Source organism: Ahaetulla prasina, chromosome 8, assembly GCF_028640845.1.
Source record: "Ahaetulla prasina isolate Xishuangbanna chromosome 8, ASM2864084v1, whole genome shotgun sequence".
Classification (NCBI taxonomy): domain Eukaryota; kingdom Metazoa; phylum Chordata; class Lepidosauria; order Squamata; family Colubridae; genus Ahaetulla; species Ahaetulla prasina.
This window is the reverse complement of record NC_080546.1, coordinates 46,194,812-46,251,103: the sequence shown is the minus strand read 5'-3', so window position 1 is coordinate 46,251,103 and position 56,292 is coordinate 46,194,812. Positions and strand designations below refer to the sequence as shown.

Below are 56,292 nucleotides of genomic sequence, written 5' to 3'. Positions count from 1 at the left end.
TATTTTCACATAGAAAGGGTTCTTATAATAATAACTTCTACAACTTTATTTCAGATCAATTTGGATGATGTTTTTAAACTTGTGTTTAAAATTTTTTGTTAAGGATTAAAGGAGAGTCACCTGCACTTTACTGTTGATTCAAAGGTTCGTAATAACTAAAAAGCAGTTAAACAATTTCTAAGTGATTAGAAAAGGATGTACAGTATGTTCTTTTGGAAGGTGCCAGCCTTGGAGCAAAAGATGGCTTTCCCTAATCAGCCAGAGCTCTAAACTAGTAAAAGATTGCTGTCTCCTCCTAAGGAGCAACTATGGAATATTTGTGAATGATCTCAAGTTCTCTCCTTGTCCATTGTTTATTCTGCATAGCCATATTCAAATTACCAATTCTTCCCTGAAAGTCGAGGGTTCAGTTTACATATAGGATCTATTTATAAAGTAGATTTATACCATTCCAGTTGCAACAAAAAAACTACCATCTTGATTCTCTATTTTGTATAGTTGTTTACTTATGCTAAAACTCTTTTATTTTCCCTATTGCAGTAGTCAACATTGGAATATAACATTTTCAACAGGTAATTTTTTAACATACATGATGTATTTGTATCCAATATGTAAAATCAAATATCATTTGAAAAAGAAAAGTATACCATCTTTGAGTTCTATGGTTTTACATATCAGGACATATAAAAATCATCTGGTCTTTAACAGTTCTTAAAAGTAGGCAAATACAAGCTCAGATTAAAAACAACACAAGACATATACCATGTCGTCATTTATTTTACAAAAAGAAAGTCAAAATGGAGAAGCCATGTGTAAAAAACCTAAGTACACCTTATGATTCAATAGTGTGTAGAATCATCTTTAGCAGCAATAACTTGAGATAATTTTCTGTATGATTTTATCAGTCTCTTACATCATTGTGGAGAAATTTGACCCCCTCTTCTTCACAAAATTGAGGTTTGTGGGCATTTGTTTATGCACAGCTCTTTTAAGGTCTCACATTATTTCAATTGCGTTGAGGTCTGGACTTGGACTGGGCCACTGCAACATCTTTTTCAGCCATTCTGTTGTAGGTTTGAGGTGTGCTTGAGATCATTATGCTGTTATATGTCGCAATGTTGAATAAGTCAAATTCAAATCTTTACTGTCAGTGCACGTGTACAATGAGATTGGTTGAGCTCCCTCAGTGCACCTCCCCCAACACAATACAACTCGCAGTGAAGACAAAATCCCTAACCCAATAAACATGTCCTCACATTTAACTCTAGAATATGTTGGTATACAGAGGAATTCATAGTTGACTCAATGACTGCAAGGCGCCCAGGTCCTGTGGGTGGAAAACAAGCCCAAATCACCCCTCCAACAGTCACTGACTGTTGGTATGAGATGTGTTCTGTTGATATGCCATGTTTGATTGTGAATAGGCATTATGACCAAACATCTGTTATCTGTACGAAATCTTGTGATTTGTTCAGATGCAACTTTGCAAACCTAAGCCATGTTGCCATGTTCTTTTTAGAGAGAAGAGGCTTTCTCTTGGCAACCCTTCAAAAGAAAACATTTTATTTATTTTATTTATTTATTAAATTTTTATACCGCCCTTCTCCCAAAGGACTCAGGGCGGTGTACAGCCAGAATAAAACAAAGATATATACAATTTAAAACAACATTTAAAAAGAGCAAATTTTAAAGGCTGATTATTAAAATTAAGTTAAAAAGTTAAAAATATTAAAAAACCCAATTAAAATACATCACTAATTATGCCAGTCCCGCTTTAATGAATAAATATGTTTTGAGCTCACGACGGAAGGTCCGAAGATCAGGCACTTGACGCAGGCCGGGGGGAAGTTCGTTCCAGAGCGTCACTGCCCCCACAGAGAAGGCCCTACTCCTGGGGGCCGCCAGCCGACACTGTTTGGCAGACGGCACCCTGAGGAGACCCTCTCTGTGCGAGCGTACGGGTCGATGGGAGGCAAAGGGTAACAGCAGGCGGTCTCGTAAGTACCCGGGTCCTAAGCCATGGAGCGCTTTAAAGATAGTTACCAAAATCTTGAAGCGCACCCGAAAGACCACAGGAAGCCAGTGCAAGCTACGGAGCAGCGATGTCACGTGGGAGCCACGAGCGGCTCCGTTACTACTCGCAGTCGCATTCTGGACTAACTGCAGCCTCCGGGTGCACCTCAAGGGCAGCCCCATGTAGAAACATTGCAATAATCCAGCCTAGGCGTAACCAGGCGTGGTGACCGTGCATAAGGCATCCCGGTCAAGGAAGGGGCGCAACTGGCGAACCAAGCGAACCTGGTAAAGGCCCTTCTGGCGGCGGCCGCCAGATGTTCATCAAAAGACAGCCGTCCATCCAGGAGGGCGCCCAAGTTGCGAACCACCTCCTTTGGGGCCACTAACTCGCCCCAACAGTCAGCTGCGGATGCAGCTGACTGTACCGGATGCCGGCATCCACAGCCACTCCGTCTTGGAGGATTGAGCTTGAGTCTGTTTCTCCCCATCCAGACCCGTACAGCTTCCAGGCACGGGACAGCACTTGACCGCTTCGTTGGGGTGGTCCGGGTGGAAAAGTACAGCTGAGTATCATCAGCGTACAGATGATAACTCACCCGAAACCACTGATGACCTCACCCAGCGGCTTCATATAGATGTTGAACAGGGTAGGCGAGAGAATCGACCCTGAGGCACCCCAAAAGTGAGGCGCCTCGGGGCGACCTCTGCCCCCTGTCAACACCGTCTGCGACCGGTCAGAGAGATAGGAGGAGAACCACCGATAAACGGTGCCCCCCACTCCCAATCCCTCCAACCGGCGCAGCAGGATACCATGGTCGATGGTATCGAAAGCCGCTGAGAGATCTAATAGGACCAAGGCAGAGGAGCAACCCCTGTCCCTGGCCCTCCAGAGGTCATCCACCAACGCGACCAAAGCCGTCTCCGTGCTATAACCGGGTTGGAAGCCGGACTGGAACGGGTCTAGATAGACAGTTTCCTCCAGGTGCCGGGGGAGCTGCCATGCAACCACACTCTACAACCTTCGCCACAAAGCGAAGGTTGGAGACTGGACGATAATTACCCAAAATAGCTGGGTCCAGGGAAGGCTTCTTGAGGAGAGGTCTCACCACCACCCCTACCTTGGGTCCTCGGCTGATGGAATGCACGGAAACCCGGAGGACACAGTTCGACCAGGGGTACACCCCCTTCTGTGCCCAACCAGGTCTCCGTAATGCCCATGAGGTCCGCGGACTCACCCTGAATAAGGTCACAGATCAGGGGAGCCTTGTTAACCACGGACCGGGCATTGCAAAGCATCAGCCGAAGACCCAAGCTCTGAGGGTCTTGACCATCCGGGGAACGAGTGAGGACTGGGGGGCCGGAGCACATGGTACTTGTTCAGCCTTTTTCTAATTGTACTGTCATAAACTTTAAAATTTAACATGCTGAGGTCCTCTGAGGCCTCTAGAGTCCGCGATGTAACTCTTCAATTTTTTGCAATTTCTCTTGAGTATTTCATGGTCCGACCTTGAGGTGAATTTGCTGGATTGTCCACTCCTGGGAAAATTGGCAACTGTCTCAAATGTTTTCCAGTTGTGAATGATCTTCCTCACTGTAGAATGGTGGACTTTGGATTGTTTGGAAATGCCTTATAATCCTGCCCAGATTGATGGGCAGCGACAATTGCTTCTCTTAAGATCATTGCTGATGTATTTTGGCATTGTGTTAACACATACCTCAATACTGGAGACCAGCAAACTCCTAAAACTTCAGCTTTTATAAAGGTAGTCACACTTGCCGATGATAATCAACTGATCAAGGATACTTGATTAGCAGCACCTGGCTGCTACTTAGTCTCTTCATATCTAAGGAAGTACATACCCGGGCTTAGGGCCCGGGTACTTACGGGACCGCCTGCTGTTACCTTATACCTCCCATCGACCCGTACGCTCTCACAGAGAGGGTCTTCTCAGGGTGCTGTCTGCCAAGCAATGCCGGCTGGTGGCCCCCAGGGGAAGGGCCTTCTCTGTTGGAGCACCTACCCTCTGGAACGAACTTCCCCCCGGTTTGTGCCAAATATCTGACCTTCGGACCTTTCGTCGGGAATTAAAAACTTACTTATTTATCCAGCGGGACTGGCCTGATTTTTAAATTTTTAAAATTTAAAATTTTAATTCTTTGTAATTTTATATGGGCTATTTTAGGTTGGATCAATTGACGGTTTTAATTCGGCCATTATTGAATATGTATTTTAAATTGATATTTTAACTTTGTATACTTTATTGTTTTTATCTTTGGCTGTACACCGCCCTGAGTCCTTCGGGAGAAGGGTGGTATAAAAATTTAAATAAATAAATAAATAAATAAATAAATAAATAAATAAATAAATAAATAAATAAATACTAAAGGTGTACTTAGTTTTTCACAGATGGTTTCTCCAGTTTTGCTTTCTTTTTGTAAAATAAATGACATTATGTAATATGTCATGTGTTGTTCATTTGAGGTTGTATTTATTTATTTTAACTGCTAAGGCCCAGATGATTTTTATATGTCCTCATATCTAAAACCATAGAACTAAAAGAGGGTGTACTTTTTCACATAACTAGTTTATCTGTAATACAGCTTTTTTACTTCAAATAACTCCTTCATTATTAAGATAAGACCAAATAAAAACCATGTGAATTTTATTTTTTAGTAAAATGGCATATACATTATACATTCTATTACATAGAAAACACTGACAATTCAATTGCAATATTAAAAGGACAGGATTCTAGTCTTAAGGTATATTTACAAGATGATGCTTCAGCTCAGATAGCCAAGCTGGTATTTTGAAAGAATCTTAATTACTGTTGGGTAAGGAATCATACAAAAGGGCACATATATATACACAACATTATTTACTAAATCACAGCAAGGTGTCCTTTTTGTAGGCCACCATACTGCTAACTTTGTGTATTGTAGTAGTGAAAGAACGAAGACGGACTTCTTCAGAATTGGTGATGAACTGTGGTCCTGACTCCTCCCACTTTTCTGGAACAGACAGTTCTTTGTCTGTGAATATGAGTAAGTCAAATGCACCTGGAAGAATCACAGATGAATAATTATTTTGCTACATTTACATGAATCTGGAATAAACATTTAAACAAACTAGCCATTCCTTGAGTGCAACATATAAGCTTACAGTAACAAAAGAACCAGTCAATTATGACCTGTTTAGCAAACCATAATTAAAAATCCCAATTTGTGATGTATGACCCCAGTTACATGAATAACGGGAAACCATCAAATTGTAACTTCTGAAGTCTTCCATTGTCCCTTACCCCTGTATGCCACCCAGAATTACTTGATTGTGAGAGATAACTATTTAAACATGACAAATATTGCAACTTTAGTCAGCTTCATATTAGCTCAGATGGTTTCTAGGCATTTGGTCATAGGACTTATCCTATACAGAATTTTTGTGAGAATTGCAATTAGATAGTGCATGTGAAGTATACCAAAACCAAACTTATATCCCCTCATTAAGCAATATTACTTACAGGTAGTTTCTAACAAAGGAAGGAATGTCACTGTAGCTGTTATTTGTCTGATAATAGATTTGATTTCATCCTGTATAGCTTTCTGAGATTTCTGCCTTGGTGCACTAAAATAGCAAATAAAAGTTCTCAGTGTAAAAGAAAGTAAAATATAAATCAAATATTATTTACCATCAATATTACTAGCTGGCAGGCATAACAGACTAACTTCCTAAATGAGTAACATGTCCAAGATGAGACGCTAATACAAGCATTATAATCCGATATTTCTGTACTTTTTCTAAATTATCTGATCTATCCGTAGCAATTATAAGCCTTAAAACTAAATCTAATTACCTAATATTAAACCTAATAACTGCACATTTTGGCTATAACATTACGAATTCAATCTGCTATTTCTCTTCTTCTGAGCACTTTTGATGCTATTATGGAGACAAAGAACAGGTAGTACAACGGATAAGACGTTAATATTTGTGAAATAGCTTTAAAATTCTTACTCTGGCAGTAAAACAGAAACACCAATTAATTAACAAAAATGTTCTTGGTTCTCAATAACATTTTGAGTGGGGATCTTTGTAAGACCTGAATAATGCTAGAAACATCAGAAAACAAAGCCTGTGATGTGAACTGAGCAGGCTATATACTTCAGGGATGGCAAGAACTTTTGAATAAGAAATAATGGGGGGGGGGGGAATCCTACATTTTCCATTGTTTGAAACAAATATACTTACTTCTCATTTTTGGCAGTTTTGTCACATTCAATGTCAAATTGCCATCTTTCAAGAACTTCGCTGGTTTCCTTACTAGAGATCACTACCACTAGCCGTTGAACAAGGCATTCAAAGAGCCATTCTAAGAAGAGCAAGAAGTTAGTCTCCTGAATTCTACAAATGAGAAACTCAAATACATGGGCACCTTATCTATCACACTTGCATCAACATACAAACCATGGCTTATATAACAGATTGTGGCTTAATATGCCAAGTAACAGAGAAAATTCAAAATATACAACAACATTCTTATCTATCCCCTGATGTAGTTGGATCATTCTCCTATATATGTACATAATATTGCTTTGCTTGACTATGTGGGATGAAGGATTTGGATAAAATGGTCTGCCCCAAACATTTAAGATAAACTGGAAGATTTCCTGAGGACAACTGAAAAACATTATACCTGTAACTATAAGGCAGATAAACCTGCTATTTATGTGGTCACACTCTGGAATTCAGAGGCAACTAAATAAGATTCCCTGAGCAGCCTCTTCTTGGTCTCAGACCCTGGGGGCCTACTTGATTCTCAATGAGCTCTCGCAAATAAAAAGACTGATGAGATGCCTAGAGTAATGCAGATGGAAAGTAAAGAGCAAATGCAACCAAAAATGGCAAGGCTTCCCATGTTTAGGTATCAATGATATGCCTGCTCTATGGAGACTGCAGATCATGCTAACTTGTTTATGCTAATTAGAGAGAGCTTTACTGATTAGCCTGTAGGCCATATCAAAGCACAAAGTTCAGACACATATCACCAACAAAATCCTATACAATTTAAAATAAGAGTAGGGTAAAATGTAATAGTTATAGGATAAGATACTATATAACTTGTTTATGAGTAGTTGAACTCTATTGGGCAAAGAAGCGTTACCTTTTTAATTTGTATATTTGTAGTAAAAAAACTGAGAAAATAGTAATACTTCAATGCAAACAAAAATATAATACAGAAAGAAAAGAAGTTGAGAAAGATACATACACACACTCTGTGTGTGTGTGTGTGTGTGTGTGTGTGTGTGCGCGCGCCGTGTACAGAGGACTTCAGGAAAGCCTTGACAGCAGAAGAAATGGGCTGAGAGCCCTGGCTGCAATTGTTCGAAGGTAAGTAGTAGGGCAGCTTTCCTCCCAACCTCACCCTAGCTTAATTTTTACCTCTGCATCCTGGAGTGGGTAGGGTCTTAATTAGGGCTTTGGGGATAGAGCTTACATTGAGTGCACATGTAAAAATCAAACTAGGACTTACTTTTTGAGGTAGTCATATTTTTGGGAAAATAGTGTATGTGTACATGTGTGTGTGTATATGTATAGTACATATACACACACATACATTCTAAATGTATATACAGTATATATGCTGTGTTTGTGTGTATATGTATACATATATATGTATGTATACATATATACAGAGAGAGAGAGAGGGAGGGGGAGGGGGAGGGGGAAAGAATGGATGGATGGATGCAGTTACACTGGCAATGAGAGCACAATTGGAATAACTGAACAGGTTAAAGCAGATTATGAAAAATGTCATTACTAAGGGTTGACAATCGCTTGATGGCACATAATTTAATGAAGTAAAACGTGAGCAGATAAACTGATAGCAAAATTTGAGTAAATACAAAAGTGCTGCAAAGCAAAGGCAGATTTAGTATTGAATAGATACACTACCATTTAACATCACAATGGCATTCTATGGAAAATGCTGTAGATAATCAATTTTAATGACTAATTTTTTAAAAAATCAGCACCTAAATGTACTTAATTACTTGTGCTTCCTCATTCCTTTTGTATTATGCCTATTAGATTACAACATTGCAAAGCATCTACATAATTTGATCCTTGATTTAAAAAAAGTATACCTTTCAGTTGTCCTACAACATTGTTCAGGTAGTTTTTAAGTTCAGAGTCTGCAGTAACAAGCATGGTAAGCCCATATTTTTGAACACGTGTAAATGTTTCAGCAGGATATATTCCACGTTGATACAAGATACTGTTGATACCATAGGCTGAAAGAAGAAAATATATAGTTCTGTACCCGATTATCTAAAAAGCAGTATCATAATAGCAATAGCACTTAGACTTATATACCGCTTCACAGTGCTTTACAGCCTTCTCTAAGCAGTTTACAGAATCAGCATTTTGCCCCCAAACAACCTGAGTCCTCATTTTACCGACCTCGGAAGGATGGAAGGCTAAGTCAATCATGAGCTTGTCAGGATCAAACTGGCAGTGGACAGGTTAGCCTGCAATACTGCATTCTAACCACTGTGCCACCATGGCTCTTTATACCAATTAATATTATGAAACTCAAAGATATACAATTGGTACAGGCTGAAAAAGCTAATTATCGTGGCATTTGAGACCTTATGTTTACTACTCATGGCCACTGTATTATGTTGTTTTAATATTTATTTTGTCTGTTATCTAAGCTTTCTGCAAACTGGCAACTAAATAATACTGTTTATTATCTATGGCATAGGGGCTGGATATCTGAGAGATCACTTATCTCAAAAATTGTCTCTGCTGTCCAGTATGATCCAGAAGAGTGGATGTTCTCTAGATCCTTAACATTAAATGTTGCCATCTGTAGGACTGAGAAATTATACCTTCTGTTGCAGCCTTTATCTTATGGAATAACATCCCTCAAAGATAAGAATGTTTCTGGAATTCCAGGTGGCTTCATGTCTAAAATGGGACTAGAACTCATAGTTTCCTGCTTTCTAAACTAGTGCCTTAACCACTGTACCAGATATATGATTGCTTTGCATATACAGGTAGTCCTTGACTTACTACAGTTCATTTAGTGACTATTACAACACTGAAAAAATGACTTATGAATGGTTTTCAAATTAACAACCATTTCCGTGTTCCTGTAGTCACAGGATCAAAATTCCAATGCTTGGCAACTGATTCATATTTCTGATGGTTCCAGCATCCCAAGGTCCTGTGATCACCTTTTCTGACAAGCAAGGTCAATGGGGAAGCCAGATTCACTTGTGTTGTTAAATTACCAACTGCAGTGATTCACTTAACAAATGTAGCAAGAAGTGTCATAAAATGTGGCAAAACTCACTTCACTGTCTCACTTAGCAACAGAAATTTTGGACTCAACTGTGGTCATAAATCAAGGATTACCTTGTATTAAGGTATACTACCGGTACATAAAATTTCAGATTCTGTATATTGCACCAAATCCTAGGACTTTCTTTCTCATCATATCCAACAATCTATTACTGTATTTGGAAGCAACCTTAAAGCCGTGCCTTAGAACAGGGGTCTCCAACCTTGGCAACTTTAAGCCTGGTGGACTTTAACTCCCAGCAAAGCTGGCTGGGAAATTTGGGGAGTTGAAATCCTCCAGATTTAAAGTTGTCAAGGTTGGAGACCCCCGCCTTAGAACTCAAACACAGCCAAGATGCAGACCCAGAATTGAGTCCAACAAATCTCCATTAGATCTACTTTTCACATTCATTTTAACTGAAGCATTTCTTCCCTACTGAAGCTGAAGTTACTGTCCCTACAATCGTCTCCCATGTTTGAGAATAAACTTATACATTGATTAGACAATTAACTTCCTTCAAACTGCTTTAGGTCCTCTCGAGGCACATTTTCTTTCTTTCTTTTTTTTTGCACTGTGCTGCAAATTTAAGTTCTTAGCATTTTGTACTTATTGCCAAGCCGGCCGCGGTTACTACAAGGATACGAGAAGAAAAAGAACGGACCGAGTGCAGCACTCTCGCCATGAGCCCCCACTTCATTGCCCACCAAAAACGCAACTCGGAGTCCTTCCCCACCCACCCGAGTCTCGCCCGAGCCCATCTATGCGGGTGCAAATTCCACCGGGCACAAAAGGAGTTGTGGTCGAGCACCGTCCCTGAGAATAAGCCTCATAAAGCAGAAATAGAGCCGGAAGGATGTGGGTCCCCGTCTTTCGACCGAGCTGACTCGCATGCTTAAACCAGCATTATCTCCGGTTACTCACAGAAAAACTCCGCCACAGTCTCGGCGCTGCCCCGCAAGGTGATGCCCTGCTCCCGGCTTTGCTGTTTCGCCATCGGCGTCCGAAACAGTGAGACAGAACTGGGCTGAAACTGAAGCGAAAAAAAACCTCAAGCCCTTTTTTACGCTACAGGCCCAGATGGGAAACGAGAGACGTCCCGCCGCCTGTTTGAAATGTAGCTCCGCCTCCCTCACTTCTCGCGGGAGTACAAGGCGATTCAAGCTACTGCGACCGAACAGCCCGTGGCCTCTGCGCTCCTTTTTGACGTATCAAGCAAGGAAGTTTCCACTCCTGGTTTCTTTTATAGGAGGTAATGCGCAAGCGCGAACATTTGGCGGGCAGAATGGATTACGTTCAGCTATGTTATCTTTTTTTGGGGAGGAGGGGTTTTGTTTGTTCGTATTGTGTTTTGTCTGATGTTAACTTTCTCTTGTTAATTAGTGATTTGAGAGATTGAGAAAAGGATCTGCGTCTTTGCCAAGTGGTGTTTTTGCTTAATCATTGAATTATCACAGGACTTACTAGAAGTCCCCCAGTTAATAGTTTTAAATAATATTTACAAATTAGTTTAGGTTTGCTTTTCAATGTAGTTTATAGTGACCAGATTTTAACATTGGTAAAGTGGGACACCATTGACCAGGGGGGTGGGGGGTGGGGGTGGGTGGGTGTCACCATTGACGGGGGTGCGGGGTGGGGGTTCTAAATTTTTTAGTACCGGTTCTGTGGGCGTGGCTTATTTTGGGGTGTGGCTTGGTGGTCATGTGACTGGGTGGGCGTGGCTAGCTGCTCATGGGACGGGGTGGCCCTGGCTATGGGCATAGAAACTACTCAGAGGGCTAAAAAAAGTCATTTCTGGACTTCCGGTTTGGCACCGTAGGTGATGGCGGTGATCTTTACGATCACCAACCTCTGGATTATGTGGAATCGCTAGGACAGCTTAAATCTTAAGTCCAGCGGTTCGGAAAACCCCTTCTTCGGGAGAAGGAGAAGGTGGTGAGCTGAGGGCAGAGGTTGAATTTCCCTAAAGCCCCTGAGAAAAAAGGGGTTTGAAGGGTTAAGTTCCCTCCAGTAACCCGAAGTGCTCCAGATCCGAGGATTCTTCTGCTTTGGCGGAACCAATCACCACGACCAAACGCCGAGATTTATTTTGGACAATAAAGGATTATACCGGACAGAACGAAAGTGGGAGAACTTTATGCAAGTAGCCAAGCCGATTCCCCGATACTTTGTAACAAGCTTGAAAACAGTAAAAAAATGGAGGCGAATTGTTAACAAGTTAACGAGTGGAAAGCGAAAGTGATACTTTCAGCGTTCCGTCTGCAGTTGGTAATTTGCATGTTACTTGCTGCTTTTACTCTTTAACTCTTTGCTGCCTGCTGATAGAATCTAGGGGAGATTTTTAAATACTGCTTTAAAAGACTGTGTTTTTTAGAGGTTAAGAAGATTTAAAGTGAATATTAAGTTGGAAATAAATAAATATATAATTTTATAGAAGATGGCAGCCAAACAATTAAAGTCTACTGTAACAAAGAGCTCTGGAACTTTATCAGCTGGTGCCTCTCCAGCTCATACAGCAGAGACTAGAACATTGAATTTAGAGGCGTTACAAGAGAACTTAAAAGGCTTTATAGAAGAAAAATTTAAAGTAATAACTGATGAGATGTCTGAAATGAAAGAGCAGATATCAGAAATTCAAGTGGGAAATAAAGAAGTTAAAGAAGGATTTGTAATGGCAGTACGAAGTTTGGCAACGAATGTGATTTTATTGGAGGAGGAGGTTGAAGAAATTAAGCAACATAATTTAAAATTAGAAAATAAAATGGATGAATTTCAAAGTAAAATGGAAAAAACAGAGGATGAAATAGTTTTGATACAATATAGAAATATGGAATTTGCTCTTAGAATTCGAGGTTTGAAAGAAAATAAGGAAGAGAATTTAAGGGAAATTTTTTCTGAAGTATTTGCTGAGATATTAGCAGCTCGTCCAGCAGATGTGGCTTATCAAATTGATAAAATATATCGTGTGAATTCTTGGATAGCAAGGCAAAAAAGTTGCCAAGGGATGTTGTTATTTATTTTACAAACAGAACAGTGAGAAATCAGATTTTGCAAGCTTCATATAAGGGGAGAAGATTCAGATTGCTGGTCAAGATATTTTGATATTAAAGGAAATTCCACCAAAATGTTAAGGGCTAGGAAGGAATTTGCCTTCCTGGTGAATGAACTTAAAAACATCAGATTGAATATAGATGGGATATTCCAACTGGTATAATAGTATATTATGCAGGAAAGTATATCGTTTCAATACGGTTGGAAAAGCAAGAGAATTTTATGTTGAGGTATTAAAGTTGGAAGTCTTCCCCATTGGAAGCTAGAGGAAGAGAGGCTGAAGTGAAGGAAAGAGAAGTGAAGCAGGTACAAGAACAGATTGTGATGGAAGAAGATTTATTACAAGTGTTGGAAATACCTACGACGGGTTTAGATTCAAAAGAACAAAGGTTGACAAGAGCTGCTGCTAAACGCAAGGAACAAGAGATGAAGGCACAACAACAACTGGCAACTACTACAACGGAAACAGTGGGAGGAGCAAGGCCTAAAGTAAAATGTGATCTGCGGCTGGTGTTCCAAAAGTTTCCTATCTTGGAATGTTAATGGCCTGAACTCACCGTAGAAGAGAAGGAAAGTATTTCATTATTTGAAACAATTTAAAAATGACATTACCTGTTTACAAGAAACACATATTAGATCTTGCTAAATGTTGGAGATGCGATTGTGAAGATGCTACTTATTACCATATATGGTGGACTTGTAAAAAAGTTAAAGCATTTTGGATTAAAGTATGGTGGATCATGCAGAATATTTTGAAAAGAAGATTAAGTTTACTCCAGTTCTTTCTACTAGGAATAATTATGGACTATACAGCTATAGAGACTAAATTGATTTTGAACTTAATAACAGTCGCAAGACTTTTGATTGCTCAGTATTGGAAGAAGAAGAATTACCTACAATCGAAGAATGGACACTCAAAGTATCAAATCTGGCAGAGATGACAAAATCTCCGCTTACTTGAAAGACTATACACTAGAAAAATATATTCTAGAATGGAAAATGTGGATTGATTATATTTAAAATAAGTATCAGATAAAAAAATATTGAATAGCATATGAGTAAATTTAGGAAATATTTTGTATTAGATATATTTTTGAAGGAGAGGGGAATTGAGAGTGTGACTAAGTGTGGTGTGACTAGAGATTATAATTTAGGAATTATTTTGGATTATGATTGTTAGTTTTGATACCCTGCATTTTGTTCTGGGAAGTCGGGATGGGGGTGGGGGTAAGGGGAGGGAATTGGGGGTTTGGTAGAGATGGAGTGATGGTTAATGTACAGGGATTATTGAAGAAATATAATTAATGTAGGATCGGGTCTGCATAGTTACCATTTTAGAACGGTGAGGAGGGAGAAAAGAGAGTAGGAGGTAGGAAAGAGGAGAAGAGGAAGGAAGAGGGATAGTAGAGGGAGAAGGAAGGTGTAGGGTGGAGGGAGGAGCGGATGTAGATAAGAGAAGGAGAGGAAGGTTTGGAAAGTAAAAGAAGGTAGAAGAGGGAAGAGTGTTAAAAAGGGGGGTGGTGACTGGGCAAGCCCGACTAATTGTATATAACTGTACATTGGATGAATTATTTGATATGATTGTAAAAATAAAACTTTTTATGAAAAAAAAAAGTCATTTCTAACCGGTCCTCGCACTTATGACCATCCTCACATTTATGCCCATTGCAGCATTTTTAACAACCATGTCACTTATTTCACAACTGCTTCTCTTCACCATGGTTACAAGATAGGGTGCAAAATGTAAAATGTGAGGACAGTTGTAGGTGTGAGGACCAGTCAAAAGTGTGAGGACTGGTCAAAAATAACTTTTTCAGTCCTCCGAGTAGTCCCTACGCACAAAATGCTGCAACAGGGATAAACCTCTGGGTAGTCCCTATGCACTGGACTGAAAAAAGTGATTTCTGACAGGTTCTCGTACTTTTGATCGGTCCTCACACTTATGACCGGTCATCATTTATCCCTATTGCAGCATTTTTAATAACCATGTCACTCATGTCACAACTGCGGTGCTTCATGTGACCAGGTGGGCATGTCCAGGTGGTCATGTGACATAGCTTCTTTGCCCTAATGACTGTTTGCTGCAATGTTCTTGTGTGAAAAAACAGTCATAAGTCACTTTTTCAGTGCCATGCTTGTTAAACCAATTACCAGAACAAATCCATTCTCCCTCCCTCTTTCTCTCCATCTCTTTCTCCACCTTTCTCTCTTTCTCTCCTTAATCTCTTTCTCCCTCCTTCTCTTTCTCTCAATCTTTCTCTCCTTAATCTCTCTTTCTCCCTCCTTCTCTTTCTCCCCCCTTTCTCGTCTTCATCTTTCTCCTTCTATCCTTCATCTCTCTGTCTCTCCTTCTTTTTTCTCTCCATCTTTCTCTCCTTCATCTCTCTTTCTCCCTCCCTCTCTTTCTCTCCAACTTTCTCTCCCCCTTTCTCGTCTTCATCTTTCTCCTTCTATTCTTCATCTCTCTTTCTCTCCTTCATCTTTCTCTCCATCTTTCTCTCCTTCATCTCTGCCTCCCTCCCTCTCTTTCTCTCCATCTTTCTCTCCCCCTTTCTCTCCTTCATCTTTCTCCCCCTTCTATCCTTCATCTCTCTTTCTCTCCTTCATCATTTTCTGCCCCCCTCTTTCTCTCCATCACTCTTTCTCCAGATGGGGTAGGGTAGGCTGGTGCTGCGTGGGTGGGAGGCGGCCGCAGGACAGTCCTGCTGGGTGGACAGCAGACCAAGGCGATTGACACACGCTTCACAGCCCAGTCCAGGCCAGGCGCGGAGACCTTCCTCCTCCTGCGGGAACCGAGCGACACCCCCGGGCCTTCCCACACACCCACCTTGCTATGAGGGCTCGGCTGCTCTCCGCCGTCGGGACAGGCTTGGCTTGAGGGAACTTTGTCCGCCAGGAGAGTCGAACGGGGCCTGGGCGGAGCAGGAACACGCCTCCGTCTCCCTAGCAACACCCAATTGCCAGCGTGCCCCGTCTGCGCAACCAATGGCAAAGCTCTCTTTTTGAAAGGCGGCCAGAGGGAGCCAATAGCAGTGCAGCACGGGAAGCCGTGGCTGGGAATCCTGGGAGTTGAAGTCCACGTGTCTTGAAAGTTGTTGCCTCCGCAGGAAAAAGCGGGACTTTTTAAAAACGCAGCGGGACGCGGGACAAATTTGCCAAAAGCGGGACTGTCCCGCCAAAAGCGGGACGTCTGGTCAGCTTAATGTAGTTAGCACTTCAAATGCTTATTTTTCCATAATTTTCTGCTTTTTTTTAAAGAAACTCCTTTTTGAAATAACTCTTGATTTATTTGGGATCTTTATTTTAGGATGTTCGTCATGAAGGTAGGGTTTTATTTCTAGTGGACATTTCTAAAGTCTAACATAAGAAAAGTGGAAATTTATTCCATTCAGATTTTGTTACAGAGAATGGGAATGCCTTCATTAGTAATGTTGATGAGTCTCCAGAGTTTTAGGTAGGTGCCATTCTCACCTCTATTTTGAAAGGACAGGAATTAGAAATGTAGTACTTTATTTTCTTCCACAAAGCACTCTTCCGAACTACAATACTAGCAAAAAGTTAAAGTATTTAGGACTGATACTGACTTGAAATAATTAAGCAGATATAATAAATCATCTAATACTTTGTTTCTCAAATTTAACTTGTTAGCTACCATACCAATATGTAATCTGATTAAGAAACGTTGGATTCCCTTGGTTATAAACACACTTATAGTTATGTGTTCTTATCTCTTCAGTATATTTAAAGTTTCAATGAATGTTTATTGTCATATTTTTTTAATCTCTTCAATATCTGAAAAGGGTGAATCAGTGAAATTCTATAGTTTGGAGAGACTCAGCGTAATAAGATATAGTGACTACTATAATCTGGGTATTGTAGTTCTAATAAATCTGGAAAGAACTTGGGGAAGGACAATAAAGAGTTGTTAACTATAACAACTACTTCCTATTATAATAAATAAATTTAGATTTTTGTTTCCTTCACAAAGTCCAGACATATACCTTCAGAATACAAAAAAATATTGTTTAGCAAGAGATTTGCAAGAGTGTGGTAGCACATGAATTATCACAAGATGGCAGTACTAACCTAGAAAATGTTTCTGAGATTTCACTTCTTTATGGAAAACTTTAGAATAGAATAGAATAGAATAGAACAGAATTTTTATTGGCCAAGTATGATTGGACACACAAGGAATTTGTCTTGGTGCATATGCTTTCAGTGTACATAAAAGAAAAGTGTACATAAAAGAAAAGATACGTGATCAAAGATATTTGATCAAAAGTTAAGGGAAAACTCTTGAATTTAAGGTTTTAAAATAGACCACAAAGGTATAAACTTCCTCAAATGTTGATACAAGCTGCAAAGTAAACATTTTCAAGGAAAAGGTGTCACGTTATTTTCTTGGAAATAAAATAGTTTGTCCATTTGACTTTATTCCTGAAATAAGTCTATGGTAGCAGTGTTGTTAGTTGCAAAGACTGCAATCTGAAACTTGATTTCAACAGCATCATATTTTATATCCAGTTTTTTTTCTTGTAAGCCTAATCCTTTATTTTAAGTGCATTGATAAAAAATTAAGATCTTGCTTGGTTTTTAAGTGGAAAAAATCCAGAAACTATTGAAATATCTGGATACAAAGGGTTTTGAATGTTTCTCTGATCTTTACATTTCATAATATTGAAAGGGTTGTAGATACAACTGTTCATCTGTTAATTTATGATATGCTGAAAACAACAAAAAAGCATAAATGTATGAATTTCCAAGCCACTCTCATTATCTGATAGTGGCCTGATTTTCATTTGATATATCAGTTCTGAATTTGCATCTTTGATAACCAAGCTACAGTGAGTATGGGAAAGAACTCTTAATAGGTGCTTTTGCAAATGATGGACAGTACTGCTTAATGCCATTCAATAGTAGCAAATGCTCAAGGCATCTAAGGAAAATGTAAGAACCAAAACATTTCGTTTCAAAGACTACAAGCTTTAGTGACTTGTTTTATATTTATTTTCATTTAATTATATTCCTTTTCTCTGAAATAGGTTGTTTTCTTTTAATAATGTTTTAATTGTTTGCATCCCAAAGTCATTTTGGAGGTTGGTGGCCTTAAAATTTAAGTAAGTAAATTCTTAATACTTTACTTTATTCCAACATTTATTTCAACTTCCTATGTAGGTCCACACCTTGAATACCTATGACTATTTTATGTATCACTTTTTCCATCACTCCTGTTGTTTGTCTTTTCTCATGCAGGCCTAGAGAGCTAGATTTGGCAATTTCATTACTGATCCCCTCACAGAAACTTCATTTAGAAGTTTTGACATTCATATCATATGTTTGTAGTCTTTGAAGAGTGCATCTCACATATTTCTTGAAAATAAAACTACAAAGATATCCATTCAAGAGTGCAACATCTTAAAGTTCTCTGTTCTATCATACAGTCTAGAAAGCTGAAATTGCGTTAATCACTATAAATAGAATTTTGACATGCTTTTTAAATAAGACTATATCTTGAATATAAAAAAAGAGAACATCTGTCTAATGGTCCAATTTGATTCACGATACACCATGTCATCTGCATCCTTGTAAACATTACTTTGCACAAGTATAAGAAATTCTTGCAATTGTGATCTAGTGTAAGTAATAATCAATTCTGACTTACAAAACCAAAGCAGAACACTTCTGTTACAAGTAATTACAAGTAAATGGGTTGTAATTCCATTACAATCTTTAACCTTGTTAAAGATGAGAAGTTTTGCTGTGAAATATTACACGAACCCAATGCTCCCTGAACTCACCCAGAAGATTTGGCACCCACATTAATTGTGATTAGCAATGTTTTGTGTATTTTCCTGTATGAAATTTAAGGACAAATAGTCAAATTAACTAGAAGAATTTTCAAAGTTTAGAGAAACACACCTTAAAGGTAAAGGTAAAGGTTCCCCTTGCACATATGTGATAGTCGTTCCTGACTCTAGGGGGCGGTGTTCATCTCTGTTTCTAAGCCGAAGAGCCAGCACTGTCTGATGACAATTCTGTGGCTATGTAGCCAGCATGATTAAATGCTGAAGGTGCACGGAACACTGTTATCTTCCCACCAAGGTGGTCCCTATTTTGCTACTTGCATTTTTACATGCTTTCAAACTGCTAGGTTGACAGAAGATGGGGCAAGTAACGGGAGCTCACTCGGTTATGCGACGTTAGGGATTTGAATCGCCAACCTTTCTGATCAACAAGTTCAGCATGTTAACCACTGAGCCACCGCGTCCCCCATCTTAAATTAGACTCGCTTTAAAAAAATAGAAAAATAAAGTATGTTAAATATACAAAAAGTAAATACAATTCTTTGTCATTTTCCCTTTCAAAATCCCTTCAATTCTTTTTTTTAATGAAGATTTTTAGCATATGAGTATTATAATAAAGGAAACTTTTATTTCCAGCAGTCTAAAACTTAACATTCAAGAACAGCTTTGTATGAAAATTGATGACATATGTATGCTATATAAAATGAATGAACATTTCTAAAACTAAGTTCAACTAAAGGCATAACTCCTTTTGCAGGAGCAAAAAGTAGGATATTCAAGTTTTTAAAATTCTTTTCACACTGGGAATAGGTATCTGCATTAAAATAAACATGCCTGACTTATATCTGCATTGAATTAACACCTTTTTGCAGTGACAATGTTATGGTGAAATATTCTTTGTTCTCAAGAAATTGAAATACATCTATTCTGTGGGCATTTATTTGCACATCCCAAAGTGTTGATACCATTTTCATTAGCGGGAATGCTGATCTTGTTAACAGCTAATTAAAGACCACATTTACAGCATTTAAAACAGTGCTTTATTGTTGCATTTAAGGAAAACTGCATACATTTAAATTTAATTCTTTAATTCACTTTAGGCAAATCTTAAAATTTGCAGGTTAAACTCAAAGCATTCTATATTGCATATTACCAAATAATGTGGGTAAACAATGAAGGAATATAATGTCTCTCTTAATTGAAGTTACAGCTAGTAAGAATGCACCTGGATTGTCTTAAGATTTTTAAAGTAATTATTTACATCTATAGGAATGTATAGGACATTGATTTTAAATAACTTGTCAGAGTCATTCAAGTTGCAGCCATTGCAAAGTTGACAGTCATTGGTGGTATGTGTCTGGTCCTTAATTTATATATCTTAGTCCAAACTCAACAGCTCCTTCTTTGTGTCTCTATTATATTTTACATTTCTTGTACTAAGTCTTCATTGGCAATGGCATGTTTAATTTAGCCACATTTCTGTGCTGAGAATCACCCACCACCAGAGTGAGTGACAACAGATGTTTGACAACAAGGAAACAATCTGACCCTCATATTCATCTTCAGATTACTAACTTTTAATAGAACAAGATACATCAATGTATTCTGCTGCATGCATGGAAACAAAGTATAGTTCAGACATGGCGATTATGAAATACTGGCCTACTCCTCAGTGAACAAATTGAGTATGGACATTAAAAACCTCCAGAAAATGAAGTACTGGTAATCTAGTAATTTTGCTAGTATGTAAAGTTTATTAGGAAATAGAGTGGTCACACACAAACAGTGTCTACACCACAATGTCAAACTCGATTGCATCATGTGACGTATTGTGACGTGAGCTTTTTTGCATTTGTGGAGCTGGGGTGGGTGTGGCTTGCGCATGATGCACATCCGGCCCATGGGGTGGCAGTTTAACAGACCTGCCCTACACTCTCTCACCAACCCAAATGCAACAGCCAGAATTCAAACTGGTTACAGCAGTCAAATGGTCAGCAAGATAACATTTCTATAGATCATAGGAATTCCACCTCGTCAAGCTACAATTTCTTCCACCATAAAGTAGGTTAGCAAGCAGGTTGCAATCTCCCTTGCAGGTTATTATCAAAATATTAATTTCCATGGATTTTATGTATCAATTATTTTTCATCTATGGAAATCAATATTTCCAAATGATAAGCTATTGGAACCCTTAATGGCATGCTCAAAACTGAGAGGATCATAGAAGTTAGTTCACCATAACTTGTAGCTAACGTGTGGTTTCTTATTCTTGAATATAAATACAAAAGTATTCTATAACTGAAATGTAAAGATTACATTCCTAATTTGTAATGTGCTACAGACAGAAATTGCTTATTTTTGTTCACTTTTAGGCCTTTTAAAATCAATCTGAGATCAGCACTACTTATTGGCACTTTATCCTGTTAAGAATAGAATAGAATAGAATTTTATTGGCCAAGTGTGATTGGACACACAAGGAATTTGTCTTGGTGCATATGCTCTCAGTGTACATAAAAGAAAAGATACGTTCATCAAGGTACAACATTTACAACACAATTGATGATCAATATATCAATATAAATCATAAGGATTGCCAGCAACAAGTTATAGTCATACAGTCATAAGTGGAAAGAGATTGGTGATGGGAACTATGAAACGATTAATAGTAGTGCAGATTCAGTAAATAGTCTGACAGTGTTGAGGGAATTATTTGTTTAGCAGAGTGATGGCCTTCGGGAAAAAACTGTTCTTGTGTCTAGTTGTTCTGGTGTGCAGTGCTCTATAGCGTCGTTTTGAGGGTAGGAGTTGAAACAGTTTATGTCCAGGATGCGAGGGATCTGCAAATATTTTCACGGCTCTCTTCTTGATTCGTGCAGTATACAGGTCCTCAATGGAAGGCAAGTTGGTAGCAATTATTTTTTCTGCAGTTCTAATTATCCTCTGAAGTCTGTGTTTTTCTTGTTGGGTTGCAGAACCGAACCAGACAGTTATAGAGGTGCAAATGACAGACTCAATAATTCCTCTGTAGAACTGGATCAGCAGCTCCTTGGGCAGTTTGAGCTTACTGAGTTGGCGCAGAAAGAACATTCTTTGTTGTCCTTTTTTAATGATGTTTTTGATGTTAGCTGTCCATTTGAGATCTTGCGATATGATAGAACCCAGAAATTTGAAGGTTTCTATTGTTGATACTGTGTTGTCAAGTATTGTGAGAGGTGGAAGTATGGAAGGGTTTTTCCTAAAATCTACCACCATTTCTACCGTTTTGAGTGTGTTCAGTTCCAGATTGTTTTGGTTGCACCACAAGGCCAGTCGTTCAACCTCTCGTCTATATGCGGATTCGTCATTGTCTCGAATGAGACCAATCACTGTTGTGTCATCTGCGAACTTTAGTAGCTTAACAAATGGATCATTGGAGATGCAGTCATTGGTATACAGAGAGAAGAGAAGTGGGGAGAGCACACAGCCTTGGGGGGCCCCTGTGCTAATTGTACAGGTATTTGATGTGATCTTGCTTAGCTTCACCTGCTGCTTCCTGTTTGTTAGGAAGCTTGTGATCCACTTACAAGTCTGTTCCGGTACCTGTAGCTGGTTTAGCTTAGTTAGAAGAATGTCTGGAATGATGGTATTGAATGCTGAACTAAAGTCTACAAAGAGGACCCTTGCATAGGTCTTTGGAGACTCAAGATGTTGTAGGATGTAGTGCAGAGCCATATTAACAGCATCATCTGTTGATCTATTTGCTCGGTATGCAAATTGCAAGGGGTCTAAAAGCGGATTCGTGATGGTTTTCAGGTAGGAAAGCACTAGCCTTTCAAAGGTTTTCATGACTACAGATGTTAGAGCAACTGGTCTGTAGTCATTCAGTTCCTTGATGGTGGGCTTCTTCGGCACTGGGATGATGGTAGAGCGTTTGAAGCAAGAAGGAACATAGCACATCTCTAGTGATTTATTGAAAATATGGGTGAAGATGGGGGCCAATTGGTCAATTGTTTCTTAGTTAAACAATTAGCAGTTGATTTTTTTCCAGATCTTTTCTGGCCACCTGTTGTGATCCTGGAAAACATTGCTCATCAAAGTGACTAATTGACTCAGATTCAGAGAGATTCTAGTCATTTTTATAATATCTTAGCAAAATATAAATTCATTAAATTTAGTGTCTTGTTTTGGAAAGCATCACAAATACTTTCAATCTATGCTGTAATTGTTGAGACAAAAAATCCTTGCTTTGTAATTACCAGTTGTCATTGTTTCTAATTAAAACCAAAATATTCAGGAATAAAGCTCTATCAAATCATTATTTAAACATGAGAATATGATTAAAAATAATAATATTATGTCATGAAGAACAGGTAGATTGTACCAAAACACTGGAACAGAAGCAAAAACATGTACTATTTATTTGATACAAGCAGTTGCTATTAACACCCACTAACACTAAAGATGCTTTCACTCTAATATTTTGGAATACAATTATGAACTGATAGAAAAAAAAAAGCTTTTTAAAAAATCATTTAAATAGTTAAAAAGGAACTTGTATGGAATGTATTACCAGTCCTCTCCAGGAATAAAATCATTATTTCTTTATTTACCACTGTTCATTTATTGACATGGAAAGGTAACATCTTTTTATCAAAATGAATTTTATGGAAATAAATGAAAAAATATGGAAAAATATAGAATGGTTACTGAAAGATACAAAATGATGCATAGTAAAATCATTATCTGGATATAGTGATTATCGTGTATGTCACTGCAGGACTCCCAAGTTACTCACTGAACAAATTAATCCTTTTTAATGGGATCCCCATACATTGTCTTTATTCTAAGGCTTAGTAAAGTTTGAGAACTGGGAAAGAATCTGTAAAGGAACATACCCTTTATTCCCTCATCTCCTATGCAGAAATAGGCTTTGATCAGGACTAATAAAGTGTTATGCCCATATGAATTATTGATTATGTCCTGTGGTGCCTTTTAGTCATCTAAAGGCATTAATGTGAAGATTACCTCATCAAGTCTGAAATGGTGCATTGTCTCTATTCCACAGGGCCTCATCTAATTCTTTTTGTTTACATGCTTTCAGATATTTAATAGAAATCTCATTTGTGTGTGTGCGCGCACATACACTTTTGCAACTAGTAATTCGTGTATTTCTGTCATGTCCAGGTCCCAACTGCTTTTATTTGGAATAAAACCTCCAGTGGATAGGCCTTTGAGTCTGTTTTCTCATAAAATACTTACTCTTGGACCCCTTTCATGTATCTGCTTCCAAACATCGACCTTGCTAATAAATTAACTGAATGTTGACCTTTGCTAGACCTTCCTCTTTGATTTATAAGAATTGCAATATTTCTGTTCCCAAAAGTAAACGTTTTGTTTTGAGTCTGTTTTTAAATCTTTAAATACCCTTACTTGGTTTTGGCTGAAGAATCTTGTTTTCCCTAATGGAAGAAACAAGCCTGGAGTGTTATGCTTCTTTTCATGTGTTTACTTTGTCTAAACTGAGAAATTTTTCACTGCAAGGGTATTTAGAAAGTTTAGCAAAAAAACCCCATCTGTTTTGGCATGGAACCTACTTCAATACATATGCCTCGTCTCCATTACTGTTGATTATTCCCAGTAAAATAGGACATTTTTTCTCATCAGTCTTATTTTAATACTTTATTTTGAAAATAAATTAAAATTTTAAAATAAGCTGTCTTACATAAAGTTATAACATTGATCATTCTGCTCGATAAGGTTTACTGTACTTTTAAAAAGCATGCTAACATCACAATACAGCAAAGTTGTGCTCTTATAGAGAGAGTACTACTTTATGCATGCAATATGAAATGAACATTTTAGAAATTCAGTAGTAAAGGCTATTTGTGGAAGGGATGTTTATTTGGAGGAATACAATTGCATAGAAATCTTTTTTAAGTTTAGTTTTTTTGATCTTCAGAAAACTGTGAAAGAATCCTGTCAGAAAGTCTATTAAAAATCTTAAACCTGATTTGTTGTCTAGTTTTTATTTATGCAGTAAGATGTCCAGAATAAGAGTGAGCAAATATTGTTAATTTTTTCCTTATCCTAATAGCAATGACTACTATATTACCAAAAAAGTGAACAGATGTAGGAACCCTTGCCTCCACAACATGTACATGCTTTTACCTGGAAAATCTGGGAAGAAATAGTGTTTTTCTGCCCTATACTGTATGCCTATTTATAAGAATCTCATCTGAAAGCAGAGGATTCTTGTATTTAAGTTCAACCTTCCTTTTCATAAATATTAAAACTGAACTCTTAGAATAGCTGTTTAGGTTAGCTGACCAATATTATCTTCAAATTCAAAAGTTAATAAATATTCAGTATTTAAATCAGAGGTCACAACTATGTCCTCTGAGGCTGCCTGATAAATAGGGCATAGTTCTTGTTTCTTGGAAATTTCTTTGATTTCTTCTTCTGTCTCCTAAGCATATTCTTTGAATAATAGCTTCTCCCCGACATACATATTTTTGGAGCACAATGTGGAAAAGTGGACATTGTGAGAACAGTCACTATTTTTTGGACCCATGGACCAAAAATCATCCCTTACAGTTGCCTATTTTTGGAATTAATCAATTCAATTTCTATGTACTGAACTATACAGTGTTTTGACACTGATTTCTGCTATAATATATTTGAATAATTCATCATATATGAAGTTTTATTGTATAATCATGTTTTCCTTTAAAACTGGTTTTATTTGATTGTCATCACTTCTCACTTGCATCTTCTGATCTTAAACTTTAGCCTTTTTAAAAACTTATAAAACAATGTTGATTTGTGTGAATCTTGATTTAAAAATCATCTAGCTGTGGTCTTTTACATTTCCCATAAGATTTAAATTTTATCAGAGACCTATAGAACACAGTCCTGAAATTTGCATATTTTTTGCAGTTTTTTTGTTTAGTTCTGAGTAGGACTGTCATGTGCAAAACACAAAATTTACATGTCAGTCATTTTTTTGCCCCAAACTCACTTCCAAACACACAACCTAATTCTGCAGTGATTAAAGGGTATTCCTATGCCTATCTCTGAAACATTGTGAAACAGGCATTCGATGCATATACAGGTGCAAGTATACTTACTGCATTGTGCCTGAATATATTTTTAATTAATATATGAGATTAATGGGAATGCTGCTGTTAAGTGTTTCAGTCATAAAATGTGATGTCATATGATCACACCACTTAGCAATGCAATCCAGGCAGTCACAGTTGTAGTGACCCAAGACAAGTTGTTAAGCAGGAAGCAATGGGGAAGGAGTGCAGGCGTGTTGCATGGGGTGAATGGGCCTGATGCAAGGCACGCATGAGTTGAGGCTGGGAGCACCGTAGTTCAGCAAGAGCGGCACGACTGCAGAAAGGCCAGAGAATGGGTGCGGGGTGCAGATGAGGGTAAAAAGGCACAGCAAGGAGAACACTGATGGGTGTATGCATATGTGTGAAGAACGACAGGTGCAGGGAAGGAGGGCATGGGATACCCATGAATACAGGAAGGCATGGGAAGGAAAGCACTGCGATAGTAGTCTTACAAAGAAGGCCTAGCACAGTCAGCAGCTGCCTCACATAGGGCCAGCCAGGGTACTTTTCAGCAGCAGCAGCAGGAAGATGGCAAAAGTCAGTTGGTCAGGGAATCTGGGGTTTTGTGCTATGGCACTGGGGTGGCTGGCTGTGGCATGGCGCTTGAAGCAATACTCTTCAGCAATGACAGTGCTAGGATAAAGTAGAGAACTATAACTAAAGTAGAGGTCTATAAGGGGCGTGCATAAGAGCACAAGCGTGCCTATCGTTTCTGTCCTATTGTTTCCTTTCATTATATCCAATTAATATAGTTATTACATACTTATGCTTATATGCTGTATAGTTATTTCATGCTTATGCTTATATATACTGTTGTGACAAAATAAATAAATAAAAATAAAACTAGAGGTGGTCATCTGGCTGAAACTGCTGAAGGCCCTGAGCTAACTCTAACCCTAAAATGGAGGGAAGACAGGGAGGTGGGAGGAGCTGATGCTGTCAGCTTAATAGATACTTAATAGACGCATCCTGTGGTTATAATTCAGGTGGGCTTTAAAGCAGACGAATTTTGACAATAGGGACTCTTCAATAGACATTGTTTTGGGCCTGGGTATAAGTACCACTTCTTCAGTGCTGCTGTAACTTTGAAACAAATGGCTGTAACTCAAGGACTGCCTCTACAAGTAATCCGTGAATAACTTTTCCATGAATATTGCACACTAACAAAATAAAAAATTAAGCTGAAATAATAGTGGAAGCCTGGAGATAGCAAAATAAATTTGGAAATGCAAATATTTTCCATATCCATAAATAGTTGTTTTGATAATGGCCTCAGTCTTAATACTTTTTATTTCAAACCTGTGTTTCTCAAAGTGTAGTTCCAATATCCCTGGCATGCGTCCCCGTAAGACCCTCACAGGGGTCTGTGAAATCCAAATTATTTGTCAGCCTATGTTGAAAAATAATACAATATTAAAAACCCATCAAACAATCATGCGAAGCGGCAGCAGTGAATGCCTCAATTTTAAATTTTTAATATTAGAAATATTGAAAAATATAACCCACTCAAACAAAAGCTGTTTTGAAATCCTCCATGGTTTTTAAAAGAGGAAAGGAGACCTGAGAGAAAAAAGTTTAAGAAAACATTTTGTTTTCTCACAATTAATGCTGAGGTAAGATAGCAAGGTTTCCATTATTAAAGAATCTGCTCTTTGTTTGTTTAAAACATTTTTATAGTTGCCCAGTAGGCTTGATGTAAGTGGTTCATGCTGGAAACTATGTCCTGTGTGTTTGTGTTTGTGTGTGTATGTGTTTACTAGTTTTCTCATTCACCCTCTGTTCAATTTTGCCACTAGGGAAGACTGTAAATCCAGCTTATGGAAGTAAGAGACAAATCTCTCTAAGTAAGTAAGTAAATTGAGAGATTTGCTTGATAGGAGGACTCACTTTCCAGGACTGTTCAGAAGGCCTCTCCAGGTCTGCACCGACAAGCAGAGCAGTAATGCAGTAGTTGGCCTATCCTTTTTGTTTGCTATTCCATTCTTGTTTCTGATTTGTATTCTATGGTTGACTATTTCAATTAAACATACCGTATATACTCGAGTATAAGCCGAGTTTTTCAGCACGTTTTTTGTGCTGAAAAACGTCCCCTCGGCTTATACTCGAGTATATACGGCTTATACTCGAGTTTTTTTTTTCTTCTTTTTTTCACATTATACCGGATGGTGCAAACTTGGCGGGCTTTTGCATTAGCGCGGGGAAGCCCTGCCGGTGCAGTGAGAGGGCGGGGCGGGGGAGCCGCCAGCCTTCTCGGCTGAGGGAGGGAGGCTTTCCCTGACCGGTAGCTGCCTCATTTCCCTCCCTCGGCTTATACTCGAGTCCCCAGTTTACCCCAGTTTTTTGGGGTAAAATTGGGGACCTCGGCTTATACTCGGATCGGCTTATATTCGAGTATATACGGTAGTTGTTTTCTGAGTGATTTGGACTAAGGCAGTCTACAAATTTAATTTTAAAAATACCTTGTAATGGCAAAATCCAACAATGATGATAAGAATAATAATGTCAGTAACAATTTAATAATGTGACTTCCCAAAAGTTGTAATAGTTTCAGAAGGAGATATAATTGCACTGGTGAGGCTATCATTCCACTGATTAGGCATATTCAAGGCCAACTGTAGTATTTAAGCTAGCTTGAAAGAAAAAGCTGTTTTGTGGATTTGAAACCAGTTGTTTAATTCATATGTGTCCAAACAGATTTGATTGTTAATTTATTATCTCAAGTATTATATCTCTAAGACTGGGACAAAATTTTTGGATACTGTAAATATGTTATTTAAAAAGGATACTTTTTGATAATATTTTTGAATTTTTGAAAATATTTCAACCAAACTAGGAAGGCAAATGGTTGGGTGGTGTTTGCCTGGACATTTGAAATATTTATAGGAGGGTTTATGAGGACTCCTTAGCTACTGTGCAATTATATTTTTATGATATAAAATTATGGCAGTTTTGTAATAACATTTCAATTGTGCAATGTTTTTTAATGTAAAGAGAGTCTGCAAACTTATATGCACCTACATAGCAGTAAGCTGATCATAATCAACTGGCATAGAAAATTTATGTCTGTGCAAAGAAATATGTATTTAATAATAAAACGAATTGAGAATGAAGGATGTTATAGAAATACATTATCACTCTGAGATCATATGGTAAACATACTTCTGGAACAGACTGATATTGATATGTATGTACGTATGTATGTATGTATGTATGTATGTATGTATATATATCCGTCCATCCATCCATCCATCCATCCATCCATCCATCTCTATCTCTCTATATCTATATCATCTCCCCCCCTCTCTGTATATATGTACGTATGTGTATGTGTGTGTGTGTATATATATATATACAGAATTTCATATCAGAGTTCAGATTTTAGGAAATATTACTAGACCAGTTTTTCTGAATTTTCTGACACAGAGATAAAGCTCCTTCTAACAAGCAAATTTATCCTTGAAAATATTGTGCAAAGTAGCTTCCCCAGTATTGCTTCTCATGAATCCTCATGGATATTTGGGATGCATTTTTAATAAATTTTAATACTGCTTAATATTTTAATTTTGTTGAAATTAATGGTCATGTGCTATATTATGGGTTTATGGCTGTCTCATAGATTCCTGATTGCCCGTTATGGCAGCAAGTTGTGTTTAGGAGAAGCTTCCCATCCTAAAGACAGTTCAGATCTTATGAAAAAATGAATTTGAATAATAAATGATCATGCAATTACTCTTGCTCTCAAATTGTTTTCTTGTGATGATTTTGTCAATTATATTTCAAGAAGAAGATATGTGCATTTATATGGAAAGAGGACTGAAATGATTATGGACAAAGTGACAGCTATAGATAACACAACGTAAGAAACTAAACATATATATTCATATATAGACACTTGCACATGTCCACACATAGATTATCATAGGTTTCTGCCTCAGTGCAGTCGAGTTAATCAAGGTCATAGTTAAATTTTCTTGTAAGAATGGGCTTAACTGTATAAATAAAGTTCTGAATTAACAGGAAAAAAAGTTTGTGGGATTTATTGGCTAAATCTTTTTTTTCATACTTATTTTCCCCTTCCAGATATTAAGTGATTTTCTGTGAAGAATTTGAAATGGCAACAGGGAGTAATAATGCTCATATACTAAATAATTGCGATCCAGCTTCATGGTCTGAAGTCGACCAGCCACTTTTAGACCAAATGACAGAACAGTCACGGGATACTTCCTGCTTGAAAGCTGCAGAGTGGCCACTGCGGCGTTATGGCCGATTTATGCCTGGAGCTTTGGGCACTGCTTCAGGATCTTGGAAGGTAAACTGAATTCATTGTGTCTTGAGGGAGAAATTATATGTTACTGAATTAATGTAAGAACTGTGCCAGAAGCAAATCTTTCTTTGAAAAAGGATTCATTAGGGCTCAGAATTATATATTGTTCCTTAGAATATATAAATATTTGTGAGTACATCATAATGTGCAGTTTTCATGTTTTTCAACAACTCATAAGTTTCTCACATCTTACAGTATATTAGACCGCACATCATCTAGATCAGAAGGTGTAATGTTAGGACTGTTATGTATTTGATCTGCCATCATTTAGAAATTCATTTTGTTTCAGCTCCTAAAGATTAAAACTTCATGAATGATATTTAAGTTTTGTTTGTGAGTTTCTTCTGAGACATACTTTGTGAAATACTTCCATATTTAGTTGTTGTGTTTGCTAGATGAAAGAAAAAGAGACAATATCTGTCCTCTAGTAATCATCAGGATTTTTGCATCCCTAATCTGGCATCTCTGGTTTTGTCTGAAGTGCAAAAATGAATGCTGAATTCAATTATTTCTTTGTCTCAGCATGATATTTCCTATGTTCTTAAGCTTAGTTGTCTTTCCTCTGTGTTTGACTAAATATCTAGCATTGCAGAATAAAACATCATTTTTTGTTAAAAAATAAATAAATCATAGTACCTCTTTTAGTCCAAACAAGATTCCAAAGTGACTTATAAAAAATAATGTTACAAAATAAAGAGGAAATTTCATAGAAAATAATCCTAGCTAAAAACAGAACTAATTCTCTGCACCCTGATAAAACTAAGTACCGTATATACTCGAATATAAGCCGATCCGAGTATAAGCCGAGGTCCCCAATTTTACCCCAAAAACTGGGGTAAACTGGGGACTCGAGTATAAGCCGAGGGTGGGAAATGAGGCACCTACCGGTTGGGGAAACCTCCTCCTCAGCTGAGAAGGCTGGCGGCTCCCCCGCCCCGCCCTCTCACTGCACCGGCAGGGCTTCCCCGCGCCGTCCGGTAAAATGTGAAAAAAAGAAAAAAAAAAAACTCAAGTATAAGCCGTATATACTCGAGTATAAGCCAAGGGGCTTAAAAAAAAAAAAAAACTCGAGTATAAGCCGTATAGACCCGAGTATAAGCCGAGGGGACGTTTTTCAGCACAAAAAACGTGCTGAAAAACTCGGCTTATACTCGAGTATATACGGTATGTTAAATCAGTACATTCTTATTTCTTATTTCCTTGCTTACAGTGATGAATATGGTTATATTTATTTCTTGTAAATAGATATCTAACATAAACTATTTTGTATGTAATATTCTTTAGGAAAAAATTATGCCTTTATTTTCTGGAAATCACTTCCTTTATATTTTTGCCATGTTAAGATTCTCTTTCCTAAAAGGTTTTGGAGTCAAACGAAGAATCTGGCTTTCTTGTTCTCAGTATAGTTATTTCAGGCCATTTCTTCATTTCCAGAGGAAAAGAAGTACTGGTAAGTATTGACATATTAACTTTTATATATTTTTGTTTCTTAAACATACCCTCTCTCATTGGTATAATGTTTTTCATGAAAGGAATATTAAAATAGTCTCAGCTGATAAATGAATTAAGTCAGCCTAGTTCCCAGGCACCGTTAGCACTTATATGAATAGAACTTATGTGAATAGAATTTATATACAAACCCTAATTCAAGAACCAGTCAACAAAATCTTGCACAATTGTTCATCCAGTGATGAGGTAGAATTTATCTCAAAGCTCTGTCATAATTCTATAACAAAATTTCACAAGCAACAGGGAGGCCAGTTAAGTAGTTAAGCAGTTAACTGAGCAGTTAAGATGTTGGGCTTATTGACTGGAAAATTGGCAATTTGAGACCTAAGTGATGGAGTAAGATTCTGTTACTTGCCCCAGTTCCTGCCAACCTAGCAGTTCAAAAGCATGTACTCTAAATGCAAGTAGATAAATAGGTATCAATTTGGTGGGAAGGTAACAGTGTTCTGTGTGCCATCAGTTTATAATCATGCCAGCAGCATAACCATGGAAACATCTTCAGAAAATGCTTCAGATATGAATCAGAGATGAGCACCACTTCTACAGAAAAGAAAACACTGGGAGCCACAAAACCTGGGTGGACGTAGCCAACAGAATGTCCCCCAGTCACATGACCTTCCATGCCTTCTCAGGTTTTGTGGCTCCCAGTGTTTTCTGTGGGAAATGGGTCTCTCTCTCTCTCCCCCTCCCTGCCTCCCTCCCTGCCTCCCTCCCTCCCTCCAATTTCTATTTTAATCTTTTTTCCTTCCTTCCTTCCTTTCTTTTTCTCCCCTTCTCTCTCTCATTTGTTTCCTTTTCTTTTCCCTCTCTCTCATTCTCTCTCTCCAGCTCTCTCATTTCTCTCTCCCTCTCCCTCCCTCTCTCTCCCTTCTCTCTCATTTGTTTCTCTCTTTTCCTCTCGCTCATTTTCTCCTCCATCATTTTATCATTTCTCTCTCTCTCTTTCTTCCCTTTTCTCTCTCATTTCTCTCTCTCACACTCTCTTTCTTTTCCTTTCATTTCTGTTTTTCTTTTCCTCTTCCCTTCCTTCCTTCCTTTCTTTCCCTTCTCATTTGTTTCCTCTCTTTTCCCCCGGTCTCATTCTTTCTCTCCAGCTCTCATTTCTCCCTCTCCCTCCCTCTCTTCCCCCCTTCTCTCTCATTTGTTTCTCTCTCTCTTTTTCCTCTCTCTCATTCTCTTTCTCCATCATTTTCTTATTTCTCTCTTTCTCTCTTTCTCCCCTTTTCTTTTTCTCGTTTAACTCCCTCTCTGTCACTCACGCACATGCGCATGAGTGAGGATACCCTCTCTTGCACATGAGCAAGGATACCCTCTGCAAGCGAGCGGCCAGGCTTGGCCAAAGCACAGTTGACTGGCTGACAGGCAAGCATTTTTGGTTAGGGTGCTCCAGCTTTCTCTGAGCCTGATTCATGGTAGGGGGAGGTTTAGTAGGGCCAGTCCCCCTTTCCTGCTGCCCTGAGCTTCTTTAGGCTGGTCCTGCCAAATCTCACACGCCCACCCCGGGGATCAGGCTGAACTTTGGCTGAGCCCAGCCGCTCACTTGAGGAGAGTATCTCCGCTCATATGCGCTCTCCCGGCCCCGCAGCAGCCTGATCCCTGTGACCATCCCCCTTTTCCACTGCCCTGAGCTTCTTTACTCTGAGGAGGTTGGTCCCACCATACCTCACCCACCCACTCGAGGATCAGGCTGCATTTTGGCCGAGCCCAGCCGCTCGCTTGAGGAGGGTGCTCTGCTTGTGCGTGCCCTCCTGGCCCTGCAACAGCCGTCCAGGGGGGTCACATGAGAGGAGGGTTGGCTTCTAGGAAGCCACCAGTGCAGCTCGTGCTCGCTCCTCAGTTGCAGGTCTGTCTCCCTTTCCATCGTACCCTCCTGGATCCCATTCCCACCCCACCAGCCCTCATGTAAGCAAGGTTGGTGTCAGCCACGGCTGGGTTGGGCCAGTGTCTCAGGGTGGAGCGCAGGTTGAGTGACCAGGTCATCAGGGAGCCGCAGGAGAGAGGTCAAAGAGCTGCATACATCTCTGGAGCTGCCAGTTGCTGACACCTATCCTAGAATTTAACACAACTGACAAAGGAAACTTTTAGGTTTAAAAGGAGAGAAAAATGAGGAGAAAAAACAAAAGAAGAACCTTATCAAGGGTTACTAAGATTAACAATCTCTATCTGGAGTATTTTTGTTTTATCTAGTTAAGCATTACCATTAACACAAAATCATATTTGGATAGTATTAGAAAAAAAGATAAAACTAGTAAACCAAATGATAAACCATTTTAAAAATCTAGCCTGTAGGTGCATTATTACCTGTCACTAATTCCTTGAAACTAACCATGAAAAGCTGACACTTTATAATCAAAGGCCATTGATGTACAAGGCAATTGCCAAAGTTTTATTATTTAAACAGAGTCATTATGCATCCTGAGAATATGAACTTTCATTAAAATGTTTTGAAGCATATAGTTTTCAGTGTAAGGAATCATCTTCAACTCTTTCTGAAAAACTAAATAATTTTTAAAAAATTAAAATTGTGGCACATAATTTTTGGTTTATGATATAAAATATCATTTCACCAGGCTTTATAATTTATTTCTTTATTTTAGAACTTCTTAATTTTCCTAAATGTATTACTAAATTATATGTTAATAAGTCCAAGAATTGGAACAGTATTATTTCACTTAAATTATCCCTGATTTTCAGAGCTTCTCCACCTTTATGTAAATTTTGCATTTATTTCAGGAAGGATTTTCATTAATTGGTGCTTCTCAGTGGTTAAAGATAGTACAAAAAGCAGATTGCATGTTAGTTGGTTCAAAATTAAAGGTATGCTTATTCATATATCAATATTTTACTTAAAATATTTTTCCATTTATATTTTTCATTGAAATATTCTTCTGATATAATCATTAATCTGATTATTCTTTTCCTGCTCATTCTATTGTTAGACATATCCTAAAATTAGTCAAGGCAGTATGTGTGATGTAAGTACCTTAAAATTCTGAACAAGGTTCTTGTAACTTTGCATCGTATAGTAATAGCAAGGTTGCAGTACAGGTTTGGAGGAGAATAAGGATGCCTGGAGGAAAGGATGATTTGAGCAAACTTCTATAAAGCTTGATATCCATAATATGCAGAGTTACTGGAACTTTTATTTCTGTTCGTGTTAATTTGCTATCTTAGATGTAAAACCTATATTTTCATTTGGGTAATGCTCACTTAAGAATTCTAATTGGGACTAGCAACTCCACCAATAGGCAAAGGGGTCAATAAGTGGTAAATCTAATGACCATGACTGTGCTTTCCAGCTGGAAGGAAACAAGACTACTTAATTTCATACCTTCAGGTTTTGTTTGCCTTCTAATAGCAATGCATTTTTGCTTTTGATGTGTAGAACAAACAGCTCACCTTGCAGTCCCTTTCCAATCTCTTTGTTCTAGGGCAGATAGTAAAAGGGTCAGGCAAAAGAGAGATTATCTACAGAAATTATTTGCCTTTTTTCTCCCCACACCCCTCAGAGATTTCAAAAGAGTACTGTAACTGTTTGCATGGCATAGCTCCCAGCCCCAGCTGTTGGTGCAGCCATATTGCTTTTAACGTGTAGAAGACGAAACAGCTTACTCTCTATGCAATCCCTCCCTGTCCAATCATTCTCCCTCCAAGAAGGGAGGAGAAAAAGAAACACAAGTCAAGCACAGAACAATGTGTACTGACTATAATGGCATGACTGAGGAATGCTGCGAACATCATAAATAGTTGTAAATTGGCCCTTAAAGTTATTTTTTTCAGCACCACCATAACTTCAAATGGTCACTAAATGAGTGGTGGGCAAGGCTAACGTTCAGGCTCTGAAATTTGAAGTTTCCAATTCCTGAATGTCTTCAAAAGACCATTGAGAGAAATAGAAATTTTCCTGTAAAGAATAAGAGCCTTCGTGACTCCATATCTCTGCCTCTCATGACCTAAGCTAAACCTAAGCTAATTAGCTGTGTAAGGCATTAAGATAAGGAAGTATGTATGATGCCTCTTCTGAGAAAACAAAGCCATAAACTTGGTTAGTACATTCTGAATTGGGTCAGGCTTCGAGGCTGACCGAAATTCATTTAACCATAGGAAAGATGCTGACATGTTCCAATTAATTGTTTTATTAGGGACATGTGGAAAGGGGATATCGAATTGGGGAATATGTTGCTGAATAAGCAAAAAAATTTATGTAATGTCCGATAAACAGTGATAAGAGAGGGAGTTTGGGGCGTTTTAATTGTTTTGCTGATTGTTCTAAAATGTATTTAAACCATGTATTCAGATCTGTAAGATGTTCTCTCTCTTTTTTGAGAGAACCCTTTTGCAAAAGCTCATGAGAGAGATATTGTCTCTGTAATAAATCTGCTTTATAATTGTTCATGGTTTCCGCACTACTTTCCATGAGATTGGTTTTTTTCAAATCTCACAACCACTGACAGGTTTATTCTGAACACAACCTAAAAGAAGGTAACATTGTATTTAAGAGATCAGAGCATACCAAAGTGAATTTTTTATTTCCAAGTTGTAATGTAATATATATGGTAGACCTCACAATAGAGCTATCAGTCTACACTGCAATGAATGACCTTTAGATAGCAGCAAAGAAATCCATGAAACACTGTTGTCTGGATTTTTGAAGTTCAAATCTAATAGCCTTTCCTCTCAAGCATTATATAGGTTAGTGATTGACTCTTAGACGCTCATAAGTCTCTTGAAATTGAATTAAATTAATATGGTGAGAATATTCAACCTTGGCATAATTCTTACCCAATTATGAACTATTTAGTTGTCCTACATCAGGGTGTCAAAGTTGTGGCCCAGATGTGTCACGCATTGACCACGCCCACCCCTGGTTCAACAAAGGGAAAAAAGTTGTGATATGTCATATGACAATAACATGACGCTGTGAGTTTGACACCCCTGTCCAAAATTCTATTTTCCCTGTTGTTTTTAGTCATTTAAAAATTCTTCTATAAAATAGATGAATCACATGGTTGTCAATAGCTTGATGCAGTGAAAAAAGTCAAAAGCTTTTATTTAATTAATTACTTTTTTAAAAATTCCCTTGCCTTTCTTTAAATTATTAGGATATTCTTTCTAGTGGGCACTATCTTTCCTGAATCCCATTTATACCCTTTGCAATATTTGCATTTTTATTGTTCTCTTTATTAAGTCTGGCTTGCAAAATCCTGAGCATTAATGAGTATGTGAAATAATTTCAACTGTTTTGTAATTGGAACAATTAACACTGTTAGCACTTAGCAATGTTCTTTGATTATATTGGAATATCTTTTCTTTTCAACTTCCTTGGCTTTTGCTGTTTTTTATATCTACTTACAAAGCACAAGAAACTCTTTGATTACATCATCTTGTAAGATTTAATGTATCTGACATATGTCATCAATTCCTGAAGAATTGTCATCAGCAGTATTTTTAAGAGCCGTTTAACTTTACTGTTCAGACTATCAGACAAAAGTTCATTGATTCATTCTTTGGTTTTGCGATTTTTTTGTTAGTTCTTCCATGTAATCATACTATTTCTTCTTTTTATATCTTTATTCTTCACTATATCTTTGTTTTCTTTGCATTTTATCGCTCCTTTTTTACATTCAAATTTTCTTTGATTTTCATAATGTTCTTATTGCATCATCCATCTGCATGTCTTCCCATTTTATGATTCTTCTCAATTTTATTGTGTCAATTATTTATTCTGTTTTGTTATTCTTATCATTTTCCTGGGTGCGGGTTTACTTAAGCAAATTTTCCTCTATGCTTTTAGATACTCTACAGCAATTTTCAGTATATTAGCAAACAGTCATTTTGCTTTTTTTTTTTTTTTGCTTTCTGCATTTTGGGATACTTTTATTTGCTTCACTTTTAAGAATATCATGAATTTAATGGCATCATGAATGCTATGTCAAATTCTACAGGTATCCTACTTATCAAAAATAATCTATTAAAACTATTATTTATCTTTACCAAATACTCTTCTAGAATATTTGTATTTTTGTGTTCTGATTATTTTTGTTATTTCTTTTAATATTGTTTATTGTTTGTTTATTTCTTTTAAGATGTAATTTTACAACGGTAGATTTTTCCACAATTTTAGATGCTAAGTTACTTTCATCTTTAAAATTTCTATCTCCTATTCTTAATTTCATGCCTTTTTTTTTAAATGTTCGGTGGGAGCCGAGTTTTACGGACCAGATTTTTCTAATATTTCATATATAGTCACCAGGAGATGCACAGTGACATCTCATGAAGATGGAAATATTTGATTGACCAAAATGCCACCTTAGCTATAAGAGTTAAAATGTAACAAAAGCAGTAATGATGTAATGAGAAAAATGAAGGAATTGCCACAAGAAAACATAAAAAAGATAATACTTTAAAAATAAAATACTGGTTAGAAATTCAAATAGCTTTTTAGATCACATAGAAAAGATTAGTTAAATAAAGCTGAAATGTGTAATGGGCGTTAATTTAACAAATGTTTCTTTAAGTACTAATATCCAGCAATAATGAAATTTACTTTTTATTTTCTGTTTGTGCATTCAATTTAGAGCAAACATCGTATGTTTCGTATACAATTTATTGGAGACTCCAAAACCGAGGCAGAAGAGCATTGCCATAACTGCATGCAGAAACTAGCTGAGTATATTCCAATTCAAATGACAGACGCATTAAGGCAGGAACTACACCAAAGCCACTCTCTGCTTCTCACTGATGAAAGTCAACTGAAAGATATAGAACAAAATGTCCTATTACAAGATACTGTAAGCTGGTGAATGTACTGTATGCGGAAGTGATTGGGCAAAGAAATGTAAAAAATATGCACTATAATGTTGATACATTATAGTAGTTTATTATGAAAACAGCAATATTGTTTAACCAAAATGTTTTGTTCTTAAATTACCTGTTTTCAGCCAGTCTAGGAATGAACAGATTTCTTGAATGCATTTAAAATTTATATTACATTTCATATACAGTAGATAAGTTTGTGTGTGTGCGTGTGTACAGACACACATACAATTTTATAGCATGAGGTTCAAATTTCAGTGATGCCAACCTATACAGTGTGTTCATTGAAATCTTTTGATAAAGTTAGTTTCATTTAAATTCCAAGTATATTTCTTTTGCTATTCTTATATTATGGAAGACAATTATTATCTCTTATTTTATTTACTATAGTATATGTATTTTATAGAAAAAGAAAATAAGAAAGGGGAAATATTCTAATCTTTAAATAGCTTAGCATAGGTAGCATTTTTTGCCTTGTATCTTTTATGAATTTATTTTGAATCTTTCCTAGGTTGTAAATGTATCTCCAACACATGGAACAATGTCTGTAGCAGAGCTAGCCCAGGTATTCCTAATATTTATCTATTAGAAAAGAAAGACTAATTTATTACTGTAGAAAAGTATAACTTTTCAGAAGCCAAAGGTTTCTTACTTTCAAGATATTTCAGATTTGTAACAGAAAACATTTAAAGATGGAACCAAAATTTGTAAATGACAATCTATACAGAAATGGTCCTTGTTATTTATAGAAGTTCTGTTCCAGCCATTTAATCATGATTAATACAACTGTGGGTAATGAGATATTTTAACTAAAAAACTACCCTTCATTTTGTGCAGGCCCCCATAGCCTTCAGGTATTGAGATAGAACCTCTGCAGCAACACTCAGACAGCCTGGGGTGAAGATATAAAGCTGTGTATCATCTGCACATAATTTACTCATCCCAAACCATTGGATGTCCTTACCCAGTGGAAAAGAGTCCTATGCACTAAGTCCTGTGCACTAAGGCACCACGCAAAGGAGAAGCCACTGGTTGAATCTCTCCTTTCATCGACATCAAATGGAATTCACCAGGGAGAGAGGGAGGGAGGGAGAACCAGCTCAATACCATATATATATTTATTTATTTATTTTTATTTTGTCGAGTACATATTAGATTATATATATATATATATATATATATATATGTATGTATGTATGTATGTATGTATGTATGTATGTATGTATGTATGTATGTATGAATTGAATACATCAAATGAATACAATTAAAGGGAACATTAGGACAGGGACGGTAGGCATGCTGGTGTGCTTATGCTTACAGATCATGCTACCCACCCACAACTCCCAGAGCCAGTTCAGAAAGATACTATGACCAATGGTTTCAAAAGCCACTGACAGGTCAAGAACCGAGTAAGACTAGAGGAATCGCCTCCATTCTGGTTCTGCTATAAGTGCAGTTGATGCCATCCCAGTCCCTAGGCCCAAACCTTGACTAAAAGCAATCCAGATAATCTGATTCTTCCAGAGTCCTCTGAATAAGCAACATAACACTTTCTATAGTTAGAAACTGGATGAATATTGTCCAGAATGGTGAATTAAATATCAAGATAAAAAAACCTTATTGGGATTAAACACATTAGAGATTCTTACTAATAAAAACAAGTAAATTTAGCTACAATTTATATCTCCTAGAGAGATAGCAAATCCATGTTGACTAAAAAAAATCAATAAAATATATTTTATTTTAAATTGTTAGAAATTTTAAAAGAAAAATGACTATTTTGTTTTCTTTGGCAGTGTGTGCTGATACCAGATAATCAACTTCCTCTTGCATATCAAAAGTCCACATGGAATGCTGAAGATTTAAGCAGCTTTATTCGCTTGTGCCTGTTGGATCAAAACTTTCCAGCATTTGTGGAGGAAGTAGAGAAACAGCTAAAAAAAATTATAGATGGCTAGAAAGCAAAATTAAAATCAACCATAATATTGCTGTCAGTTTCTATTTCTTACCTCTTTAATTTGCCTTAAGATTTGAATATGTGTTTATCCTACACCTTATAAGTCAAAGTGATATATTATGCTGTTTTCAGTTGTAATATGTACATTACGGTCTAAGCTGCACCTAATTATTTTATATACAAATTAATATATTATATTAATAATGAATATAATTCATTTGTTATATATGATGAGTCATTCTGTCTGTGATATATATACATATATATGTATATATCTCCAATAATGTGTAACAGCTCAACTCTTTATATTTTTGAAGTAATGAATTCAATTACTTCTACCATTATAATGGCTTTAAAGCACTTCATAAAATATATTTGGAATTGTTCAACATAAGTTTTACATTAAAAATACTTCCTCTGAAAAAAGATGCATTAGTTTTCCCATTTGTATTAGCTTGATGAATGTTTAAAACATTCATCAAAACATAATTTGAATGTTTAAAATGTGTTAAGTTAGAAACTGAAGTTCTTTTTTAAAATAAAAGTTAGCTTGAAACATATTAAACTGTTGATCATATGAGGAATATATTAAAATTCAAAGTAATAAATCCAGTTTTGTCAGTTTCTCCTTTCGCTGAAAAATTCTAATTTTTCCATAGCCAACTGAACTTAATCAAACCTTATGCTTCTTTGTCGTAAATTAGAATAATGTAACTCAATTCAGTTGAATGTCTTATTTAGAGTCGTCACAGGAAAATAAATGAGTACAAAGGATAAAACATTGATGAATAGCTTGTAGGAAATGTTGCATGGGTTACAAAACCAGTTTTCATCCCATACAGTAAATGGCAAATGAAATGCAGCCAGAAATCACTGCTTTACCTTAGTCCTGTTTTGGTGTAACAAATGACGGAATCTTCCAAGTCAGGAGGAATAGACTTTCCCACTTTTTAATCATTCTACTGGCCTAAGTAAAGCTTTGGTCTTCATGGTTAGAATAGGATTGTCTGCAGTGGTCAGCCAGCATTGCATGTGATCACTTCCATATGAGCTGCCACACATACAGTAGAACAAAGCTTTTCATTTTATTTATTTTATTTTATTTATATGTCAAGAACATATTAGGTAATATATATAAGTATAAGCATGAATTGAATACATAAAATAGATACAAATAGCATGCCCCTTACAGACCTCTTAGGAATGGGGTGAGGTCAACGGTAGATAAAGGTTAAAGTTTTGGGGATTTTGGGAAGAAACCACAGAGTCAAGTAGTGCGGTAAACAAGTATACATTCATTTATATAACTGACAGACAATTGCTAACTGTTTATATATATAACCTGCAGTAAATGCTTTCTATCTAAGATGTCTCTGTCAATAGGACACAATAAGTTTTTATCTGTGGGAAAAATAAAGTTCCCCTGGTTATTAACACAATGTGACAAATAATGGAGAAACAAATCATCATACTTAATTCCTCTTCCACAATTCGCATTGGACCTTCCCATCTCAAAATAATGAAAAATGCAGTTCTTTTTGAATTTATTAACAGTTTAAAATTGTTACCAAATTAATGGGTCTTTGCAATATTCTGTTGTATAGGCTTACAACCAAAATTTTAACATAGAGCAAGATAACACAATCTTACAAATGTACAGTTAATTGAAATTGGTTTTATAAATTAGTAATCTTTTTATAAAATAAAAAAATGTTTCATATACGAAAGCTGACAACTGCAGATTGTATTTTGTCTCCTCACTGGTAATTGCAGCCAAGTCCCTCATATAAAAATTGAGGCTTTCGGAACAGAAAGCATGGGTTTTAGATCCTTCGTTGTAGAAGTGCAGGTGATTAATATTTCTCCAAGATGACTAGACAGACTCAGGGCCAAGCTACAAAGTTATTCTATGAAACACACATCTATAATTGTGATTTGCTCCATTCTTTAGCAAGATCATCTTTTTACACAAGTTTTAGTTTGCTTCCTTTATATTTCTTAAAGCACATTATACAGGTATACATTTTTAGGGGATATTTTTAGTCCCTTTAAGGGCAACGTAAAGCTAAATTAAGTCTAATAAAAATCTGTCCAGACTGAAACAGTTTGGCAATATTTTGAAAAGGTTACACACCAGACTGCAGATATCATCGCATCTCACTGGATAATTTTTCAGTTGCTGTTCACACCTATTCCTCTCATTTCAATTGTTTGTTCTTCACATGGATGGAAAAGTATGAGTGGCAAGAATCATTATTCAATTGACTATTTTACACCTCATGTCAATGCCTCAACTCAGGCAGCAGTTGTGGAGAATAAAACTCATATTGAAATTTCACAAGGAAAGCCTTTGTTGTGCTGTTTTTAAGGGGTGGAAATGAATTAGTAGTTCAGGTTAGTTCACTGACTCATTGCTGCAATGAGCTGATTAAAAGGCTGCCTTTCAGCCCTTCACTCAAATGATTGAAGGTTGAACAGTGTGACACAAATTGAACAATATATAGTAAAATGTACCAGACAACCCAGATTGCATATTTGAGGAACATAGGAACAAAAATACTTCTTTGAAAGCAGAACATGAGCATGTTTTCAGAAAATGCATTAATAGTAGCTGGATAGAGTTGAGAACAGACCACAGGTGAAATGCTCCCGGTTCTGACCGGATCTCGCTATCTGGTAGCGATTGTGGCTGGTGGTTCGGCGATCCAGTAGCGATTGCCAAACCACCGGCAACACTCGCTGCCTAGGTGTCATTACTTCCTGGTTTTAACCAGGAAGTCATGTGTTTTTTACCTTTTGCGTGGTGCGTGGACTTCCGAGCTGGTAAGGAAGATAAGTAGATTTCACCTCTGGAACAGACAAATTTCATATTTCCCTGTCCTCAAAAAATAGTTGCTGACCTATTTTGGAGATGGTCTGAACAAAGTGGGAATTTAACAGGTCTCTCAAATAATTGAGACTCACATAACAGAGTGAAACATTCCTCTATTTCCCATCTTAATAAACATTGATTTAAATTATCAAAAATATTCTTTAGTTATTTAATCCATGATTTGTTACAATATTTCTCTGAAAAAGGACATTGGGCTCTTTATAAGAAACAGAAAATATTGTAAGTAGAAGATACTCTGGTAAGGAATTTCTGTAAATAGAATTGAACTCCTTTCAAATTTGGAAAGAGCTGCCTGCAGTATTATGCCTTGTTCTGCCAATTTGTGGCACATATATTACATTTCTGGAAGCAATTATGTTGGATACATACTTAGGTAACTATTGATGATGTAACCAAAAAAGATAAGGAGATATAATTGCAATATTACCCCATAATTATATATACCGTATATACTCGAATATAAGCCGATCCGAGTATAAGCCGAGTCCCCAATTTTACCCCAAAAAACTGGGGTAAACTGGGGACTCGAGTATAAGCCGAGGGTGGGAAATGAGGCAGCTACCGGTCGGGGAAACCCTCCCTCCCTCAGCCGAGAAGGCTGGCAGCTCCCCCGCCCCGCCCTCTCACTGCACCGGCAGGGCTTCCCCGCGCTAATGCAAAAGCCCGCCAAGTTTGCGCCATCCGGTATAATGTGAAAAAAAAACGAGAAAAAAAAACTCGAGTATAAGCCGTATATACTCGAGTATAAGCCGAGGGGACATTTTTCAGCACAAAAAACGTGCTGAAAAACTCGGCTTATACTCGAGTATATATGGTAATTGTAATATTACTGATTAATCTAGAGTAAATGAGTTCTATAGATTCAGTTTGGTTTGGAATTATGACATCAGGCCAGAAACAAAGAAACTGAGGTCTAATAGCATTTTAGGCACAAATCAGCTTTGCCAGTCATACCTAATCAGCTTTAGGAAGAAGGCAATGCAAACTACTTCCAAAAATCTTGCCAGGGAAAACGCTAGGACTGGTCTAGATTGTCACCAGGAATCAATGCTGGCTCAAAGGAACTAAATAAATAAAAGAGGTATATACTGACAATAATGCAGTTTAGAATTGCAGGTAACTTCTTCATATATACATACTAAAATAATCTGGAAATATATTATACTGTACTTCTGCACTTAATGAGTAATTATTTAAAAGTAAATGAATTTTATGTTGATTGCATATTTTTAAAGAAAATGAATAAAGGCATGAAATGTATTCTGTCATGATAAATGGTATTATAAGATAACGCATTTATATTTGACAAATATTGTAGAATACAGTAAGAGGTTTATTCTTTACCATGTTTCTAAATGTGTTGAAAAGTTAAATTTTCAAATGTTTTCTTTTCCCTTCAGTTTGCATATGGAGAGATTAATGGGAATTTCCCATTCAAGGATCTTGGACATATGTAAGCCAGAGGAAATATATTAACATAAACAAACAGATTCAGCCAATTACTGAGGAAATATATAGGCTAGGTCTTGATCAAAGATTGGATTTGGGCATATTTTAGAGCTATTTAAGATTCTAAAGCCTAGAATTTGATTGCAATATGTACTGCATTTTATGGTATTTATTTGGGTAATATTTCTTCCACGATAGGCTTCAATGAATTACCACTTGTTTTATTGCACCGATGGAACTAGCCCAATTATAAATTACAAGTGACTTGTGATTTCTACAAAAAACAAGATTTTACTCTCTAAAACATTGTTGATGAGTATACTGTATTTATTGACCTGATATACATACGGTAAATTCAAGGAGAAACTCACACCAAGTTGACTCTCGATTCAAATCTTTTTATTATATATGACACAAACATTAATTGTATGAATCACTATATAATACAATACAGCAGTTTCAACATAATTTGTGAATGATAAACACAACTGCAAATTCACTCTATATATACAGACACACTGACTAAAATCTGTGACCCACCTGAATAATTATAACAGTCTGAACAAAAGAAACTTTAAAATTACAATGAAGTCTTTCATGTACTTCACATTTTTCCCCAAATAATGACTATTTGCCCCTGCACATTGCTCTTAGGATTTGTTAAATCCAGATCAATGATTGGCTATGACATCTCAGCTGACTTGAATGTTCATCAAATTGCTTGCTGGAATATCGATGCTGTTCCTGTTGTTCCTAAAGCATAAAAGAAGGTGCAGATTTAATTTTGTCTTGACAGTCCATGCTGAAATTACATTTTATTTCTATATCTGGCTGCTATTACCACCCGTAATAGATGTTATTGGTAATTGTCTATTTACAGACAATTTCTAGACGCCAGCAGTTGAGTAACATAAAATCATTTCATAGATCCTTGGCTAGCTTGTTTATTTTTAATACAAATTCACAAGTGTGCTTTCAATAGATCCAAGTGAGAGAACATACATCTTTTCTCAAACAATACTTTAGGTTACTGACCTGAAGTGCATATTATCACACATTCTGATATGTTAATAAAGATTGGACCAGCTTTTACTAATTGATCTTCAGAACTTCTTCAGCATTGGGCAAATATTAGTGGCTACGTAGTATGCCCACAGCCGAAGTGCTAAGTGATATTGCACTGCACAATATACCTAAAGTGCTCTGAGTAAAATAGCAGATGATTATCACTCACATTTTATTCGGGCACTTTCATCCTAGCAAGCAAATTTCAAAAAAAGTCTTTCATCTGCACTATCTTCTTTCCCATTTGCATGAACCAAAGCTCAACTATTATAAGGCATCAGAAAGAATTCAACAAGGCATGTTTTGCTTGCTTTCTCTAATTTATTAATGTCTCCCTTTGAGAAGAGCTAATGCCATCATCCTGACATGGTGAGTCAATCCCCTGTTAAGAAATCCTACTGGATCTAGCTATACCTGACAATTTTTATCCTGTTTCCATTCTACTAGAATGTAGAAAGGTTATTGGGAAGTGTCTGGGGAATGAACAACCACTCTGAACGGCATTAACTTCAGTCTGGGATGCTGCAAGACATGTTTATCTCCCCCTCGGTCTTTAATACATTTATGATGGAACTGTCAGAGGCAATCCTTTTGTTCATGTTCAGTAGCATCAATACCTGTGTGATACCCATTTATCTATCACTATCTCAGGCTTGGCTGGAGTACTGCGGAACTCATCTTGTATGGAGATTGTGGAAGTCTTTGTGTTAAAATCAAGCAATATGGAGACTGTTTTGTACTTTATATATATTTGAAAATAAACTCTAGTCTCCCTGGCCTTTCTACCAGGCATTTGCCATGCCTGTCCAACTTCTTGTATACCAATGTTGAAAGCTTTGTTTTCATTCATCATAACTCCCTAAATACTGTGTTTCTTTTTCTTAAATTTTGTAATGTTCCTCTTACGTATGGAATTTTAATAATTATTAGGCTTTTTGCTGTTTTATAAAAAATATTGTTATATGCATCAAAACATTTATTTATATTAATCACATTTTCTTGTTATGAACTGAACTTACCACTCTGCCAGAAGTAAAGTGTGCAGAGACTGATCAATACCTAATAAATGTTGTGCTTTGTTTTAGATGTCTATTTGCAGCTAAGATTAGGAAATTTTTGTTTTCAGCTTTGAAAATAATGGCTTTGAGTAGAAAATTTCTAGGCAAAAAAAGACAAGAGTTTATTAAAAATTGTCCAGTAGATGGTAGTAGCATAACATATTGTAATATATCCTTTTTTTTTAAAAAAAGGGATTTTGAAGAACGTAGCAACTGCTATTACAGTGCAGGTACATATGAGTAAGTGAGAAAGTGATGCACCAGAAATATTTATTTCACACTTTGCAAGTAGAAGAAATTTAAATGGATTCCCAATCCTCTTTATCACTTTAACAAAATCAATTAAAAACTTTAAGAATATATAGATAATACAGCTATTTGTGAATTCTATAAAGCTATCGTTCAATTTTAAGCTATTTTATTGCCCCATCCTGCTTTTCAGGTAAGCACATATGTACACAATATGTATGGGTTCACTCTTAATACTGTCATTCATTTTTGGAAAGAAATAAGGTAAAGGTTTTTTTTATAGCACTTTTGAAGAAAGATTTCTGAGAATTATATAATTTTCCTTCTTGAGAGGGGAAGGCAAAATAAACATTTTTAGGTAATTGTACTATTACACTTCCACTTTTCTGGTGAAATAAACAGAAAATGACACAAGTGAATGGCATCTAATATTTTTTATTCTATAATCCATTGAATAGATACTTGTGTCAGTTTCAGTTGGGCATATTGGGATTCTTTGGGAAAAGTGAAGAGGTTTTTTGTTTTGTTTTGTTTTTTGCTTATTTGTACTTATAGTGTAGGGGACGAGGTGGCTTAGTGGCTAAGACGCTGAGCTTGTTGATCGACAGGTCGGCAGTTCAGCAGTTCGAATCCCTAGTGCCACATAACGGGGTGAGCTCCCGTTACTTGTCTCAACTTCTGCCAACCTAGCAGTTCGAAAGCACGTAAAAAATGCAAGTAGAAAAATAGGGACCACCTTTGGTGGGAAAGTAACAGCATTCAGTGTGACTTTAGCATTGGGTCATGCTGGCCACATGACCATGGAGACGTCTTTGGACAGCGCTGGCTCTTCGACTTTGAAACAGAGATGAGCACCGCCCCCTAGAGTCAGGAATGACTAGCACATATGCGTGAGGGGAACCTTATCTTTTTACTTATAGTGTATTTTGACTGATAGTTGACAATAATTGTTTTTCCCTTTTCTTTTATTTAATGTAACAAGTCCTCAAATAGTAGTCTTTGTCCACATATAGAAACTCAATTGGGCTAATTTTTTTGAAAAGGTGACTGGTAGTTTTCTGATTCTGACAGTGTGAACCAGTTTTTAGATCACTTTGGAGGCTGTTGTCCCACATGCAGTAGTGATATTTGCATAATCTTTCAATCTAGTAAATTTGAATTGTGTCACTATTTCCAAATATATGTAGTGAATGTTTGTGTGATCCTGTTATTAAGCAAATGTCTTTTACTTAATAACATTTATGTTGTTAAGTAAATGTCTTTTCTTTTGTTTTCTTGTTAAGAAAACTCCTTTTTAATGTTTTCTTAAATACAAACACAAAAATACCCGATTCTCAATTTGTTATAGTGGACAGATAGAAAGACTAAATGATGCTTGAAGAACATGGATTGGGAAGTTCCTCACCTGATGATGTTTAAAAATGTCTTGTTCTAAATTTACTCTACTGCAAAATGGAGGCTAAAACCATTGTCTTAATCATATTAGGTTGGTTTTATGTAATATATAATATATAATAGATGAAAAACAGTGTTTCATGGATATTAAGAAAAATAGTAATATTAATGGATCAGTTTCCAATCTGAAGAGTCACAATGGCAGTGGAATGAACAGGAAGTTTTTTTCCACAATTCCCACCACAATTATTTTGCTGAATTTTATAGTTTATTGAGATGAACAAAGTGATAATTGTTGGAGTATTTCCAAAACCTGTTGCCATACTGGTAAACTTTTGAAAGTCTGCCCAAAAAACAGAAGGAAAATAGAAATAACCCCTTCATTTTTCTGGATCATTTTTGCCACAATTGCCAATATCTAAGTAATTTAAAAAAGGAGACAAGAAGGAAGATTCTTCATTTTCCCAATCTTCCAAAGTTGTTTAGAAGCCTAGTCTTTAGGGAAAGTTGTTTTATCTCTCTTCCAAGTCCATAAATTTTCTGGAAAAGTAGGCTGATTTCAAAGCAATAGTTAAATTTTGCTTTATCTTTGCAGAATTAGGCTATACAAATAAAATAAATTGCCAGCATCTCCTGCCCATGTTTCACAATGCAGATATTTGTAGGATTTCTCTTGTGGTTTAAAGAAAAATCTGAGGAGTTCCTATGATGAAAATTGTTCAGTGAAAGATAGATTTGAAAGAAAGAAAGAAATGTAAACAAAAGCACTGAAATCCCTCAATGGCTTCCTAGCCAACTTGCACAATTTATACAAAATAAAAGTTGAAAATAACGTAAAATGGCAGAAATTTAAAAAGCAAAACATGTAGGTTAAGAACAACTGAAATGAGAAAAGAGGGCTAATTTATTGCAGCCATAGTTCAGTTATCCACCGAGTAAAGTAACAGTTCTCCTAGTGACAGATGCACATATAATACTATACTATAACCTACTTATGTTTGCTATCAAGTCGAGTTGGCCCGTGTTCCAATTCAAGATGAAAAAGATTGTAATATCAGATTTTAGCTTTTAGCTACATTATTCCCCAGTGAAAAAAATGAAGAATCCTCAGTAGGAGGCTAAAAGGATAAATCGATGCTGCCGGATGGGAAATAGAAGTTACTGGTTATGATCCAGTTGTAACGGCCTGAGGTCGTTTTACTCTATCATGTTTATGAAATTATGATTGGATATTGTATATGCAGTCGAACTTTACAAGCTTAATGCTGGTTTTTGTTTTCTGTTGAGACCTGAGAAAAAGGATATAAACTTAAAGAGGGTGTTAATTTCTGAGCCAGGGATGATTACTAAGAGCAAACATGTATGTCATTAACTCCTTTTCTGGGCACATCATGTATCAGGAGAAACTTGGCCTTGTTCCTTGAGCAGCACTAGTGCATATACATAAAATCTTTTATTTTTATCCTGTGCAAGAGAATATTACTAGAATCTGGAATAATTAGCTGTAATGTATTTACCATGCTTTGAAATGTAAATTACTCTATATTATAAGGGATATTAGTTCTAGTATGGTGTATCCCAGCCTTCAGCCATTTTTGTTTTCACAACCATACTTTATCTACTTCTAACTCCTTTTATGTGGCAAAGGCTAAAGACAGAAAGCAATGGCAGAAATGGAAACTTCAGAAGACAAGGGAATTTTCAAATGTAATCCTAAATTTTGTATTAAAAACCATATTTATATTTTCTAGAAAGTGTTTGGCCACAATCATAGAATGCGGATAATGGAGGATGGCCATTCATGAAATTACTGCCGTATTAGTGTGGTCAATAAAAAAAGTTCTGTTTCAAGAAGCGATCAGTCAGAGGCTTCTAAAAGTTGACGCTCAGATGGGAAAAGAAAATTCCAAATGCATCCATGTGGCTGTGCAATGCCTCACCAGTTAAGATGCTGGGCTTGTCAGCTGGAAAGCAGAGAGCTCAGGTGTCAACTTGCAAAGTTTTCCAGACCAGCTTTCAAGTTGCCATAAGCGGGGGGGGGGGAATCACATTCTCCAATGGACCACGTTGGCGGGCTGTAAAATCCCACTGCTCCTACTGACTCCGGTAATCTAGGATACAATCTGGAGAAAGGCATGTGTGGAATGTGATTTCAGTTGGGCAGACAAGCAGCTCCATCAGTTCTCCCCCCACCCTCCATTTATGGCAACTTGAAAGCTGGTCTGGAAAACTCTGCAAGTTGACATCAGGTTTGAGTGAATCGGTAGTGGCAGGACTGAGAGGGTCCACCCACCTTCCTGGACGTCATGATGTCCCGTTTTTTACGCTCTACGTATGTGCTGAAGGTCTTGCATATGCGTGGAGGTGGCTCTTGAGAGCAAAGCAAGTGCACATGCACATGGGCTCACATTTGCGAACTGGTAGCAAAGGTAAGTGAATACCACCCCTGGATCAGAGTGTTGTGCAGTGGGGTGAGTGCCCATCTTCACCTAGCTCCTTCATCACCTAACAGTAAATTCAAGTAGATACATAGATACCACTCTGGGGGGAAGGAAATAGCTCTCCATGACGTCCTGCTGGCCACATGACTACAGAAATGTCTTCAGACACTACTGTCTCATGGCCTTGAAATGGAGATGAGCACAATACCCTATAGTCAGCAACAACTAGTGGAATAAAATCTGCAGGGACTCCTTTCCTTTTCCATGGGACACTTCATGCATAAGGTCATTTGTTCTGTTCTGTTTCACGGTAATGATATGAATTGTTGTTGCTGTTAGTTGCGAAGTCGTGTCCGAACCATCGTGACCCCATGGACAACGTTCCTCCAGTCCTTCCTATCCTCTGCCATCCTCTGGAGTCCATTTAAGCTGAATGATATGAATATGAAAGACTAATTAACTGACAATGAATAGAAAATAATATTTAGGAATAATTTTATTGGGTCTTTTCTTATGTTTTCTACTATGTGTCTCACTTTCTTTATATCTAGTTTATCCATTAAAATACAAAATAAATTATCATAGTGCATTTTTCTTGTTTTAGGTTGCTCAGTACATCTATAGATTCTGCAGTGCAGACTTGACCATTTTGCCATGTCTGGGATTAAATTAAATTAAAATTGCATATACTAATATTACATCCTTTAACTTTATGACAGTTAAAAGGTTCAGGACACTGTCATTGTGAAAATGAACCTTTTTTCTAGTTAACATCTATAACTACATGGACATGTTTTCATGTGTAGTTTTCTTGGCAGTAATACAGACATGGTTTTTGCCACTGTTTTTTTATGATTTTTAAAAAAATGTTCCAGTCTAGTCTATATACTTGGTATTTCCTGCTGCTTTCCTTTCCAAGAATAACAAGATTTGATTCTATTTAGCCATGGTGGCGCAGTGATTAGAGTGCAGTACTGCAAGCTACTTCTGCTGACTGCCAGCTGCCTGCAGTTTGGCAGTTCAAATCTCACCAGGTTCAAGGTTGACTCAGCCTTCCATCCTTCCGAGGTGGGTAAAATGAGGACCCAAATTGTTGGGGGCAATATGCTCACTCTGTAAACCGCTTAGAGAGGGCTGTAAAGCACTATAAAGCAGTATATAAGTCTAAGTGCTATTGCTATTTAGCTTTTTGAAATCAACTAAAATCACGTAGGTTCTGTTTCTTGCTAATCCGTCCATCTAGTCCTGCCATATTGTTTAATAACGGAAATAAACATTATATATTCTGTTTTTCATAATTACTGTTTCTTATACAAAAATGGTGAAATTTATTGCAGAAATCTAAAAATAAAATAATTTCTATAGAATTTATGCTTTTTCCCCTGAAGAACTGTTCACTATAAATAAGCAGGTGCCGTTTTCTCTGTCTTTATGATGCAATCTTTTACTACATGCTGAGAATAAGTTCTATTGAACTCAGTGGAACTTATTTCTGAACATACATGCACAGGATTGCCTTGCTAAAAATTGTTGTGACTTTATTATAATAACAGACATTCCCATGATAAGACTATAATTCCTTCTAAATATATTCATTGGTTCAGTTTATAAAAGAGATATTGAAGTATTCAATATTTGAAATGTTTCATCATTAATTATATGAAAAATGTTTCATCATTAATTATAATGTCAAGCTTTTTATTGCTCTAATTCCACCAAGGTCACATGAATTCCCTCCACAAAAAGAATCATTGGAGCATGATGTATCTAGAGGCAAATCGAAGGAAACAACATTTTAATGTTACACTAATTGGTGCCTATTGAGTTGATGGATTCTTAAAAATAAAAACTGTTCTAGGAACAAAGAAAACCTATTATTTTACTTTTTATTCATTCATTTCCTTTAAAATTAATTTCCAAGTTTTCTGACTTCTTAATAATTCTGGACAACTTATTTAGACAGTATACTTTGAAAAAATCTTCAAGTATTTAAAAAACTACATAATATTAGCAGAAAACCCAAAATTATAGGACTACACAGCTACCCTATTTAAGATTCTTTCTTCTGCTTAGGTCAACAATACATTATGGCTACAACTACACAGTTTAGAATAGAATAGAATAGAATAGAATTTATTGGCCAAGTGTGATTGGACACACAAGGAATTTGTCTTGGTGCATATGCTCTCAGTGTACATAAAAGAAAAGATACGTTCATCAAGGTACAACATTTACAACACAATTGATGATCAATATATCAATATAAATCATAAAGATTGCCAGCAACAAGTTATAGTCATACAGTCATAAATGGAAAGAGATTGGTGATGGGAACTATGAAACGATTAATAGTAGTGCAGATTCAGTAAATAGTCTGACAGTGTTGAGGGACTTATTTGTTTAGCAGAGTGATGGCCTTCGGGAAAAAACTGTTCTTGTGTATAGTTGTTCTGGTGTGCAGTGCTCTATAGCGTCGTTTTGAGGGTAGGAGTTGAAACAGTTTATGTCCAGGATGCGAGGGATCTGCAAATATTTTCACGGCCCTCTTCTTGATTCGTGCAGTATACAGGTCCTCAATGGAAGGCAAGTTGGTAGCAATTATTATTAGAGTTGGTTTATTAGAGTTGGTTTATTATTATTATTATTATTAGAGTTGGTTTAATTATAATTATTAGAGTTGGTTTAACAAGATATTTTTAGCTTTTTCTTAGCTGATTGGAAAAATCAGTTTCTTTATACACAAGTACAAAGAAAAATCAGAAACATAATTCATTTTCAAATATATTGATTATTTTACTGATTATAGAAAATATTTTTCAGCAGCAGGCCAAATTGAAAATTTCTTAGAAAAATATCATATATGATAAATATAAAGTGTGGATCAAAACTGAAAATAGAAAAAGTATGAAATAAATTTTTTTTATTATTTGGCATGCATGATAACATATATGTCTATTTCATAAAATTTTGGTTCACTGGTATACTAGAAAAGTAATTAAAATATTCATTTTTTTAATAAAAAAAAATCAGACTATTATGTTTCAATATATTAAATTGCCTTCCAGAAAAAAAATCTAAGTATATAGTTGCTAAGTGTCAACATCGATTTTTAGGTCATAATTAATCAATCAAAAATATGAATTTGCTATGCTTTGTCATCAGGAAGAGAAAGTATTAGTAGAGGGAATCATTTAATTTTGTTAAAAGAAACCTCTACTAACAGTGTAGGCTGAAAATGTAGAGTTTCATGTAAAACTTTTTTTTGCATTGGAAAGAAATATCAGAGAGTTTCGATTTATATCTGTGTATAATGACTCTTCCCATCTGGGTGCATTGTGCTGCAGGAAACTAATTGTATTTGCTAGTTCTGATTCCAGTGAGATTGCACAAATGATCATTTTTGTATTGATTTATTTAGAGCAATTAGGAGAAAATAAATCTCTCCTAATGTAGTTCTATTACCACATTATAGTTTTAAAATATAATTTGTAGTCTAGCTGAAATATATATAAAAAAACCCCCTCCACATTTGTTCAGTGCATGATGAGAAGCCAGAAATATTACATCATCAATGTCATTGGTAATTTTCGTTCTAGCACTCCGGCATCAGTGTTAACCATTGGTAATCTATCTGCCACTTCAAATGCCAAGTCAGCTTGTATCTACCTTTGCCAGCATTATTAAACCAACTGGAACTCTGAAAAGTGTAAACAGCAGTTGACTGGTATCAGTTAACCATGCTTTCTTTACTGATGTCCTTGGAAAATACATAAGGCTTCAGGGTATGACCTAATAATTGGACCACCTGTATTAGGCAGAGAATGTCATTCCCAATTAATCAAGTTCCTGGTGGGTATAAAATGTCTTTTGTTCTTGTTCTCTTCAAGGTTTGGACTTGGATTGCTTAGAGACATTAGAATGTGTTATCTCACATTCTATCAGCATCATGAATGGCTTAGATAACAGTAGATAAACTCTGACATAGTGCATGGAGATATTAATAGAATAGGATACTTAAATGTAACATAGCAAATAAGAATTTTTTCATTTTATCTATATACAGAGATACATAAATACATTCACACACACACACACACACATATTGTGTTTCCCCGAAAATAAGATCGTGTCTTATATTTTTTTGAACTCCGAAATAAGGGCTTTGTCTTATTTTGGGGGGGGTCTTATTATTTTGGGGTGCAATTTGGGAGTGGCAGGTGGGAAGGGTGGGATAGGGGAGAAGCAAGAGGCAGGAACCCCTGCCATGCACAGTGAGGGGGGGAGATAAGAGACGGCAAGAATCATGGCCTCACGCATCTCACGCCCCCTTTAAGAACAGTCTTACCTCAATCGGTTGCCAAGAGCTTGGCCCCGATTGAAGCTCCCTGGTGTGGACCCCTCAGCCCAGCGCTTGAGAAGGTCTTGGGGGGGAAAGCCCCTTTACACAATCCAGCCTCTCTTTCAGGTGGGCAGAAAGCCCCCTCCTACCATGCAGCCAGCTGACTGAGAATCGGGCAGTCCTGGGAACTGCTCCCTGGCTGGAAACGGAACTCCAGCAGGAAGGCGTCTCCTTTGGGCTACTGAGCGCCAGCCTGCTCACCTATTTGATGCTGCAAGTGCCAGGCTACAGTCCTGGGTCTGGTGGGTTCTGCAGCTCTCAGGCCAGCTGTGCATGAGGTATCGTAGTTCCAGGGTGAAGTAGTGGAGGATGCTGGGTAGCAACCAGGGCTTGTCAGTGAGCTGGGCTGGGCGGAAGGTGAGGTGGTTGTAGAGCTGCCACAGCCAACCTGGACAGCCCCATGCTTGCTTGCCTCACAGATCTGTCACAAGAGCTGCAATAGCCACCAGGCCAGGGCCTGAAAAGCACATGGCTCAGTGTAGCTGTAGTCTAGCCCCTGCAGCACCGAATAGGCATACAGGCCAGTGTTCAGCAGCCCAAACATTTGACAGTGCAGGCCGGCGCCTATTGGGCACCCAAACACTTTTCACCTGCTTTTTCTCCCTCTGAGTGAAAAGTGTATGACGGTTCAAGAGATCAAATATCAAATATGTGTGTGAGCGACAGAGAGAGAGAAAAAGAGAAACAGTGGAGGGGAACCGGGTAAGTGGACCAAACCTCCCTTGCCCAGAAGCAATGTGCAGCATCTCACAGTAATGAGAATTGCCCGCAATTCTCCTTACTGTGAGAGGCTGCACGTTGCAAAGAAGAATGAAGCAAGGCAGTGGGGTGGTGGTGGAGAACAAAGCAAGGCAGGTGCTGCGGAGCTGCCCCAAGGCCCCACATTGACTTACCTGAAGGCACTTCAGCCAAGCCACCCATGCCAAACCCTCCCCCTCCCCCCCAGGGCAGTCACATCCCTTTCCAGCTTCCCTGCTTTCCAGCTTAGTTCTCCACTGCGCATTCAGGACAAGAAAAGTAGTATGTCAGACTACGGTAAAAAAAAAATACCTGTAGTTCAGACCTTCCAATTTCTCATGAAGAAAAAAAAAATCTCATGAAGTTGGAAGGTGCTTTTACCATAGTCCCACAGACTACTTTTCTTGCCCTGCATGTGATGGTGGAGAATGGAACTGGAAAGCAGGTTAGTGAAGGGATGTGGCTGCCTTGGGAGGGTTGGGGAGGTGAGGGACCTCTATGTGTGTGTGTGTGAGAAAGAGAGATGGGGTGGAGGGGATAGAGAAAACATTGCTGCCAGCCCTGGATAATGCTCTGAGGTTGGATCGGATCTCTCTCTCTCTTTCTCTCTCTCTCTCTCTCACACACACCATTCTTTCTTTGGGATCACAGCACAGACACCCCTCCCAGGATTGCAAGGCTGAAG

General features: G+C 37.1%; 2 protein-coding genes across 7 annotated transcripts; one reads left to right on the top strand and one right to left on the bottom strand.

The window, feature by feature from the left end:
- Positions 1-4,537: 4,537 nt before the first annotated feature.
- Positions 4,538-10,485, bottom strand: MAD2L1 (mitotic arrest deficient 2 like 1). Its single transcript, XM_058193185.1, has 5 exons — positions 10,284-10,485; positions 8,161-8,307; positions 6,266-6,386; positions 5,538-5,641; positions 4,538-5,076 (listed from the first exon to the last, which is right to left on the bottom strand). The coding sequence occupies exons 1-5, from the start codon at positions 10,354-10,356 to the stop codon at positions 4,904-4,906; spliced, it is 618 nt and encodes a 205-aa protein (XP_058049168.1). The 5' UTR covers positions 10,357-10,485; the 3' UTR covers positions 4,538-4,903.
- REC114 (REC114 meiotic recombination protein) lies at positions 10,476-40,557 on the top strand. 6 transcript variants are annotated; one of them, XM_058193181.1, is made up of 7 exons: positions 10,476-10,611; positions 29,395-29,623; positions 30,999-31,088; positions 33,881-33,964; positions 37,726-37,938; positions 38,475-38,528; positions 39,760-40,547. In XM_058193181.1, the coding sequence occupies exons 2-7, from the start codon at positions 29,426-29,428 to the stop codon at positions 39,919-39,921; spliced, it is 801 nt and encodes a 266-aa protein (XP_058049164.1). In that variant the 5' UTR covers positions 10,476-10,611; positions 29,395-29,425; the 3' UTR covers positions 39,922-40,547. The 6 variants fall into 6 exon arrangements, with proteins under 6 accessions (XP_058049164.1, XP_058049161.1, XP_058049167.1 ...); XM_058193178.1 differs by lacking the exon at positions 10,476-10,611 and adding an exon at positions 10,633-10,828; XM_058193183.1 differs by lacking the exon at positions 10,476-10,611 and adding an exon at positions 13,703-17,527.
- The last annotated feature ends 15,735 nt before the right edge of the window (positions 40,558-56,292 follow it).

Excerpts from the sequence above, each read along its gene's own strand:
- MAD2L1 (XM_058193185.1), bottom strand. The coding sequence starts at position 10,356 with ATGGCGAAACAGCAAAGCCGGGAGCAGGGCATCACCTTGCGGGGCAGC. Across the intron at positions 5,642-6,265 it reads AAAACTGCCAAAAATGAGAA|TGCACCAAGGCAGAAATCTC; the intron begins GTAAGTATATTT and ends TTGCTATTTTAG. Across the intron at positions 5,077-5,537 it reads TCCTTTGTTAGAAACTACCT|GTGCATTTGACTTACTCATA; the intron begins GTAAGTAATATT and ends TGATTCTTCCAG.
- REC114 (XM_058193181.1), top strand. The coding sequence starts at position 29,426 with ATGGCAACAGGGAGTAATAATGCTCATATACTAAATAATTGCGATCCA. Across the intron at positions 37,939-38,474 it reads ATGTCCTATTACAAGATACT|GTTGTAAATGTATCTCCAAC; the intron begins GTAAGCTGGTGA and ends AATCTTTCCTAG. Across the intron at positions 38,529-39,759 it reads CTGTAGCAGAGCTAGCCCAG|TGTGTGCTGATACCAGATAA; the intron begins GTATTCCTAATA and ends TTTCTTTGGCAG.